The sequence below is a fragment of the Xenopus laevis genome, chromosome 5S, assembly GCF_017654675.1.
Source record: "Xenopus laevis strain J_2021 chromosome 5S, Xenopus_laevis_v10.1, whole genome shotgun sequence".
In the NCBI taxonomy this organism is placed as follows: Eukaryota; Metazoa; Chordata; class Amphibia; order Anura; family Pipidae; genus Xenopus; species Xenopus laevis.
In genome coordinates, this window is record NC_054380.1 from 73,102,129 (window position 1) to 73,174,217 (window position 72,089).

Sequence of the window (72,089 nt, forward strand, 5' to 3'; positions counted from 1 at the left end):
AGTTTGGGAACTCCCGCTTAATTCTTTGGAGTTTTGTTTATCATTGGCTGAGCAGCAACTTCCTTTTAATAAATAACATGCCTTATGGAAACAGTAGTATTTTAGCACTGACAAAGTTTTTTGGATTAACAGAAAATATGCAATATGCATCATAACAAAATTAGACAGGTGCATAAATGTGGGCACCCCAACAGAGATTTTACATCAATATTTAGATGAGCTTCCTTTTGCAGTTGTAACAGCATCTAGACGCCTCCATGGACAGTCTGCTTCAAATTATCCCATAGATTTTCGATGATATTGAAGTCGGGGGACCATTCCAGCCTTTGTAGATTTCCAACTGTGTTTAGGGTCATTGTCTTGTTGGAATATCCAACCCTGCGTAACTTCAACTTTGTGACTGATGTGACATTAACCTGAGGAATTTGTTGATATTGGGTTGAATTCATTCGACCCTCAACTTTAACAAGGACCCCAGTTCCTGAACTAGCCACACAGCCCCACAGCATGATGGAACCTCCACCAAATTTGACAGTAGGTAGCAGGTCTTTCTCTTTTCCGCCATGCAAATCGCAATTTGTTATGACCAAATAGCAAAATTTTTGTCTCATCAGTCCAAAGCACTTTTTTCCAAAATGACTGTGGCTTGTCTAAATGAGCTTTTGCATACAACAAGCGACTCTGTGGCATGTGTGCAGAAAGGGCTTCTTTCTTATCTATTTGTGCAAATTGCGCTAAATTGTAGAACGATGTACAGATACACCATCTGCAGCAAGATGTTCTTGCAGGTCTTTGGAGGTGATCTATGGGTTGTCTGTAACCATACTCACAATCCTCCACATATGCTGCTCCTGTATTTTTCTTGGCCTGCCAGACCTGGGTTTTACAGTAACTGTGTCTGTGGCCTTCCATTTCCTGATTACATTCCTTACAGTTGAAACTGACAGTTTAAACTGAGATAGCTTTTTGTAGCCTTCCCCTAAACCATGATACTGAACAATCTTTGTTTTTAGATCTTTTGAGGGTTGCTTTGAGGATCCCATGCTGTCACTCTTAGGGAGGAACTCCACGATGCGTCTGGTGCCGACACATCGCCATGCGACAAAACGTAGTTCTTACCTGCGATTTCTCCTGTACTTCCCGTTATCTTCACAACATCCCACACGTAGCATTTCGTCGCATGGCGATGTGTCGGCACCAGACGCATCGTGGAGTTCAACAGAGTCAAACAGAAGCACAACTTGCAATTGGCCACCTTAAATACCTTTTCTGATATTTGGACACACCTGCCCATGAAGTTCAAGGCTTAATGAGCTAATTCAACCAATTTGGTGTTGCCAGTAATCAGTATTGAGCAGTTACATGCATTCAAATTAGCAAAATTACAAGGGCACCCAAATTTTTGCACAGCCAGTTTTTCACATTTGATTTAAGGGTAAGGCCACACTAGGCGATAGCGCAGCGATTTGACTCGCGCGTAGGCGATTTCGAGCGACAATAGAAAAAAGATCGCCGCGTGTGTTTTTACGCTCGCGATTCCCCATAGACGCCAGCGCAAAAGTTTCCCCAGCGATTGCGGATTAAAAGTCGCGGCGAAAAGTCGCCGCGAGTCAAATCGCTGCGCTATCGCCTAGTGTGGCCTTACCCTAACTCCATACAACTGAATACTGCTTCACTAAAAATCTTTGTTCAGAAAACACCCCAGTATGTTCCTGGGAAATGAAAGACATAGCACTGTTATCTTTTTTATCTTTTTTTTTATCTTCCCAAACTTTTTCATATGACTGTATTTATCATTAAAATAATTTGAAAAATTCAGTGTGGGAAAAGACTCTATAAAATCATGAAATAATTGGAAACATACAATTTTCACGGATTTGATGCCAGAAAACTTCGACTTTTTCGGACTATCATCAGAAAACTACAAATTTTGTACAAAACCAATTGCAGATCATGATATTGTCCAGTGGTAAAAGGGACATTTGTCATTGACTTGTAGATGATCTCGTCAGGTTTGAGATGGAGTATATTTTTATTCAGACTTTTAGCAGTCCCGTGGTATAATAAATTATAAATAAATAATACGGATTTTAGTAAATAACCCCCTTAGATGACACCTAGGGGCAGATTTATCAAGTGTCGAAGTGAAAAGTCGAATTAAAATTTTTGAGTTTTTTTCAATGGAATTTGACTAGGGAATAGTTTAAAAAAAGTCTAATTAAATGTTTGAAATTTATCATGTACTGGCCCTTAAGAATTCAAATGAGAATATTTGCCACCTTATACCTGCCGAATTGCTGTTTTAGCCTATGGGGGACGTCCTGAGATCAATTTATGGTTGTTTGCAGCCTTCCTGAAAATCGAGTTTGTTTCAGAGAAAAAAACTTGAATCAAATTTGATTTGAATTCGATTTGAGTTTGTGGGTCAATTTTTTTATTTATTTAAACATTTCGATTGGTCTTTTTTTTTTTGAATATCGAGTTTATGGGAGTTTTTAAAAACTCAAAATTTGACCCATGATAAATCTGCCCCCTAGAGATTGCATTACCTATGGCTTCATGTACACTAATTTATTAGTCACTTCAAAATATCCTTATATTTTGCAATACAGGGGCACATTTACCTAAATCACTGCATTATTGCTATTATGTAATCTGTGTTTTTGTTAAGCAATCTTATGCTTATCCATGATGACATTTTTTAAAAATTATATTTTTGTGTTTATTAAGGGGCAGATTTATCAAAATGTGAGATTAGAGCTCACCACCGAAAAACTCACTCGCTTTCTATTTATTCCTATGGGATTTTTAGAATTATAGTTGACAATACAGTGGAGTTCACCATTTGATAAATACGATTCTAAAAATCCCTTAGAAATGAATAGAAAGTGAGTGAGTTTTTCTGTAGTGAGTTCTATTCTCACATTTTGATAAATCTCCCTTTAGGGTAGGGACACACTGGGCGATTTGGGGAGATTTAGTCGCCTGGCGACTAATCGCAGCGACTTTTCTCCCCGAATGCCTCCCCTCACTCTGCGCCTGGATAAAATGAAAAGTCGCCGGCGCTAATCACACACGGCGATTCGTTTTTCGAAATCGCCCGAAGTTGCCTCACGAGGAAACTTCGGGCGACTTCGGAAAACGAATCGCCGCGTGTGATTAGCGCAGGCGATTTTTCATTTTAGCCAGGAGCAGAGCGAGGGGAGGCATTCGGGGAAGATTGGTTGTGGAAAGTCGCGGCGATTAGTCGCCGGGCGACTAAATCTCCCCAAATCGCCCAGTGTGTCCCTACCCTTAAATGTACATTTAACTTCTCTAGTGAGTAAATACAATGAAGCAGTGAAACCAAGGTCCGACTGAATTAAACATCTTGGAATGTCACGTGAGAGATCCTGCAAGAGATTCCAGTCAGTAACAGAAAAATCCGAGCCAGATTAGTGCTCTGATGAAATATCCAGTGTCTGTAATAGTGTTGTGGACCAAATGCCTATTATATAAAGGGTTTAGTGAAATCTCAAAGACCCCAGGGGGATGTATTGTAGGTAGCAGCCAAATTCACGTCCCCCTCAGTTAAGGCCAGTGAGTATCACACGAGGGTTGAACTCTCATTGGAAATAATTGGGAGCAGGGGCACAATCCACCCAGTGATGCATGTGGCTAGTTTGCTGCCTGTGACAAACAGCTGATTCAATGAGTGCACCAGTGAGGACTGTCACCGCTGGAAGATACAGCAGAGCAGATCCGTTTCTTGTCACTATGCTCAGAATACCTTATTCTTTCCTGCTCCTGGGGTTGATTTTCTGTCTCATTCTTGCAACAGAGGGTAAAAGGCACAGGAAGAGGAGATGGGCAGGACAGCTGGAGGTGCAGCAGAAGCAGGCCAGGTAAGTTCTATCACACCTAGCATGTGCTTAGCTCTCTTGCTTACCTGCTGCTCTAGCTGTTAACCAAGAACTTTATACTAAGCGGAATATAGTCTAGTAAATCAGTATTATCATTCTCTGATCCACACGCACCGCTGGTTGTTTGAGGATCAATTATGTTCAAAGACAGGGGTCTTAAATGGATCATTTGCAGATTTTACTGTGCACAGCTTTTCATTTCCACACTAATCTTGACTTGAACTGCAGCTCCCAAAACCCTGACAGAATTAAGTGGCACCTATATATCTCTTTATTTATCATCCATCTATTATCTCTCTCTATCATCAATTAACTATTTCTCTCTATTATCTTATCTATCTATATATCTGTCTGTCTGTCTGTCTATCTATCTATCTCTACACCCAACCAGTTTTTCTTATTAGTGCAGCCAACTGTTTTGTGCTGTTAAACATGTATTACAGTTATGAGGGTTGTTAGAATCTTATGTTTGTTTCATATCTTTCTATCTGCTAGTATACACAGATAAGAGTGACAGCAAAATGAGAGCTGGAATACATTGCAGATTTGATGCATTTGGACAGCAGCCTGTTTCCACTCTCATTTTGCACGTGTGAGTGTGTTTATGGCAGCATGTATATTTATGTGTTTCTTTATCATTTCCTTCAAACGGCATTCAATTAAATCATACAAGCTAGCTTTAAAAAGGCAATCACCTTATATAGGTATGGGACCTGTTATCCAGAATGCTTGGGATCTGGGGGGTTTTCGGATAAGGGATCTTTCTCTAATTTGGATCTCCATACCTTAAGTCTACTAAAACATCAATTAAACATTGATTAAACCCAATAGGATTGTTTTGCATCCAATAAGGATATACTATATCTTAGTTGGGAAGAAGTACAAGGTACTACCATCACTACAAGGAAAAAGGAAATATTTTTTTAGCATCTGAATTATTTGATGATAATGGAGTCTATGGGAGATGGCCTTTCTGTGATTATGAGCATTTCTCCGGATAACAGAACCTATACCTTTATTTCATTTCATGTTCACGACATTGTTCTGAATAAAAACTAAAGGTTATTTGGGAAAACCTGAGATGTCACTGTTGACACAAATACATGGCTGTACCTGCTTATTTGTTGTTAGAAAGAAAAAAAGAGAGAGGCAATGGGGCAGATTCACTAAAGGGTGAAGTGGCAGACGTTATCGAAAATTTCGGCAGAAATCCCATTCGCAGGAACATCTCCAATTCACTAACAGACATAGAGGACAATTCGCTAGCGAACGAGACCGTCGCTAGCGTTCGTTCACATCCTATTGCGAGGCGACTAAAAATTTAGACATTACCTCTTTCGCGAGAGTTTACTTCGCAACATCAAACCAGGCAAACTGATAAATCAAAGCTACATCCTCCTCAATCTTATGTTTGTGACATCATGTCCTGTTTGCCAGAAATGCATTAAAGTTGTAAAAAAATGCTGGCGACTTTTACATTTTTAAAGTGGGATTTGTGTGTGAAGTTTTTTTTAACTAATTTGAGTGGCATGCCACGTTTATTTTAGTGTGGGCTCATGTCTGGGGCATTAGAGGATCTCTTCTGTCTTTATTATGGCTCATTGGACATCATGTGATTGAAAAAGTGGCCACTTCAAGCATTTGCACCAACATTACTATTAAGACTTCCATACGACTTCCCGCCCTATTCAAATGAACCTAAGCGTAAGAGTGCTCGCAAAGTTTCGCTAGGCATAAATGAACGACATTGAAAATTCACCCTGAACTGCTCATCCGGCCAAAGTAACGCTAGAAAAAATTCGCCAGTGTCTGGCTGCTGAGACGCAACTTTGCATTTTAGTGAATTAGCGTAACTAATTTACTAGTGGCGAAGTGGTACGGAGTGTGGCTCAGTGAATGACTTTCTAAATACATCGTTAGTATGTGAATGAGTTCTAGATGGAATATTGTAGTGAATTCTTTTTGATGCCTTTTCCTTTACAACCCTTTATTACAAGCTGTGTATCCAGGGGCAATCCTGGTCATTTTGCCGCCAGAGGGGACCTTCCTTTTGCTGTTCTCAAAACAGTGATCCTATGCTTTTAAAATTGTATTATCTCCCCTTTAAAAGCCTGATTGCTGGCTGGGGAGGATTTAGCCCTCAGTGAAAAAACAGCGTTCAACGGACATTGATTACAGGTAATGCTAGAATGCACATAAAAAATAAAACAAGTTAGGAACCGCCATTCGGGGTTTACCTTGACGTGGTATGGTGGCTTATCAATTTTATGATCATAACTTTGTAACAAAATAACCCCTGTTTTGGGTACATATGCAATAGCATTTATTATACTTATATATATACTTGAAAGCCTTTAGAGTGCTCCCACAACCCCCTGTCAGAGAGTGGTTTCTTGAGACACATACAGTATATACAGTATGTTCAGTTCAAGCACATCTTGCCTGCATATTATTCCCCAACTGGATCAATTAGGGAGTATGGGGTATAACTAGGGGGGGCCCAGGAGCTATAGGGGCCCCATGAGGCCATAATACATACTGTATATAATTTCAATAAATATTTGTAAAACATGAAACTTCTAGACATATTGGGGGCCTGAAAAATGATTTGCAGTGGGGCCCAGTAATATCTAGTTATGCCACTGTAGGTGGTTCTTATAGATGTGCGCAAACTGACTGCACAGAACAATAGATGTGTAAATTTGGAGGCATATTTAAAGGGGGACTATCGTGAAAATGAAAATTTAATATAAGCTTCTTCACACTGAAATAAGAAACTTTCTTAATATAATCAATTAAAAATTATAAAAAAAACTCTAAATCACCAGAAATCCTGTCTCTCTACATGCAGAATTTGTGCAAAAGGCAGTTATTTTGTTAGTTTTTGTTTGTACTGGAATCAGTTATTTGAGTGAGCTCTAATTCATCTGCTAGGTAAGGAAGCCCCCCCCCCCATAAGATATATTGGATCTAACTGTCAATGAATATCTGACACCCAACTGCTGCAAGAAGAGAGAATGAAGAGAAACAGATGCTGAGAGAGGGATAGTGAAGATAATCTTGATTATTTCAGAAATGATACAGAATTTTTAATTGATTGTATTTAAAAAGTTTCTTATTTTAGTTTGTTGAAGCGTATATTAATTTTCAATTTTCGCTGTAGTTCCCGCAACAATGTCCAAAAACACAAGAGGGAATTTAATCTTGCTTGCATTTTCTGGCATTGTTTGCATGATTAAGATCTCTTGTGTTTCCTGAATTTGTTTACTATGGATCAAATAAAAATATGCCACTAATTTTACATCTACTGTTCCCTTCAAACTCAAATACAAAAGAACATGCAAACAGTTTTTATTAGGCATGACTGAGATATAATATGTTTAAATACCCTATGAGTTCACAAGACTGCAAGACGAAAATGTGGACTATTAGATATACTGTAAGTACGTGGGAGAATATGTGGACCTTGAAGACAGATAGAATAGGTCTAACAGTTTATCATGTCTGGCTTTTCACTATGGTGCATTCCTTTTTTGTCTGGTTCCCAATTACTGGTTGTAGAGCAGCACTAGGGGCTGCTCCACAACCAGTAATTGGGAGCCAGACAAAATAGTAAAGCAGGAGAAGGTAGGATCACATGAGAGAATAGCTGGAGGCTAAAATAAGATCCATTCTTTTAATTGTAGACTCTCTACACTATACTAAGGTGCCCATTTATCAAAACTAATCAAACTAAGATCTTTCCAATTTTTCAAAAAAAAAAAATAGATTTTCTGATGTTTCTAAAAATTTGAGTTTATTTAGTAAAATAATCTAAAATGTTGCCAAGTAAAAGTTGACGACTTATAGAAGACAATACAATCTCACTCGGGCAGATGAGAGAGGCGGAGTGCTCCCATTTGTCTCCTTACACAAGGTCTTATAGAAGTGAGCTGTGCTGATCTGATTGGACCACGTTAGATCAATTCTGAGTTTTAGAGGTTTTTGGATTTTTTTCGATTGAAATGTATGTATGTATGGAATATATGTTACATTTAAAAATACCAGTATACGGTAATTACTGACTTTTTATCCTAGCATTTAAATGGTTTGTTCACCTTTAAATTAACTTAGTATGATGTATAGAGTGAGATTCTGAGACGGTTTGCAGTTGGTTTCCATCTTTTATTATCTGTGTTTTTTTGCATTATTTAGCTTTTTATGCAGCAGCTCTTTAGTTTGCAATTTCATCTGGTTGCTGTGGTCCCAATTACACTAGCAACTTGCATTGATTTGAATAGGAGACTGGAATATGACTATGAGAGGGCCTGAATACAAAAACAAGTAATAAAAAGTAGAAATAACAATACATTTGTACCCTTACAGAACATTCCGTTTTTTAGATGGGGTCAGTGACCCCCATTTGAAAGCAGGAAAAAGTCAGTAGAAAAAGGCAAATAATTCAAAAACGATATAAAAGAAAAAAATGAAGGTCTGTTCAAAAGTTGCTTAGAATTAGCCATTCTATAACATAATAAAAGTTATTTTACAGGTTCAAATAAAAAGGTTTATTAAGACAGATAGTTTGTTACCGCACCTCAGCAGAACCTAATGCAGAATATACTGTACTAGCCTCAAGTAGTTACAGCATTTCCCTTTGTATGTTCACTCGCTTCTCCAATGTTTGCCTTTGGATACATTTGTTTTGAGGAAGAATGTAGTTGTAAATATAAAGCTCTCATTTTCTAGGGACTTGGAGCTAAAATCACAGCATAATTTTCAGGTCAAGGATGTCACATTTGTCACCCTCAAGCTGTTGTGAATTACTCTCCAACTCCCAGCATTCTTTGCTTCCCTAGCTTAATGAGGATGATGGCACTTGACTCATCGGGGAGCAGCTGGGAGGCTATTTTATTATTTTTATTCATGGTTGCAGTTTTATTACTGTAATACATTATTTGAAAATGAGAAAAACTAAATGTGAGCAATAACATAGTAAATTAAGCCATTACTTTAAATAAATACCAGTTCAGGTACATTTCTATTACAATGTTTGGATGTATGCATTGAAATAATTTTATGTAGTTATTTATTGCTGATATTTCATGGATATGCTTGGTGTATATGTTTACTTGCCACAAGACTTTATAGAGTTATTGGAATGTCCATTATACTTTGTGACACTTTTACATAGTGTTTTAAAGAGTTTTTGCCCTATCACATTCACACAACACACACATTAGGCCAATGCATTGGAACACAACCTGCCTTTATGTTTCTGGAGTCTCTTCTATCAAGGGCTCTGTACCCTAACCAGTTTTGGTTTTATATTTAGCTACTCTACAAGTCCTACCCCTCAGAAACCATGTTCCAATGTCTTGCACTCATGAGATCTAACAAGATTGAAACAGGCTGTCTGCAAGTTTGGATTTATGGCTGTAACTGGGACATAAATGAGTGATTTGTATGTCACCCATGATGCCTTATGTGAGAATTGAATCTTTCATTTTTGGTATTTAGGCAGTGTGTATGGCATGAGACAAGTAAATACCTTCTGACTTCAGAAGGCTTCACTTTGCATCAAGGGCTCTGTACAGCTTCCATACTCTGAAAACATGACTCAAAGATTTAAGTTCCAGTACTGCAGTACAGGGCGTTAGGGGAAGATTTAGACCAAATTTCTGCATTTAACCCTTGCCTCTTCCTCTTTCCTGGTCACTGTACATTACATTCATGACTTAGAAAGAAGCTCCATGGCAATTTTCAAATTTTTAAAACCAGCACCTTATGTTTCACCCATCTAAATAGGCACCTAGCACCCTTTAGCTTCAGAGTTCTAATCAGAATCACAATCTGCAGGGTTGCATAGATAAAGGCTAGTAAAGACAGGATACATGTTAAATTATATATAAATAAAATATACTATCTATATTTTTTATATGCTTGTTTACCACCAGATATGTCTTCAGAATTAAAAAGCTTTGCTTTTTATACCATAAACGATTTAATGTATATGAGATCCCCTCGTTTCATAATGTTCCTGCTGCAAGGAGATTAATTTTGCCACCTGTCCGCTTTGGTTTCAATGCTCTGAAACAGATACAACAAATACAGTTATGTTTGTGATACTGACTGCACTCCCAGTAGCATGCTGATTTTTCCTTTTCTTGGGACCCTTGTGGGGTATTTGATCAAGAATTTTAGAGTCCCTGTGTACATATTGCCACCCTAGATAAAATGTATAATTGAGCATGTGCAATTGTTTGTGCTAAGCTTGCTACTTATGTCTGCTCAGTTTAGGGACATCACTACAGGAATATTTAACAATAAGTTGCCTCAGGGGTCTTAGGGATCTAATATAGGAGGGGACTCAGCATGAAACGTTAAACAAGAGCCTATGGGCATCTTGCTACAAACCTCTTGTCTCTGAGTTTGCTATGTCAATACGTAGGGACAGAACCTAATGTTTGTCCAACAAATACAGGCACCCGTGGGCTCATACATAGGGCAGCAGCAGCTTCACAGGGTGGGATTCGTATAGGAAACTTTTTCTCATTTACTTGGCTACAGTGTGCAAAGTGCAAATATAGAATAGAAATAAACTAGTCCTGAAATGTTTGAGCCACAATGCTCCTTAAATACCCCACATTTGCATTTAACATGTACAGACTCCTTTTTCTTTTTATACATTGCCCTGGAGCAAGAAGAGGCTAGGTAGGTACATGTCTGTTTTACCTGCTGTTATTCTAAACATCGGTGCACATGCCTTCCTGGCCAGGGCTCTTCTCTTTTATCTCTGGTCCTGATAAAATTAACCTCACATTAGGACAAATGAATTACTTTATTGCACCCAGTATCAATGAACCTATTTTTATTTTCCTAGTCATGTATATAAGAAGAATCACGATATCACCAAAATTCGAAAGAATAAAAATGATCAGCTTCTCCGTGTGGATGAACATGATTTCACTATGAGACCTGCCTTTGGAGGTAAGAAAGATATGCAAAAAAGCATGACGATCAGAAACGTTTGGGGTCATGTAAAAATCACACCGTTTTGGCAGCTTGGGATCAGTTAAGTCAATTTTAAATTATTAAGCATGAAAGTCTGCAGCTCACCTGAGCACAGAATGAATCAGAAGAAGAATAAGGCCAGCCTTTAAAAGTATAAGGAAGTGCACACGCTGAAGACATAAATGACAATTCCTAAACTTTGCAGCAGTGTAGTAACCCTTGCAACCAGACATTTGTTTTTATCAGCAGGGGTTCCCTTACTGTGGGGCTGCCTAAAGTAGGGACAAAGGGAGTTCATCCTAAAGGTGAGTGTGTGGTTTGCTCTCCTAGATTGTGGAAGCCATTCTAAAGGCCAGTTTGGGTACAGAATTAGAATGAAGGGGTTTTGCTTTCCTAGAGTCTGGACCTATGAGTGACAGCAATGATAGTTATATCGGGAAACAAATGTTTTATCCCCTGTGGGGCCTTGAACCAATATTGTCTAACAACCACTTGTATAAAGTTTATAACTTGCACAAAATTATATTAAGAACTATTTTGTTTAAAGTTTATAACTCGTCAAAGTTTCTGCTGCTTGTTTGAACAGCAGGGCAAGGACAACATTAGGGTAAGGGCACATGGGGAGATTCGGGGACTTCGTTTTCCAAAATCGCCTGAAGTTGCCTCATGAGGAAACTTCGGGCGACTTCAGAAAACGAAGAGCAGCGAGTGCCATCCCGCTGGCGATTTCTCCTTATAGATGTGGAAATGGTAGGGGAAGGCAGATTGGGGAGATTGTCGCCCAGAAGAAGAGGCGATTATTCGCCAGGTGACTAAATCTCCCCGAATCTCCCCATGTGCCCTTACCCTTAGGAAGTTTAACTGTTAGCATCTGACATGTTGTTAATCTGCTGATTGATGTCATTGATTTATATACTATGATTGTCTGTCTTGATGTTTTAAATACTACAATTCACTTACACTCATGTCCTGCCAATTGAAATGAATTATTTTAGTGTTATTGTTGCAATAGAGTTAAATATATGCACTATTTCCTCAAATACTGCTCTCAGTCCCTGGTAAGGCCTCATCTGGAGTATGCAGTGCAGTTTTGGGCTCCAGTCCTTAAGAGGGATATAAATGAGCTGGAGAGAGTGCAGAGACGTGCAACTAAACTGGTTAGAGGGATGGAAGACTTTAATTATGAGGGTAGACTGTCAAGGTTGGGGTTGTTTTCTCTGGAAAAAAGGCGCTTGCGAGGGGACATGATTACACTTTACAAGTACATTAGAGGACATTATAGACAAATAGCAGGGGACCTTTTTACCCATAAAGTGGATCACCGTATCAGAGGCCACCCCTTTAGACTAGAAGAAAAGAACTTTCATTTGAAGCAATGTAGGGGGTTCTTCACAGTCAGGACAGTGAGGTTGTGGAATGCACTGCCGGGTGATGTTGTGATGGCTGATTCACTTAATGCCTTTAAGAATGGCTTGGGGTGATTTCTTGGACAGACATAATATCAAAGGCTATTGTGATACTAAACTCTATAGTTAGTATAGATATGGGTATATAGAATTTAATTAAAAGTAGTGAGGGGTGTGTGTATGTTTGCTGGGTTTTCATTTGGAGGGGTTGAACTTGATGGACTTTGTCTTTTTTCAACCCAATTTAACTATGATTTAACTATGTAATAGTTTATTGAACAGCACAGTAAAACAACGCTCTAACAAATTAGGTCCACATCCAGGGACGCACTTGAGGTGCAACTGCAATTCTCTGCATTAGCATCGTGGACCCCTCTGGCGCCAGCAAGCCGCCTAAGGGTGGTAGAGGGGTTGGGATCGTCCCTGACTTGAGGCACAGCACCTTGGAGGTGGCAGTAGCACCAGAGTTTCCACAGCAGGCTGTGTCAATAGTTGCAGTGTACTTGCACATAAAGAATCATGAGCAGACCTTATATTGACACAGAGCTACAAAAATAATCATATCTTGACTGTAATTTTCAGCACAATTGTGTACAATTGTCAAAACACGCATGTGTAATTCTAATACATATTATATAACTTACTTTCACAGCCACAATTACACAGTAAATATGAAAAAATGCTGCATTTTTGGTAAAAAAAATGGGGAATCGCCTAAGAATTGCACTTTGCGTACTACACTGTGATTGTAAATGATCCTTATTGTCAGGCAAGAGAGATTTTTTGGAATGTGTATTTTTATATATCCTGGTAGGAATCCACTGTTCAACTCTGATTTACAGTCCAGATAATAGTTGTGTTGGTCGAAATTGAAATTCAACAAATGTATCCTAACCTCATACCTTGCATACGTGCAAATTCAAACTGAACAGCAGCTACACCCACAGCCTGTTTATGTGAGGACTTGGCAGGTGAGCAGATTTTTAGAATTTCTAGATCTCATCAAAAGCCTGTTATGATGGCAGCTTTTTAAATAGCCCAAATGTCCCTGTTACAGTCGTAGGGCCTTACAGAGATTATGCTGTAGAATGATCTTGTCCTTGGCACATTCCAACGCTTTTAGGTTAATCACCTTATTTTTTTCTGTATGCGTTAATCAGCCAAACAGAGTAACATGCAAAAAGCAGCAGATTGCAGTTGAGTCATTATACAGGTATGAGATCCATTATACAGAAATCCGTTATCCAAAATGCTCCAAATTATGGAAATGCTGTCTCCCATGGTCTCTAGTTTATCTTGTCCTTGGCACATTCCAACGCTTTTAGGTTAATCACCTTAGTCTTTTCAGTATGCGTATGAGATCCGTTATACAGAAATCCACTATCCAAAATGCTCCAAATTATGGAAATGCTGTCTCCCATGGTCTCCAGTTTATCTTGTCCTTCGCACATTCCAACGCTTTTAGGTTAATCACCTTAGTCTTTTCTGTATGCGTTAATAAGCCAAACAGAGTAACATGCAAAAAGCAGCAGATTGCAGTTGAGTCATTATACAGGTATCAGAAATCCGTTATCCAAAATGCTCCAAACTATGGTCTCCAGTTTATCCAAATAATCCATTTTTTAAAAAATGTTTTCCCTTTTCTCTGTAATAATAAAAAAACAATACCTTGTACTTGATCCAAACTAAGGTATAATTAATCCTTATTGAAAGCAAAACCTTATTTAAAGCCTATATGGGTTATTTCATGTTTAAATGATTTTCGAGTCGACTTAAGGTATTAAGATCCAAATTATGGAAAGACCCATTATCCAGAAAACCCCAGGTCCCGACCATTCTGGATAATAGGTCCAATACCCATATCAGCGGAATATAGTTTGGTTTTAGCTTCTTTCCAAATAGCTTCCCCAACTCTGCCCACCCAAAAAAATCATTTGTGCTGCTTGTTCAAGACTCTAATATACTGAATTATTTCTTACTTTCCCCTACCATGATCTGCTCTGCGCACCTGGGTAGACGCTTCTGCTTGAAAGGTGCCTCTCAGGGCTCTGTATGAATGTCGCTGTGCGCAGATGGCGCAGAGCGGCGCCTAAGGAAATCTTTTTTTATTTTTAAACAAACTGGTCGGGAGAGGGGTCTGGCCCGGCGGGGGCCCATTAAGGGTCAGGGCCCACCGGGTTTTTTCCCGGTTTCTGGTCGGTCCAGTCCAACACTGTTTCCCAACCACAACTCCAATATAAACACATCAGGAACTAAAGGGCTATGAACATTGTGCCTAGTCTACCCCTACCAATTGTTCACCAGTTAGCAGCATTCTCAGAAATTTATATTGTCAGTACAGATGTACAGAATATTCCTACAGAGGCATTAAATAGGGATTATACAATCTATTGGGAGTGGGTTGTCACTATTTTGTAGCAAGGGATAGAAAAGAATATTTGTAAATGATTTTAATGGTTCACGTGGATAATAAACATCTGGAGCTGTGGAGCATGTGTGGGTGTCTTTGCAGGGCAGCAGGATTAACTGTAGAAGCTTCCTAATGATCATAGGGATTACTGAACACAAACAGCCGGCATCTATGTGTGAGTGATCAGCAACTGTTTAACCCTTAGTAAACATGGCTAGGAATGACCTGGTGCATCTTCTTCTTTATGTGGGAAAAGTCCCTGTCTGACTCTTGCACCTAGTCCATGTGCCATACATTCATAGATTCTGTATATAGAAGAATAGTATTCACCCTGTCAATATCCAGCAGTTGCTGAACTATAGCACAATCTTGTTGTCTGGGAATGCTGGCAGTTCTAGTTCTATAATAGAACTACAACTCTATTATCCCTGGACAAGAGCAAAATGCTCATCTTTGATTTAATTATATAACCGGTATAAAAGTTAGTATAGATATGGGTATATATAATTTTTGTGAAAGTATGGAGGGGTGTGTGCAAGGATGCTGGGTTTTCATTTGGAGGGGTTGAACTTGATTGACTTTGTCTTTTATCAACCCGATTTAACTATGTAACTATGTAATTATTCTAGGGGCAGTTAGAGATTAATGTATGGTGAAGCACTGATGTGAGGATTAGTGGATTTAAAGAGAGAGAGCATTCCCTCCATATGTGGTCAATGGCAGTCACTTGTTCAGCAAGTTATATAGCATATACACGTGTTGTGTACAAGAGCTCAGGAGCTATCTGATGCAGAACTGTGTATATTCCCTCTAATGTATATATTTATACAAGAGCAATAGTAAGGAGCTGGGCAAGAGACTGGGCAGTGCACTGTACAGTTAATCATTGCTGTATATAATGTAGTTCTGCTGCTACTATAGAATTGCAATTCCCTGACTACTGTATTCACTAAAAATATCTAGCAAATGGCACATTTGCTAGGCAAATGCACAACACATGCAAGACACGTGTTCATTTTTAATAAATGCATTTCTGTGAGAATTTAAGGGCCAAGTGGGTCTGAAGCCCCAGAGAAAATTTCTGTCTGTTTTACTTTGAGATAAAGTACTTTGAGATAAAGCAGAACCATGGCAAAATATAAAATACATTTGGTTAGTATTTTAAACCTCTTTATTTCACAAATAATAACATTCATAGAGGAAAAAAGCAGTTTTTGGGAACATCAGGAGAAAATTATGATGTAAAATATGGGAAAACATTACTTAATATCAGGGAAATGCAGCCATTGAAATGCATTATAAATTGGTGGGACCCCAAATGAAAAATGTAAAATGCGGGAAAACTTAAAATCAGGGTAATTAAAATCGAGGATTCACTGTCTATATTTATATATATATATATATATATATATATATATATATATATATATATATATATATATATATATAGACAAATACAAGAGTCCTCTGCACTCAACCCATTATCAATATATTTAAGACAGAGACATTTTGTGCATACTGCTACTGAAAAATGCCTTACCCTTTAAACAAAACAGGGATTGTTTGTCCATATATTGCAATATATTTAAGCTGGCCAACTACGTCAAAGTCATCCCATATCTGGCCAGTCCTATGCTCAATTTTCATCTGATTCATTAAGAATTCTATGGTTTCATTATACATTTTATCAAAAGGGACGAATACGTTTTACCTGCAACTTACTAGCTGCTTTCGAAAGTAAAACTCCCAAACTTGGCTGCCCTTTTATTAGACACCAGTGGGATCACCTGACTATAGTTGGAGGGGGTGGGAGCTACAACATGGAGCTGGTCACTGCTCTTGTAGAACTATAACAAACAAGGGAAAGTTGTGCTCACCACTAGTTTTTAAAATCATTAGGCGGGGGTGCAATGAGGCTGTGACCACAAAATACATATAGACAAATACAAGAGTCCTCTGCACTCAACCCATTATCAATTTATATTTATATTTATATATATATATATATTTAATCACAGTATATGCGTGTTTAGCATTTGTCTGTAAATTAAAAAATGCCTTCTGTAAAAGCTTTTAACCTTGTATACGTGTTATAGTGAATCAGGGACTAGGATATAATACCCTTTTGTTTTATTTAGAATGGTTGGCTGCTCGCAAATAAGTGACAGCAACAACCTTTTCTGCTATAACTGAGAAATCATCATTTTGCACTTTATCCACCTTAATTATTGACAAGAGATCCTAGGTTACTAAATGCACTTGCTAAATGTTTGTGTGTTTTTTTTCTTTGTTTTGTACAGGGTCCTGTGGAACTCTTGGGTGAAACTTTTGCATATTTTTTGTTAGCAGCCTTTTTATTTGAACCACCATGTTTTGGGTTTTAATATATTGGACTACTAGATTTTAATTATGGAATAAAACGAAATGGGATGTGGCCTAATTCCAGTTAGGTAAAAATATGAGGCAACCACCAGTGATTATAAGCAAGTACCTGAGAATAGGATCCTACTGCAAGTGCTCAGAGTATAAAGTGGGGCTGGTGGAGGTACCTGGGTTTAGGAGAAGGGGTTTGTTCTACTTTAAAACAAAATAGATTATAAAATGAAGTTCCTTAACCAAAACAATCTCCTTTCCTTGCTGTTGGAGAGAATTGGCTCTTAAAATACCTGCCCCTGCATTGGAGCATTAGAGCACTGCAGATTAGAGCAAATTTGTGTGCATTGGTGGGGTTCAGGGTCTGTACTGAACCTATAATGTATTAGTTTATCCCTGTTCCTCAATAGCAGGGAGGGGTGGGAAAGAGTTGAATGCAATGCTACAGCATGCAGGAACCAGGAAAGTTAGTTGCCTTATGGTATAGGTAGAACGGGTTTGGAACCCTGCAAAAATCTTCTGGGTGCCTGGCATGCACCCAGTAGTCTCTGCCCAGCCACCTATTTATTTGTGGGTGGCAGCCAGAAGGTGCAGGAGAGGGGAACTACCATGCAGCAGAACCCACTACAGTCTGCTATACTGTAGTTCAACCACTGCTTATAGTCTTGGCATTGCCTATGAAATATACATTCATCTGACCATTTTACACATTTAGAACCATTGCAGAAGTGTAGTGATATCCAATTTTAGTTAAATTGCCTGCCATTATAATTGGAGGCTTATGAAGCTATAATGCACCACAGTTCCAAGTGACATTCAAATACCATAGCAATCATTGTTTTCAGCAACTATTCTTCACTTGAGTATGACTAGCAACCAAAGGACTGACATCTGTAGGAAGTGATTGTTTTTTTATTTGCTTTGCAAGACACAAGTTAATAGAAATCAACTGTAATTTAGTTCCACAAAACTGCACAGTTCTCATGTTACATAATTAAGAGAATGCTGAAGTTAAAGATGCTAAATATTTAATCTTCTGGAACATTAGAAGTGGATTTTTGAGAATTTAAAGCCGCAATGTTACAGTAAGAGGTCTGAGGCAAGAGAGAGGGATTAAAAAGGATTAAAATGATGATTCATGTGATTCCTGTTAATCAGAATAGTTCACCTTCTCCATATCTCCCTCTTATTCAAGGGATCAGATACCATACATGCAGTGCAGTGAGGAATGCTCTGATTTGTATGTGGGGGAAAGCAAACAACAGTTACACCAGAGCATGGCGCAGCACAGAAGAGTCAGCTCCTCTGGCCAGAACTCAGCCGTGTACCTACATCTAAAAGAAATAGGACACACTTTTGAAGACTGCCAAGTCCAGATTCTAGACTGTGAGAGCGACTGGTTCAAAAGAGGTGTTAAAGAAGCCATAAATGTAAAAAGTGAAAAACCGAGTCTGAATTGAGGCGGTGGGGAGGGGTGCGACATCTATTGTCTGCCACATACAATGCTGTATTGGCACCTCTCCCTGGAAGGTTTAATAACACATCAGAGCTCCATACAATCAAAACCTAATTTAATGACATCATTGTGGATTATGATAACAGATTATGCTGATTGGAGCAACACTCCAGAGAATATATATTCTCGAAGAAAGATTAACAAATTATTCTGAATTGAGAAAGCCAGTTGGACGACTGGTGAAATGTCTTCAAGGGAAAAAAAAACACAGCAAGTCCAGTTGAGTTGACTTATTTCTATAGATATACCATGACCTGGATGAATGAGAAACTTCACAAACACCATGCATATCATTAGACTTCCCATCATTAGACTATGGTTTCATTTACACACACAAACCTCAAATCTTACATGCCCTGATTTTATGGTTTCCCAGATATTACATTTTAGGCAGTCTCTTCATGTTCTAATGAATTTCAATTAAAGCATTTCCCAAATTTTAAGTCTGTTTTATCACATTTTACATCATACTTTTGGCCCATTTTCATTTAAAACTCCTAGTTTTCCCTGGGAATGTTAGTTTTCCCAAATTTCCCAAGTTGTTTTTTGCAGCTTACATAAATTTTGCTGGAAAACCCTCAATTTATGTAGCACCATTTTACGTTTTCTCTGATTTTACTTTTGTTTTCTAGTCCCCTGGAAAAAGTATAATCGGGATTTTTAGTCAAATTAATAAAACCATCACTTGCTCACAGGCCTCCTCAAATTAAAATGACACCTTAAAAGGGGACGTTCACTTTTCAATGGTCTTTTATTTTTTTTACAGATGAAAGTAATCTATGCAGCTTTGCAATTGGTATTTATCTTTTGTGTTTTTTTTTTTTAATGTTTGCCAAAAAAGTAAAGCTTAAAACTAACAGGTTGCTAGTCAGGTATTTATCAACCCTTTCATTAAAGGAACAGTAACACCAAAAAAATAAATTGTTTTAAGGTAATTAACATATAATATACTGTTTGCATGCACTGGTAAAAGCTGTGTGTTTGCTTCAGAAAGACCACTATAGTTTATATAAACAAGTTGCTGTGTAGCCATGGGGCAGCCATTCTTACATAGTTAGATCAGGTTGGAAAAAGACCAAAGTCCATCAAGTTCAACCCCTCCAAATGAAACCCAGCATCCATACATACACACACTGACCCCTCCATACACTCACATAAACGATATATACTCTAACTATAGATCTTAGTATCACAATAGCCTTGGATATTATGCTTCTCCAATAAATCATCCAAGCTATGCTTAAAGGCATTAATAGAATCAGCCATCACACCAACCTCCGGCAGTGCATTCCACAAACTCACTGTCCTCATTGTGCAGAACCCCCTACATTGCTTCCTCTAGTCTAAAGGGGTGGCCTCTGGTACGGTGATCCTCTTTATGGGTAAAAAGGTCCCCTGCTATTTGTCTATAATGTCCTCTAATGTACTTGTAAAGTGTAATCATGTCCCCTCGCAAGCGCCTTTTTTCCAGAGAAAACAACCCCAACCTTGACAGTCTACCCTCATAATTTAAGTCTTCCGTCCCTCTAACCAATTTAGTTGCACGTCTCTGCACTCTCTCCAGCTCATTTATATCCCTCTTAAGGACTGGAGCCTAAAACTGCACTGCATACTCCAGGGGGCAGATTTATCTTATTTATTTATTTTTTGATTTATCAAAATTTTAATTTTTGATATCGAATTTTGAATTTCAAATTAGAATTTTCAAGCTTTTTTTCAAGTAGAATTCATCTAGGGAATAGTTAAAATTTGATTTGAGTTTTAAAAAAAATTTTAATTAGATTTTTGAAAATGTATCATGTTCTGGCCTATTAAGAATTTGAATTTGACTATTTGCCACCTTAAACCTGCCGAATTGATGTTTTAGCTCGCGGGGGACGTCCTGGGATCAATTTGGAGTTTTTGCAGCCTTCCTTTAGTTGAAACTGAAACCTGAGTTGTTGGGAGTCCTTGATGAATTAACACCATCTCAAACTGAACCTAACAAAAACTAAACTGATCATCTTTCCAACTAAACCTGATGCATCTCTCTCTTTACTATTTTCTTCTGATAACATGCCCTATTAACCCTGTCAATACTGTAGTCTGACTTCTTTCTCTCCTTCTCTGATCATTTTAAAACCATGATCAAAACCTGTTTCTTCTTTCTACCCAATATTGCCAAAATATGTCCTTTTCTTTTACAAACAACATCTGAGAACTGTACACGCTCTCATCCTATCCAATCTAGACTACTGTAACCTTCTACCAACTGAACGTCCTAATTCCAATCTCTCCCCACTGTAGACTGTGTTGCTGCTAGAATCCTCCTCCTTTCATCTACAAAAGAACAGGCCTCTCCACTGCTGAAATCCTTATCTTGGCTTGCCATAAAGCAATAAATAACTTACATGCTGCTTCTTATGACTTTCAAAAGCCTTTATTTACCTGAACCTCAATATATATACAGTCTTGTGTCTCCATACATTCCTAGCTGACTACACTGTCAACTCATAGCCACAGCCTGGTCACACCACCCTCTAACCCTACTATTTTCCACCTTAAACCTTTCTCTCTTGCTGCTACTTTCATTTGTAACCCCATCCCTGAATTCCTCTGGTGAGAATCTTTCCTCAGTCTCTTAAAAAATAAACTTAAAGACTGCATCTTGGAGCACTCGCATAACATCTGAATTAGTTTTAGTTACCCACCCACTTATATTTTAAGCCCTATGGGGAAGGTAGCTCCTTCCTCTTGTCTCTTTAATATGCATATTTTTAATCTACATAAATATAACATAGTTCTTAGTTACATGCCAACCCAATCGTGCCTCCAATTACCAACGCATGTCCATTTTCTGCTTCATGTACTGTTTTGTGCATAGGTGCTAATGAAGGAGAGTGATCCTCAGTTTCTCTATGTATTGCTCTTTTTTAACTAAATCAGTTCTTTTTAGATAATGTTGCAGTCACATGGCACTGGCACTACTGATTGCTTGCAGAGTTTTGAATTCATAACAATGGATGAGATAGAAAAAGGCATAGCTAGAGTTCAGTCTCCATCTCTCACTGCCTGACTGTTAATCTGTGGAACTATCTCTAACTATTTTCTGGCATAATGTGCAGGGACAATGTCATGTCAGTAAGGTCAGTAACAGATTAGTACGTGGGGGAAAATCTGCCTCTTCTTTCCAAAGATTCAACATGCATTCAAAGAAACATTTACTTCAGTAAACTGCAGAGTAAATTGTTCAAGGAGGAAGGAACCTTGTGAGATTGAGGAACATTTCTTTTCAGGTACATGCAGTGCAGTGTTACCATTCAGTTGATATCACCTGTAAAACCATTTTGTAGGATAAAGGTGTTGCAGCCAAGCATCTGCACTTCACTGTGACATGCAGGGGTTTAACCACATATTAAATCAGTTAACTGAATTTATTTAGAAAGTAAGAATGTTGAGCATATCTCATTACCCAGCAGTTACCAAAAAGCTTAGATACTGGAGGGAAGAAAATAAAGACTCTGATTTCATAAGAACAAATACTCTTTGTTGATAAAACTTTTATGGCATGAGATTGTCCCCAAACTCAAGATATACAAAAATAATTCTACAGACACATGAAACATAAAATAGGTGAGAGAATAGATGTTAGCTGTAATTGCTCACTGCAGGCATTGGTATTGTATCAGGTATGGACAAAATGTATTTATGCATCAAAAGACTGGGAAACAAATATAAAAAACCTTTCAGTTTTTTCCCATCTCCAAATAGCTATGTGCTTGCAGTTTATGGACTGCCTTGTCTGTTCCCACATTTTTAAGTATCATGTTTGCTTTTAGCCTTTTTCTTGTATTGCATCTACAATAAAGTCTTTTAGGGCAGTGGTTCCTGAACTTTGGGACTGGCCCCCTTTATTTTTGGGGCAGTAAAAAAAGGGGGTGCAGCCTAAAGGGCATTCAGGAAAGTATTGGGGAGATTTGCTATTTTTTCTATTAGATGAAAGCACAGCTTAAATATATGAAATTAATATGTATTTGTTGTTTTAGATATCCTTGCAACTATGCATTAATGACTGACTGACCAATATTTTCTTCTGTCTGTACTCATTTCATGAACTAAGGAGGGCTCTGAACAAAAGTTGGAAGGGAGCCCCAACCAAAGATTGGAACTATAATAAGCACCCTGACTTATGGCTGGGGCTTGAAGTGAAAATGTTTAGCAAAAACTTAGGGTTATGCAGAAGGGTCTTTGGATTGTGTTTGCTACTGCTAAGAATGGCATTAAAATATATGCAATTAGAGAAGACACATTGTGCATTGTCTGTATGGTAATAGGTGAAGCATGGGCGTCCACATATAGGGGCAAGGGGGGCACTGCCCCCATGCCTATCTTGCCCATGTACATCTGTAATGGCACAGCCCGGGACCCTGAGGGAGAAGTCACTTACCCCGCCACACGATCATCAGTGTCAGACTGGGACACCAGGGGCCCACCCAAAAACCTTAGACCAGGGGACAACTCTCAGTACTATTATTCTTCCTCTCCTCGCTCAACCGCTATTCTCCTAGTCTCTTTTCTTTACATAATAAAATACGATCATCTATTATTCCATCTATTTAGTCATTTTGTTCTCACAGAAATAAAGATTGACCATGAAATATGCCAAATGTTTAGCAGCATGAGGGCTCACTGACACCTGGGCCCACTGGGAGTTCTCCTGGTATCCCGGTGGGCCAGTCGACACTGACTCTAGGTAATTACACCTGGTGAAAACATTTTTATTATCATACCTCCTTTGTCTTTGTGTTGTCTGTGAAAATGTTATGTGCTGCTCAGACACCATATGACTTCAAGTATTTATATAACATAAATGATACACTTTGTCCCAACTCACTGCAATGTTGCTTCATTCAGTAACTGCTTAGACATCCCACTATGTTGCACAATTATATACCACTTAGATAGTATCTCAAAAATTTGTATATTTCTTTTTTTTTAAAAGGTATTGTGTTGAGTTACAAACATAAAGTATAATGTGCAGCACTTTTGAGTAGATAGGGGCCCCTGAAATGGTGCATTTTGGTGAAGAGAAATACCATATATCTGTCATCTTGGGCATTCCTCTGGGCTTACCAGAACTCTGCTGTAATACTTGGTGTACGTATCTAGATGTGCCAAAAAGAATCCAAGTACAGGTATTTCATTCCAGTGCTCTGACATACACACAATAGGCTTAACTTGTTCGAAAGTGTAGCCACATTAACAATAGATATCACTTACAAACGGAGATCAGAGCTAATGTACGATTCCATGTTCTGAAATAAATATCACAAGCAGTGCTGTTAGTTCCCTTTACTGCTCGTGAAGATTTCATGATATTGAATATTTTAAGGTACTAACATTTAATTTCAGATAATTTGTTTCTCTCCTAGGGCTGTATTTAAGTCCGATGCCACCCTAGGCACCTGACCTAAACACGCCCCCTACACTGTGCGCATGACATCACTTCCGCCAACCAATTGTCTGCATGGTCCCTTTATCTATAATACCCTCATTCATACTGTATGTCTAAACTGCTGGTCTTGCTGTCATTTAACCACCCACAGTCTCAGTATTACCCTGTTGCTTTATCAGCTTTTTACAGAGGGAATTGTGTAATACACTTTTAGCTTGTATAACCTTCCTCCATACAGTACAGCTAGCTATGTTCAACCCTGTGTTCATTCCAGGAGTCTGATTATCAACATCTGTTTCATAAAACCTCTATAGATTATACCTTCTTACACTAATAAATGGGTGTGATAAAGGCAGGGCAGTGTCAAGTCTATATAAATATCCCACCTAATCCAGCTGCAACCCAGTATAACTTGCCTTTGTTATCATCTACTGAAGAGGCTAAATTAGTAGATTCCTTCCTAATTCCAGGGAATTTTAGACAACTAAGGTAAAAGAGCATGAAATGATGATTCTAAAACAGAATTTGGTTGCAGATCTGCATGTAACTGGTTTTCTCTCTAAATATGCAATTTCCATGGCTTCCTTAAACCAACACAGACCATCAGGGCCCTTCTAAACTGTGGGGCCGGCCCTTTTCCAAAGGCCCAAAGGGAAGAGTTGTCAAAAGGCCAGTTAGGGTGAGATTTGGGAAGGATGTTTATTGGCTCTAAGTATTACATAGGTTCCTATAAGTCCTATGGAGCATAGTAGGACTGACACAGCAGTTATATGTTGTTTCAGTTTCATTGTTAGGAACCAAGGAGAATCATAACCAATGTGACATTCCCTGCTCTATAAGAGCCTTATTCTAACTTCCCCCCCTCCCCCCTATATGTTATCTCTGCCAAATCCCTAGCCCAATACCCACAATAAAGATACACACAATGACTTTGTGGTTAATCTGTGTAATCCACAGCTTTATTAATTATTAGATAAACTGCGCTTTTTGATCGCAAGGAAGGCAAAAAAACTCTAAAAAGTGAATTAACTTCACTAGAGGGAAAAATTCCTTCCTGACCCCTTAAAGGCGATCGGATTTGCTCCCACGATCAATGCGCCACATTGAATCAAGGGAAGCGGAGGGGATATGGTAAAGGTAAGGGTCTGTGGTGACAGGATGAGAAAGAGAAGGGAATATGGCAGCATAAACATGGGCACAGTTAAGCCGCACAATGAATGCTGCATTCCTTTCCATTCCATTGGACCTGCAGACCCCGGCATTTGCAGTCTGAGTGACGGAATGAAAAGGAATGCAGGGTTTACCAAGTGGCTTAAAAGAGTTCCTGTGCATAACACCATATTTTGGATAAAGGGGAGGAAACACTGGTGGAAACGGTGGCTGAAAACACCACTGGTGAAAGTGCAGTGGATGAAAGGGGGGCATCACTGGTGGAATTGAGATGCCCCCTACTTACTGCTGTTTCCTGAGGATGTGGTGCCTAGACTGAGGTGCATCAGTATTTGGTACCGAGGAAACTGCTGGTGGTGCTGGTATCATTTGCTGTTTGTGAGTTGTTCCGAGGACCATCTGTAAAACCAAACAAGATAACTCAGACTATGTATTTTTTTACCTTAGAAAGTGATATTCCTGTAAAATCCTTATACGGGTATGGGACCTATTATCCAGAATGCTTGGGACCTGGGGTTTTCTGGATAACAGATCTTTCTGTAATTTGGATCTTCAAGTCTAGTAGAAAATCATGTAAACATTAAATAAACCCAATAGGATGTTTTTGCTTCCAATAAGTATATCTTAGTTTGAATCATGTACATGAAACTGTTTTATTATCACAGAGAAAAAGGAAATAATTTTTAAAAAAATTGGATTAGTTGAATAAAATGAAGTCTATGGGAGATGGACTTTCTGTAATTCGGAGCTTCTTGGATAGTGGGTTTCCGGATAACGGATCACGCACCTGTAATATTTAGGAGCACATTAAGCACAAATCAGGTGATTAAGCAAAATTAAATGATTGACCAAGTGTGGGAAAGAAAAGGATGGATTATATACTGCACCTGAATATCTCTCGTTGTTCTTAGTCAGTATGGCCTTGTTGATCTTCTCTAGTTCTTTGTAGAGGTAATTCAGGTGGGCCTTGATGTATCTGTAGTCCTGCCAGAACTCGTTCTTAAGGTGTAATTTCCACCATTTTGTAATCTTCACACCGTCCTTGGCCATCCACAGATCGTAGAGTGCAAACCTGATGTCATTGGTGATCTTGTCCCTGATGCACTCGAGATAAGGGCCCGCGAGTGGATCCTCAAAATCCCTGATCTCAAAGATGTCCAGATCAGACAAGATCCACCGTGAGTGCTAGAAAAATGTAAGAAGCAAGAAAACATTGAGGTCAGGGCACACACTATGCTAAACCCTGTCAAATTTCTGTTTCATTGTATTTACACAGAAGATATGCCATGTTTAGCATTGGGTTAGCCCCTCCTTTAACCCCTTGGATACCTTTCTCAGCAGTCAGAAAATAAAATGAGGAAATTAGCTGTGAGCACCTTTACCTTTTCATAGCGCCACTGGTAGTAAAGCCTGCTACTTGCACTCATGCCCATCTTTGATGTTCCTGTAATATAAAATAGAGATTTGGGAAGGTTAGAGTTAACGTAAAGATGTAAGACCCCCAAATGAACACAATAAAGAGCAGAGGTAAAAACAGCAGCATATTTAGCCCTTATTTAATAAGAACCCTTTTCATTCAGAAACTATGGTTTTAATATGGTTCCAATTAGAAACAAATGCTTACTTATGTATATAGAATGCCCCTCCCCACCAGCTCCCCATGTCCCCATTTTAAGACAATACCATCCAATTTTATTTGGTCCACAAATCAGCCCATTATTTCTGTCAGGGCCCTACTTTCACATTGGTGGCAGGGGCCTATAGAATATTCAAATAATACATTGTTGGCCAGGGGATTTTTGCCGCTTCGGGAGTTCGGCTTCGGCTGTTTTCGTGACTTTGGGTCCTTTGGCTGTTTGGCTTTTCGGCACTTCCGCATTTCGGCTGTTGAAAAATGGCCGCATGGCTCGGGCGCTCTCAAGTGCTGCACTGCTGGGCCCCCCTTCATGCCCGGGCCCAGGACACTTGTCCCCCCCCCCTGATGGTGGCCCTGGATGGGAAAATGCAGGACACTTACCTTCCTCCAAATAACCCACAGTGTGTTGGGCAAGTTGTTCTTCTGCTCCTGATGAAAGTTGAAAAGACTTTTGTGTTTCTTCTTTATCTCCTTCTGCTCCTGGGAATCGCTGAGAATCACTAGGAATCGCTGAGAATCACTAGGAATCGCTGAGAATAACTAGGAATCGCTCATATTTCACTTTATGAGGAGAGAAAGAAAGAGAAGAGATTGTGAACTGAACTCTCTCTCTGCCATATACATCTGTATATACTGGATTTCCCTTAATAGCTCAATACTGCGCTACTGATTATGGTTGTGCCTTATAAATAACCAGTAACACCAATCAGCAGCAACTTAAATAGAATGAAGGAGCTGATTGGGAGAGACAGAATTTATTGGTGCAATCAAGGGCCCTAGACACCCCTGCTAACCAAGGTTGGGTCCTGGTGACACAATGCACAAACTAATAGTTAAATAAACACTTGGAATCACCCTCATTCATTTCTATGCCAATTACTTTCACCAGGGCTCAATTAAATTGAATTTAGAAATGAATGGGAGTGATCATTTGGGAGTGAGCATTTGGTTGGCCATACACTGAACTGGAAATCACATGGGGACAAAACATCCCAAATCCCCCTCTGTGCCATTACTGTAAAGAAGTATGTTACTGGCAGGGTGTTATAGGGGCAGAAGACACTGGTTCCCATTAGAGGCCCGGGTGAGTAATGGGCCCACTGGGGCTTTTCATAAACAGTCAAGCTCTGATCAGTGCCCCTGCACCCATAACACAAGGCACCCTAATTAGGCTAGTAACTATTGTTCTGGTTTGTGCTACTTGTCTTTCTTCTCAGATTCTCCCTTGCCCATCATCTACTCTAATGCTGAGGCCACTAGGATGAGTGATGAGTGGGACAGTTGGCCAATGGCAGTTGACATTAACAGCTAAAGAGCAGCAGAGTAAATGGTCTAACACTTCAAAAGCTGTAACAAGTAAACAAGAAATACCACATACACTATATTCTATAACTACAAGTCAGCCACAGGGGGTGCTGGGAATTGTAGTTACAGCTAGATAAGCACAGGTTTAGAGTCAGTGGGACAGCAAGTTCTCATATTGTCTCACTCCCCTTAGCAATAGATTTTGGGTACTTTGGCACCCACAAGTTTTAGTAGTTTGGGAAGGTGCAGGGCTGACACCAGAAACCATTTTCAAGGCCCCATCATTGATTGTCCCCTTCCTTGTAGTTGTACCCCTTTGTACCCCCTGATGGCTTATCACCAAAAATTACCCCTCTCCCTTTTCCAATGAAATTGGAAAAGTTGGAACTGGAAAGAAAAACTGATATCTCCAATGGACAATTTCATAACAAACACCTTCCCAATTACAATAGCAGGCAATGGTGGGTCAATTTTGGGAGATTTGGCTCTAGACTAAAGTCCGGAGTGGGATTTAAAACGGCCATGGAATTTGAGACACACAGAGGTCTGCACAGCCCCCCCCCCGGCAGCCCAATAAATAGTGTCTGTCTATTACAGCACCCCCTTTGGCATTCGCCAGAACCCACAGATTGCCAGTCTGGGCCTGGCTCTAGTCCCCGAACTACTATAAATAATGGAAGCCACACTGCCCAAACTATCCCCTTATATCAATCACATCAGTCACACACATGTGCATTTATGAAAATACAACAAATAGACATCAAACATAAGCAGTCATAGAACCAGGGCCACCATCAGAACTCATTGGTCCCTGACTGGACTCTCCCATGCCCAATGAATGAAGGTCCTGCTGAGATCTCTCTCTTAGCCCATCAGCTACAACTCTGCTAATGGTTCTGGCTTTGAATGCTGGGAATTGTAGTTTAGCAGTGGCTAGAGAGATACAGTTATGGGATCACTGAGGCAGACAGTAGTATTCTGTTGGGAATATGTTTTTTCACTTTAATCTTTTGCAGCTCTTTATGTTTGAATTGGAATAGTTTTCTTGTTTTAAATGTTCTACCTCCCTAGCAACCAGACAGAGGCTTAAAGGGGTGGTTCACCTTGTTTTCAGATAGATCTCCAAAAATAATGACTTTTTCCAATGACTTTCTATTTTCTATGTGTGACTGTTTTTCTAATATTGAAGTATCAAGTGTCTTTTTTCACCTTCAGAAGCAGCCCTTGGAGGGGGGGTTGCCGACCCTGTAAACTGTTCTAAATTTATACATTTAGTTGATATATTTCTTATTTTTGTCCCTGCTGAGCAGAATTTCTGGGTTTCATTACTGGCAGCTGTTTGAATTGATACAATAGTTGCTAATACTCCAGAGATGCTGCTGAGAAATGTATCGACTCAACGTTGCAAAATTGTAACAGTTTAGAGTCTACGGCTGAATTACTGAGCTGCCAGACTGAAACACCAGAGAAAGGAACATTCAACTTTAAACTTAGATTTTGGAAAAACAGTAAAAAATAAATAATGGAAAGTAATTGGAAAAAGTCTTTATTTCTGGGGAACAATCTAAAAACAACTGAATTGAAAAAAGTGTTTGGAAGGTGAACAAACCCTTTAAATAGACATAGAAAGGCATAGTATCCCTTGAAGCTTGCAGCCTATTGCCACAGCCTATTGTCACTTGTCTATATAGAGGGCCACCCCCAAAACCTGCCGCCTTAGGCACAGGATCTCGGGTGTCTTAATATAAATACGCCCCTGTCCTCTCCAAGAGATAACACGGCTCCTACATCAGAAGCAGTTTCTGGAAACCACAGATATTTTGTATGTACAATACTGTAGCAGGTGCTGAGGAAGGCATCCACCTTCTAATTAAATCTGACAAGGACAGTGTTTGCATGCAGTGCTTCCTTTAATGAGGACTGAGAGAAAAACAAATTGTTTGTTACATAATATTTCCACACACACTCCCTCTCTCATACACATACTGTACATTCACTCTCTCACACACTCTCTCTCTCTCTCTCTCTCTCTCTCACACACACACATTCCCTCTCTCACACACACTTCATAATAGAGGATATTTTCTTGCCATATGTAAAAAAATGGACCAGAAAAATGGTGTAAAGTCAGTGAAATGTATTATGCATTTAATATTGCTGGGACCACAAAAAGTTGTATAACATATGGAAATACTTAAAATGAGGGTATGTAAAATGGAGGCTTCACTGTATGTATCTAGTTGTAACTATAACTCTAGAGGGAATAACATTGTACAAACCTCTGGCTAGTAATTTTGTTAAGAAAGTAGAAAATACCAAATGTTGTCCTGGCAAACAAGGAGTTTGTGTCACTAATAGAATGACAATGCTATACATGTGCAACAGTCCCAAACGTGTGCTCTCATGAGTTATGTCATCCGTTGACTCAACGTGCACACTAGGAGCTGTAGTAAAACAACCACTGGATCACATTTGACATTATCACTTTTAATCTAATTATAGTTTTTCATAGTAATGAGTAAGCAAGAATACTAGTAAGAAGTCTGTCATCTTTCAGGAGTTTTTTCTATTTTTTACATTATGTAACGGCTACATCAGACCTTCTGTGCCTGAGGAAAACAAGTTGATACTGGGATACAAGAACAAAAGATCCAAATATCCTGATGTGCTATCCTATCCTGCTGTGCTTAGATTGTGGGTCTGTGTTGCTTCAAGTGTGCTCAAATCTATCTGAATTCTCATATAAACAAGCCAAGCAGAATATTAGGAGATGACATGCTTTACAGTAATAAGATAGACCATTAGTACAATTGTGTTTCAGCTCCAGTGATTTTGCTGCAAGAGAAAAATGACCCTATTATTAATACCGATGATTTTGTTAGCTACATAAAAGTAAATTGCATCAAAGTCAGAGAAAAGGCTGTGTTACACTAAATAAAGGAATTCTTTGGATTTCCTATGCATTACATTTATAGTTTGTGTTGGCATGCAAACACAGGAACATGTGTATTAAGGAAAAATAAGTACTGCCAGAATGATTTTTCTCAGCTGATTCAACACTGTGGGTGCTGTTCATAAAGTATATTTATCATTACAACTTGGTCACCCAACATCATTATCATCCATTTAAGAAAGCTTTAATATTTTCCACTGAAATCAGAGGAAAGCAAAGTCCTGTTTGAGGTAGAAAATGTAATTATAAATGACTTGGAGGAGCAGATTATCCCTAGATAGTAAACCATCAATGATGTCCACTGTCACTTAAACAATAGTACTTTCTGTAGATATCAGAATTTTAGATTTAAGCCATAAGTGGTTATTATCAAAGAACAAAGATTATAGAATATGACACTAGTACAGAATTGCTGTGTTGTAGAAGAAGCTCAAGGTTAAAGGCCATTCTGTTATTAGAATGTAGAATGTTTGCACAGAACAAGGAATACATCTGTTGTCTCATGTCACAAGTATTGTGCAAGGACAAGAAAGACACATATAGTTTCAGAAACTACAGCATAAATACCATTGTGGACACTGTGCTGACACAGTAGTTGCAACTTATTTGGCTATTGTACTGAGACTGTGAGTCTGTCCCTAAGATGGAAATAGTGACACAGTTATGCTAAAACAAGAATGATGATTGGATGCCTCTAGATCAGCCCCATGGAAGAAGAAATGGTTAAATAGTCATCTATTGTATTGCTTATTGTCCCCCAACGTTCTCACGAGCTTTCAGGACGTGTGAGCTATTATTTAATACTCTGTATTGTAATACTCTGTATTAACGTATACCTCAAATAAAGCTGTCTGGTTAATTTCCTGAGAGAATCTGTTTGGTTCAAGTCAGGCCCAGGGGGAACTTCGGGGCCAGGCTCAATTTGAGTAAGTATTTATTCAAATCCAAGAGTAAATAATAATTAGCAGTGGCATGACTAGTCTTGGCCTCGGTGCACCCCCCACTCCAGACTTGTGTTCCCCATCCTCCAGACACAGGCGCTGGAAAATTCCCCTGCCCTGCTGCCCACAGAATGCCTTATCGCAACTCCTGGGGGGCACCCCATTGTAGTTATGTCACTGCTAATGGAATGTGACTTGGTCTGAGCTGGTAGAATATGTGTAGAAAGCATCATAATGTAACAATTCCAGAGACCTTGTAGTTTTATAACTAAGAGAAGCATTTTGTACCAGTTATCAGTTCCGTAACTACAGTAGGTTTTACTGGGCAAAAATGTTGAAGTGGTGCAAAAATGTTGGTTAATTGACCTGTTTTACCAAGAAACAAAAAATTGCTCATTAATTAGGGCCATGGGCCACATAGCTACTAAACTGCCTAAAACATGGCATCAACACTGCCAGCAAAGCTGGGGGGTTGGAAATATGTTTGGGAAAGAAATCAGGAGCTTTTTAAGACCACGCAGTGTGTCATAGAAAAAGAAATAATCCCATAGTGACCAAACCTTATACAGAGTACTCCCTACTCTAATTATCTGGAGCTCCCATGGGCAGTTCCTGGATCAAGGGGTATACCATGAGGTGTATAATAGATGCAACTTATATAACCTGTTGTCATCAGTAAATGTATTCAAAAAATATATAAACCATATTCAAAATATTTATCCGTAATTTAAACATTCAAATGGTTAAATGGCAAATAATTAGTGAGGTCCTTTGGCTGCAAAGTATCAAATGTCTCTGTCCCAAATGCCTCAACTCAAATGATTTGGAACTTGTTGGATGACTACACAGTTCACTACACAGCGATGTAAATAAAAGTTTAATGTTACACATCTTTGAACACAGCCATAGTATATTCTTTATGTGCTCTTTTGATGTGATGTATTGTTTCTTTAAATATCATAATGATCTTATCAATACAGGTATGGGACTTGTTATTAGAATGCTCAGGACCTGGGGTTTTCCTGATAATGGATCTTTCTGTAATTTGGACTTTCATACCTCAAGTCTACTAGAAAATCATGTAAACATGAAATAAACCCAATGGGCTGGTTTTGCTTCCAATAAGGATTAATTATATCTTAGTTTGGATCAAGTACAAGGTACTGTTTTATTATTACAGAGAAAAACAAAATCATTTTTTAAGATTTGGATTATTTGATTATAATGGAGTCTAAGGGAGACATCCTTTTTGTAATTCTGAACTTTCTGGATAACGGGTTTCCAGATAACGGATCACATACCCAGGGCCGGAACTAGGGGTAGGCAGAAGAGGCAGCTGCCTATGGCGCAACGATTGGGAGGTGCTGTGCAGCTACCTCTTTTACCTACCCCTAGTCCGGACCTGGCACTAGACTTGTGCTGGTGAATGGTGCTGGCGCCCGTGCCCACAAGAACGCTGCTGCACGCATGCACATAAGCAACAACAGCTCTTGAAAGTGACTGTGTGGGGGGAGCCTTTGGGTGCGAGTGGATCAGTAGCCAGGGGAGGGAGAGGAGCAGATGTAGCCTCCGAAGCCGTAGAGAGTGAGGCCCTGGCACTTGAGAGCATTCACAGATGCGCACAAGAACGCTGCTGATGCGAGTGCGCAAAAGACGGGGATGGGGGGCGAGCTGACCGCCTGGGCTGCCTTGGGCCCCCAGCCAACAAGGCCTGCCTCTGCACATAACTGTATATGATTAGGGGCATCTAAACATTTAAGACATTTATGGATATCTGCCACTAATATTAAATGTTTTTCCCTTATGTAAATGATAAATGCCCCTTCAAATAATTAGTTAGCCCTCTTACAAGCAGACAGTTTATTGTAAACTAAATATTGTTATTGTAAAGTAAATTTTAATCCCCCTATTCAAATGTAAATTCAAATGTGAGATTTATCACATCTCAATCATGGAAACTGTCCTAATTCAAATATTCACCATATAAAACCTGCCGAGTTTGTGTACAAGTCTGGTGAGCCATTTGGAGGTGTTACTAGCCTTCCTGACATTGAAATTTTTTTGGGGGGAGAAAAACTCGATTCGTAAGAATCAAATCCGATTCGAATTTTTGGGTCGGAAATTTAAAAATTCACATGAATTTGAAATTTCACCTTTAATAAATGGGCCTTCCCATAAGTCTCTGCGAGGTATTAGATAGGGGATCAATCCCAGGCTGAACTAGTTTCACATAGTGATTTGCTTGAAGGCCCACGCAAAAATAAAGTGTATCATTTAAGATCGTATTTATAGTGATGCTGTATACTGAGAGTAGACCTATAGTTTCGGTTGTCAATGAGACATCTACGTTTCTTTGTTGCAGGTCCTGCAATTCCTGTGGGTGCTGATGTACAGGTTGAAAGCTTGGACAGTATTTCTGAAGTTGATATGGTATGTTTTATCTGCATTTTTATAACCCTTTAATCATAAAGTTATTATGTAAATGATATTGTTATACAATGTATTTTAGGTGGCAGTTACAGTGGAGTGATTCCAGTTATTATGTAAAGAACTGATGATAAATATGTAGTCAAAGACACAGTTATCACTATATATAATTGCTCCTGTGCTGTTTAAATCTATATGCTACTTCTTAGGGGGTATTTTATGGTATGGAACACACTTAAATGGCCCTTAGACTTTCCAGCACAATTGTACTTGCATCATAGGAATACCTACGCTGGCAAAACACACTCCAAACTATTTATTTATGCCAAAATGTAGGTAGTTAACCCTGCAATAGAAGCTTAGTTCAGCTATCCCCACTCACAACTACATACAGTAGTACTACACAGTAAAAATAGATTACTACCCCACTTCCATTCCAGCTCTTTGTAAAGAGGTTTTACACACAGGATTGAGGTGACAAGAAAGCTTGCGGCAAGTAATACTTTAAAGGGACAGTTCAGTGTAAAAATAAAAACTGGGTAAATAGATAGGTTGTGCAAAATAAAAAATGTTTCTAATATAGTTAATTAGCCAAAAATGTAATGTATAAAGGCTGGAGTGACTGGATGTCTATCATAATAGCCAGAACACTACTTCCTGCTTTTCAGCTCTCCAACTTCAAGTTAGTCAGCGACTTGAAGGGGGGCCACATGAGACATAACTGTTCAGTGAGTTTGCAATTGATCCGTAGCATGAGGATCAGATTCAAAAACAGTTATGACCCATATGGTCGAGTCACTGATTGGTTACTGCCTGGTAACCAATCATTAGAAACCAAGAAAGCTGCAAAGCAGGAAGTAGTGTTCTGGCTATTATGTTGCACATCCAGTCACTCCAGCCTATAGATTACATTTTTGGTTAACTAACTATGTTAGAATCATTTTTTATTTTGCTTAGCCTATCTATTTACCCAGTTTTTAGAAAGAGTCATTTCAAGTCTCCATAATACCAGTTGTCTTATGCATGATTTTGGGCTTTATCAGAGCAACCATATAAATAGAGGCCCGAATTTTCATACATGCACATCTGCTTAGAAAGAAATGGCTCCAATTCATTGTCCCCTTCCCCTTTGGTTTGGGATTTTTCTTATAGTTTACTTTTATAACATGCACTCGTGCTCCCCAAATTTAAGTAAGGTGATTTGAAAGTTAACAATACATGTCCATTTTGGCCATTTTACTATTTAAACCTCCAGGGTGGAAAGAGATATAATATATTTAAATAAGCTGGGTTGTGAAATAGATAGATGATATTATGTGACTTCTAGAAACATCCATTATTTAAAGTATTAACAGGCATAACTATATCTCATGTTTCTCCCTTCTAGCTCTTCTACAGCTTTCTTTGCAGTTTTTTTTTCTGTTGACATATCCATAGAGACAAGTCTTACTATGTTTAAGCATGTATAAAAATAGATCAGGGTATGATTAGGAGACACACATATACTATTTTTAGATACTATTTTGTAGCCACTCGAATAAGATTTTTTTTTTTTTTATGACATTCAAATGAAATGTTTTCAGGCAGGTTTTATTAAAATAGTCACACTGAAGGTCAAGAAAGCCTTAAGGTAATGTTAAAACAACATGAAGTGAATGTGAGATAGCACTGGGAAAATGGTGTTTGAATATGAATTTGTACTTTATTTAGGATTTTACCATGACATTATATCTGAGGCACTACTGGAAGGATGAAAGATTGTCATTCCCCAGCAGCACCAACAAAAGCATGACTTTTGACAGCAGGCTTGTAAAGAAGATATGGGTACCTGATGTTTTCTTTGTTCACTCCAAAAGATCCTTTATTCATGACACAACTACAGATAATATCATGCTCCGAGTATATCCAGATGGACATGTCTTGTACAGCATGAGGTATGTTTTTGCTTTTTACATTTTTTTTAAAATAAGCCTGAAACTTAGAGGCCCATTTATTAGCAGTCTTGTTTTAGTGGTTTTAGAGTTTTTAAAACCACAAGTAAACAATATCTCTCTAAATTCCAAATATAAAAAGCATTAACAAAAATTAAAATACAAAAGCCTTGAAAACATCAAAATTAATCAAGTTTTACTAGTGTAAAAAATTTTGAAAACTTCTAAAAATCTGAATTGGCCTATTAAAAATGGCCTAATAGGACAAGTGCAGTTCACACCGACCTCAACAAATTTCACTTGGAGGGGTTTTGTATTAGAGTTTTTCGTGGTTTATACATTTTATAAATCTCAAATTTTGTAGAGTTTTAGAGAAATAAAAAAACACAAATTCGATTAGAGAAAAAAAAAATCCAGATGTTAGTAAATAGGTCCCAAAGCATAACAGCCATTAGTGTTAATGAATATAAATGCAAGTTCCTGTTTAAAGGAACAGTACCACCAAAAATGAAAGACTTTTAAAGGAATGACAATATAATGTAGTGTTGCCCTGCACTGGTAGAAATGGAGTGTTTGCTTCAGAAATCCAACTATAGTTTATATAAACAAGCTGCTCTGCAGCCACGGGGGCAGCCATTCAAGCACAGGACACAGAGTAGATAACAGATAAGTTCTAAAGAATTCCGTTGTATACTACAGAGCTTAACTGTTATCTGCTGTGTATCCTGTGCCTTTTCTCCTTTTTTAACTATGAATGGCTGCCCCCATAGCTACCCAGCATCTTGTTTATAAAAACAATTGTAGTGTTTCTGAAGCAAATACACCAGTTGCACAAGCGCAGGGCAACCGTAGTTTATATTTTCGTTACTTTAAATGCTTTCAATTTTTAGTGTTACTGTTCCGTTAAACTTTAAACAAGCATATATTATGATTTTACAATTGTATATGTTTCAGTCTTGATGTTTTGTCCTGCTTTGATTATGATTAAATGGGTGGTACACCTTTAAAGGGGACATATCACCCAAAAAAATTATTCAAAATCCTATTTTATCACATTAGTCAAGCAAAATGAACTTTAATTACACTATATAAATTATTTGAATCTCGCTTCCTTCAGTCTGGGAATTCATAATTATAGCAAACAGGCAGGAGGCATTTTGTGTACACTGTTATTAAGACAAGCCTTGCATCATCTCAGAATCTTGTTTGTGCACCAGAATTGGGGACCTGATGTCCATCCCCATGTCCTTGCTTCACAAATAAATAATGAAGAGAACAGGGGAATGGGGGGAGAGCAGTGACATCCAGGAAGTGCTGAATGGAAAGTGAAAGTAACTGTCTGCCCAGCCTCTATGCCTAGGCATAGAGGCGTGGCAGACAATATTTGATTGACAGATGAGATTTTTAAATGAGCTTACAACAGCTATGAATGCTTTAATAAAAATAGAAATTGCATTTTATGTTTAATTTGAAAAGGACTTTTATTATACAGATTTTTGTGTCTGGGTGACAGGTACACTTTAAGATAACTGTTAGCATGTTATAGAATGGCCAGTTTCTAGCAATTTTTCTTTTAGCATTTTTTTTTAGTTTTTGAATGATTTGCCTAACTTTCAAATGGGGATCAGTGTCAGGTAGCCCATAAACTGTTGATCTATGAGGCTACAATTTTATTGTTACTTTTTGTTACTTATCTTTCTATTCAGTCCTCTTATTCATATTCATTCACACCGCTACTTGGCTCCTAGGGTCAATTGGATAGTTATCTGCTGAAAAGCAGCTAAACTAGGAGCTAAAAAAATGTTTTTTTAATTTAAAGGGGACCTGTCATTCAGATTTAAACCTGTAATATAAAAGTCATTTTCACAAATTAAATATGAAACCCTAATTCTTTTTTCATCCATACCTGTTATTTAAAAAATCTCAGCTGTCAATCATACATTGCCTAGCCGCCTCTTTGCCTAAGGCTTTCACTTCATTCTGCACTTTGTAGATGTCACTGCACGCTTCACATTCCCCCTCCATCCTCATGGTCTATAATTGTGTAGCCTGTGCATTGGCATTGACATCAAGTCCCCTTTCTCTTACATAAACCCAGATTTTGGGATGAATGCAAAGCTTTCCTTAACAAACAGAGTCTACAAAATAGTACCAGCCTGTTTGCTGTGATTGTCAATTTTAACTATGATAGAAAAGGATTTGGAATTATTTCTTAAATTAAACATGAAATCCAATTTCTATTTTTTATTAATGCGTTCATAGATGTTGTAAACTCATTTAAAAATCTCAGCTGTCAATCAAATATTGGCTGCCATTCCTCTATGCCTTAGGTATAGAGGTGGGGCAGACAATCACTTTAAATTTCTTATCATTACTTTCTAGATGTCACTGCTCTCACCCACATTCTCTTCACCGTTTTATTGTGTAGCCAGTGCATGGGGATGGACATCGGGTCCCCCATTCTGGTGCACAAACAAGATTCTGAGATGATGTAAGGCTTGTCTTAATAACAGTGTCCACAAAATGGCTGCCTCCTGCTTGCTGTAATTATGAGTTATGAATATAATTATGAATTCCCAGACTGAAGGAAACAAGATTCAAATAATTTATATTGTGTAATTAAAGTTCATTCTGCTTGACTAATGTGATAAAATAGGATTTTGAATAATTTTTTTGGGTGACAGGTCCCCTTTAAGATAACATGTACCTTTAATGGTGAAAATGCCCTTAAATATATTTTCATATAGATTGTAGTCTAATAAATGTAATTGGCTTTGTTTTTGGATTTCATACATAGGGAAACTATCATATTATTCACCTGCAGGTTAAACTGGGAAGAAGGCCATTTATTCATATAAATACATTTGTGTAATGGCTACAATACATGACCAAGGTTACTAACATAGTACTGTAGTGAGTTACTCTAAAACATAATTATATAGAGCGTGTGCCTTTCTTTGGCTTCCTATCAGAATATGTTATAGAGTTGCATTTCTACCCTTAAGCCTTGAAAGAGGCTCCTGTCTGCTGAGCCTTTAGGCCACATGCTGCCTTCAGGAGCTGTCTACATGTGAACCCAGCATGTGCCATTGCTACTCACACTGCTAAAAACAGCCACAGGCAAATTTCAGAACAAGTTCAAAATCTACAGCTTCTGTCATGAAGGATCCCTGACAAAAGAGCAGATGAATAGTGGCAGATGCAAATATGTCATCTATATTTCAGCTGAAATGGTCAAACATAATCATTGCTTTCCACATGGTTCAGTTGTATAACTCTTTTTTTTCCAGAATTACAGTGACAGCAATGTGCAACATGGATTTTAGCCGATTTCCTCTGGATACTCAGACGTGCTCCTTGGAGCTGGAAAGCTGTAAGCATTCTCTTATTTTTTTGGTGTCATTTTATAAAACTATATGATTTTGCCATCATAATATGCTTAATGAGCATCTCTTTTATCAGCACTGTAATGCTTAAATTTATTTTGGAAATACAGTATTTTTCAGAAGCCTAAAGATTCTGGCATGCACTTTTTTTTGGAATTTCTCTCTCTCATATTAGTCAGATATGAAAGAAATACCCAGACAACCCAGTCGAGTAAAACTTTAAATTTGTAAACATTTCCCTGTTCAAAGAGCAGGAGGGATGAATTATATGAAAATAAAAGAATATAGGGGGGAAAAAAAGTAATGTAAGAGAAAATAAAAAAGCATACAAAAAGCTGCCAAAAAGAACTACATATAAGAGAGTTTAAAGTGGTTACATAAAAAGAGAGGCATAACAAAATGGGAATAGATACATATGATGGACATTAATACAGGGTACATAAAAAGAGCCCACAAGAAATTGAAATAGCTGACATAATAGGAAGATGAAAATTAGGGATGCAACGAAACTATTATTTTGGATTCGGGCAAACCCCCAAATCCTTCGCGGAAGAGTCGGCCAAATACCAAACTGAATCCAAACCCTCATTTGCATATGGGATGGGAGAACATTTTTTACTTCCTTGATTTGTGACAAAAAGTCACGTGATTTCCCTTCCACCCCTTATTGCAAATTAGGATTCAGTTCAGCCGGGCAGAAGGATTGAGCTGAATTTTGAATCCTGCTGAAAGAGGCCGAATCCCAAACCGAATCCTGGATTCGGTGCATACCTTAATGAAAATGCAGAATCATAAGGAACTGGGTATCAGAGAGTACTAAGCAAAACGTAAGCAAAGAGACAACATTTTCTGATTCTGTCTTCTCTTCCTTTCCAGATGCTTATACCGATGAAGATTTGATGCTGTACTGGAAAAAAGGAAATGAATCTTTAAAAACTGATGAAAAGATTTCCCTGTCTCAGTTTTTGATTCAGAAGTTTCACACTACATCTCGACTTGCTTTCTACAGCAGCACTGGTACCATTGTTAAATTCATTTACTTTCCTCATTCCCTAGCTTTGGGAATTGGTTTCCAGAACTGAACCATGCAACTTTCTAGCCACCTATTGTGTAGAAAGGAAATATTTGGCATAATCGCACCAAACATTGGGGCAAGAAAAGCTGCAAGATTCATTAGTGGGCTACACATAATTTACAAGAAAACAAAAGCTTAATAAAGAACTAGGCTAGGAATGCTGAAAGGTTTGGTTTCTGTATCAGCCAAAGGACACTGCAGCCTTTTATCAGTAAGATCTGTAAATCTGAAGAAGCCCCCCAGTAGCTCCCCATCTTCTTTTCTGCTTATTCACAGCACATGCTCTGGGCTTAGGGACCCATTTGCAATTTCCAAAACCAGTGCAGTTTACATTAGAATGTAATAATCATCCCTGTAGCATCAGCTTCTAAGACATGTGAACCTCATTTTCTTCTTGATTTATTGTGACAACCCCTAAGCTTAGCTTCTCAACAGCTGCTCAAAGCCCACTGAGCATGTGCGTGTCAGAGACACTCCTAACAAAATCCAAGATTGTAATCCCCTGTACAACTTTGAGGGCCTTCATCATTATTGTTATAGAGATTACGAAACTTTAGGATGATGCAGTGAGTTCAATATTTTATCAATTGTATTTTTACCCATATTTGTTTTTAGGGTTTAGTTCCCCCTTTGGGTTTTAGGATTCAGTTCTTCTTTAATCCGAGCTATCCCCCAAAAAGCACAACAGTCACTAAACAAATATTGTGATTACACAACAATGCAGATTATCAATTCAATGTGCTTCATGCGATATTTGCCCACCCACTGGAAACTGTTATGGATGGTTTCATCCTTGTTTAATTAGACACAGTGGTAATGATTAATGATTTTTATATCCAACTTGGTTATCAAAACTATGCCTACAGTGTACTGTCTTACAATGCTGTTGCTTTAATGGTTTGTCCCATCTACTGTTATAATGCTGGGGCTACAAGTTACAGGGTAATGTTTACTATGGTATACAAATGGTTGCCTGAGGTGAGCAACTAGACAGCATCCGGATAACAGCTGAACAGAACAGTATTTGGTGTTGCCCTGACAGGGACAATTGCATTAAGTGCAATGCATGCATCTTGTGTCTTGCTAGGCATAAAAAAAAAGTCTAAATCAATTTGTTTTTAACTCCCACAATGCCCCATTTTTCCTCATGTCCTTTCTAGTGAGTGTAATTCATTCCGATGTATCTGGACAATGCATATTGTTGCTTTAGGGATATGTCAATCAGCCTTTGCCAAACCAGCAGTTTATTTTATAGTGTCAAACCTCAAGCACCAAAATGCCTTCTTTTGAAGGAACAGATTTACTCTGAGGCAAAGAATCAGGGTAAAAACTATTGTTATATATAAGCATTCTAAGTTTTAATTTTTGCCTCATCCCAGCTATGTAATATATACATGTATGGGACCTCTTATCTGCAAACCCAATATCCAGAAAGCTTTAAATGACATTATAATCATTTCCCACAGGGTTCATTTTAAGCAAATAATTAAAAAAGTTTTTTTTTATATATATTCCTTTTTCGCTGCAATAATAAAACAGTGAATTGCGTCATGTACAAAGCTGCATGCATCCATTTTGGTGGCCAAAAATTCTGTTGGATTTATGTCATGTTTGAATATTTATTAAGAAGTATTAAACTATGGTGATCCAAATTATGACAAACCACCATATCTTGAAATACCCAGGTCCGAAGCATCCCAGTTAATCAACCACATACCTTTACGTTCTTAGTATTAATCATTTAACACAAATGCACCGGTGCTTCACACATTAAGCTGCAGCAACACGGTAAAGCTACACAAATTGTATTTAAAGCATGTATAAATCGTGCGAGTTCACCAAAGCTAACAGTCTAAAATGGTAAATATAGTTAGTCATTGTCTTCTATGAGCTTCTGTTTAAGCAGTTACTTCTTTTATCAACAATTACTAAGCTAAACTGCTGGAACTTGTCACTTAGTTTGCGAGGAGCAGCTCAGCACAGAATGGCTGCATGGGGACATCAGTATACTACTGCCTCTTTATTTGGTCTCTTCATCTAGTATATTATATACTATAAAGTTGTGCAAAATATAGCATCAACAGGAAGAGAACTGACACAAATATAAAAGTAAAATATATGTCCCAGTAACATTAATGTGTTATTTTCTTTGCTAACAGGATGGTACAATCGCCTTTACATCAATTTCACATTACGGCGTCACATCTTTTTCTATCTGCTGCAAACTTATTTTCCAGCAACCTTGATGGTCATGTTGTCTTGGGTGTCATTCTGGATAGACCGCAGAGCTGTTCCAGCAAGAGTCTCTCTGGGTATGATGTCCTCTTTAATATGTGCAATGAGCAATTTACTAATTCCTTATATTTGTAAAGTATACTATAAATTGCAATTTATCATTTCTGGGTTGCAAACTGACTTTGCACAATGCATATCATCATTTAAAACTGAGCGAATGGACATGTAACTTTTGAGTCATTGCAGAGGTGAGCAATGGTATGAGATGTGATGGTCAACAGAGTGGTGAACTGCCAGTTATTGATGGTACCACTGTCATTCCATGGGCGTTTGGAGATAATTTTGCAATATGACTAACAGACATATTACTTGAACCAGTATGATTTCAATGTGTTCTACATGTTAATCTGAACAAATATGGCCTTTTTACACAGGTATAACCACAGTGTTGACCATGTCTACCATCATAACGGGAGTCAATGCCTCCATGCCCAGAGTCTCATACATCAAAGCCGTGGACATTTACTTGTGGGTTAGTTTTGTGTTTGTCTTCCTATCGGTACTGGAATATGCTGCTGTGAATTATTTGACCACGGTACAAGAGAGGAAAGAAAGGAAAATGCGGGAAAAGGTAACATTTAAATTACCTAATCATTGCTAATCACTAATTATTCATTTACTTCAGTACCCTAATCTGCTACTTTTCATGCCATAGATTTTTTTTTATTACTGATTAAGCTTAGACTTCCATGCAAGTAACTACAACTGTGGGTTCTTCATTTATCCCCCACCTGATTTAAAAATACAGTGTAAATGCCTCGTACTTCATGGTACGCCAAGTTCAGTTTTGTTTGATTCCCCTACCCAGTGACAAATCATGGATAATGGGATTTTACAGAATTTTTTTTTATAAAATAATCTCTATAAATTTTGTTTTCATTTTGATTTTGTTTTGTTTTGCTGAGTGCGAGGAACATTTTCCTTGTAGTCAGGAAAGTGTTTGAATGAATGATTGACACTTTTTATGGAAGCAGATTAATATGTGATCTAACTCCCTCAGTGTCGGACTGGCCCACCGGGATACCAGGAAAACTCCTGGTGGGTCCAGGTGTCTGTGGGCCCTCTTGCTTCTAACCATTTAGTCTATTTCATGGTCATTTCCTATTTCATAGTGGGGAAAAATGCTTAATAATGGAAGAATATAGTAAGTAGATATAAAAGACTAGGAGGATAAAGAGGTTGAGTGAGGAGAGGCAGAATAAGAGTTCGGAAAGTGGGCCCACAGTCTAAGGTTTTCTGGTGGCCCCTGTCATCCCAGTCCGACACTGAACTCCCTTTTTAAAATAAACTATACCCATGAACATTGCAGGTCTATAACAAAGTATGACATAAAGCAGCTCATATGGAAAATATTGTTTTATATAAAAACTTATAATGAAAATGATACTTTTCTAGTAATATGTGCCATTGATTAATCCCTTATAAAATAACTGCCATTTTAAGTACTAAAGGTCACCTACTGGCTCATAGGAAGTGATGTGCTCACACACATACAAATGACACACATACATGATAGATTACATCAATGTGTAACAGGGCCCTTCGTGGCTGGTAGGCTCCTGTCACGTAGATTTTATTAGTATAAGGCCTCTGCCGCAAGAAGGAGACACTCCACAGTTATTGCGATGAACTCAAGCAATTTCTTTTATTGCAGGGCACAGCATGCAGCTCAGACAGGGGCTCGGGTTGCCCACAAGGGTATTCTTCATACAATATCAGTTACTCCACAGTGCTCTCCCCTCTGAAGCCTCCTGGGCCCTTGTCCTATAAGATACACCAACAGGAGTGTCAATAGCTGTCCAAGGGGCTCCCTTATCTAAGGGACTATTACCCCTGATCTCTGTGGTGTCCTCACATACAACGCCTAAGCTTCTCACGTAGACTCTCCTTTGACCTACTCTTGAACACTTACTTCCCTGTCTGGTGTACAATCACCTCAGGGCTCTAACCCCGAACTAATACTCCTTGTTGGGACAACAGGCTGTCTGTGCTCACTAGCCCTCTTTACAGGGGCGATCCTGGCCCCTCCGCCGCCTGAGGCAGCAGCAGTTGCTGCTGCCCCCCTCCCTCAGAAAATCGCTCTTAAAGTACCAGGAGCAGCATTTTTGCTGCCCCTGGTACCTAGTGGGGCGCTGCTGCCTGAGGCGACAGCCTCAACTCGCCTCATTGGCGAAGCACCCCTGCCTCTTGATCTTTCAGTCCTGGAGCAAACGTACTTGCCCCTACTATCCACTGGCTAGCTCGACGGCACCAACCTTCCCCCAGGGGATTGGCCACTTCAGTCTGCTGCTGCTGTTTGTTTTAGGCCAAAATAGGAAGTGCCTCAGCAAGGCACTGTCTTATATAGGCTCACAGGTGGATTAAGCACCACCTGCTGGCTGCACTACAGCATAGCTTAAACTATTTACAGTACATAATAAAAATACATTTTTTATTTTTACCCCTTTACAAGTGTAGACAGAGGTAAGCCTTTACTCTCATACCTCTTCCTGTTATGTATGAACCTGCTTTTTGGTGACACACAAAGCAGAAATATTTACTCATATATACTGTATATGCCAATTATGTATGGGCCATTTATATGATAGCGATGGTTCACTTACAATGATAAATATTGAATTAGTATTATTATGAAAATCTATTGATTATTTGAAAGTATCCAGCTGCACAGAGGCTAAACATACTGCAACTCTCTTACCTGTATTTTCATAAGAATACAAAGTACCATGCCTCCAAAATGTGCAACACCTGACAGATCTAGTAAAGGGTTGTGCTCAGTTAGTCATCAGTGAGACGGAAAGAAGGGCTCATTTGGGGTTATTTGCTAAACCAACTGGACACTGTTGTCTCTGTATATCTGCTAGCATGCCTAATTTAAAATATGTTTTCCTGTATTCTTCATCTGACATTTATCATAAAAGAGAGAATGTATCTCTTTTTTTCTCTTTATTTTCAGTTTCCGTGCACATGTGGAATGTCCCACACAAAAACCATGATGTTGGATGGAATGTATGGGGATTCTGAATCCAACAGCCTGGCTGGTTATACCAAAAACCAGATTATTACAGAAGACATTGAGAAGCAAGGCAAGATGGTTGTGCATTTGGCTATGAGCTCTAATTCCAACACCCCTCGTAAAAAAGGATTTAAAGGACAAGTTGGCTTACGCATAATAGAGAATAACCATGCAATTGACACCTACTCCAGGCTTATTTTCCCTGCATCTTTTATATTTTTTAACTTGATATACTGGTCTGTGTTCTGCTAGATACACCCATAGTTGAACCCTTTCAAGCAAAAAAAAAATGGAGAGCAACTGCAAACCACATGGATATACGGTAGTTTCATTGCCTTTTCCAGTACGATTAATAAAGACTTCAGAGAATAGGCAGACAGTATATATAAACAATATTTATATTACACATTCATACTAAAGTAAAAATGATAGCTACATTGATATTTTTGTAATTTGTACATGATATATTTATATAAATGACATTGGGCAAGAGTATTCATCTTCAAAAACAAAACAAAACTATTTTCTTTTTGAATCCTTTCTCTGAGCACCTGTACAGCATTGTCAGAAATGGCAAATACAAATGTGCTTTCATCTGCACTTCTTGCATATTTCAGACCGAGAAAGTATTAAAAATACATAGCATAAGATGGGTAGCAGTATAGCAATAATATGACACAGACCAAACATCTATCTCAGGCAACATTAGTGGCACTTGTGGAGGAATGAATAATATTCTTACAAGGGAAGCACAGTAAAGCCACTTATGTTGCAGTTTTGATAGGAGTATCAGAAATATTCGTGGCTAATTGAAACACTTGTGTCCAAAAGTTCTTTATCCCCACAGCCTCTGAAGCACAAAAGAGAAGCCGTTGAGAACATGCCATGTTTATATTGAGGGTTAATGTACCATCTTAACAGTACTTTATAGGCTGTTTATTTAATGCTGACATTAGAGGGGTCTCTTTATGTATAGCCATCCAAATTTTAGTCCATCAATTCTGAGTATCTTAAAGTTGCAAATCTGAAGTCCATTAGAACATATACAGTGGGATATTTATCAAATTTCGAACATTTCTCACTATTTTCTTAAAAAAAATTTGATTTTTTTTTACTGCATATATCAATACATTTTCACCAAAAAATCTGGTGTGAGAAATGACTAGATAAAATCATTTAAAAAAAATCGACTTTTTCAGATTATCACCTGAAACCACAAAATCTTCAGATTATTGTATGAAACCCAGCACAGATCAAGATATCTTCCAATTGCAAACCGCACATCTGCCATTGACCTCGGCAGGTTTGAGATGGAGTACATTTTATTCTGACTTTTAACACAAAAAAAAATTGAGTTTTTCCCTTTAAAAGTACGACCAGAAAAAAAACAAGACTTATAAATAACCCTTATAGAGTCAGGAGGATGTTCTATTAATTGGTTATAAATCCACAAAATAGAGCCCATTGTAGTTAGTGGCAAAAGGCAGGTCGTTTTAATTAGTGGCACTTCAAGCGTAGTTACATTAGGGGCTTGGCAATAAATAAAATGTGCGAGATGGTTATAATGAAGCCGTTCGGTATTTGAGCCTCGTTTTGTGAAGTTTGAAAATATTTAAGGCCACAATGATTTAACAATTTATGCGATACTCAACATCCCTTCATGACAGCCAGGAGAACTGATTTACGGAAATTCCTGGAGACAAAGTCTGTGTTCCCCAAAATAGGTTGCATGTATGGGCTGGTAAAAAGGTGCTGGAGCTCTCTTTTACTTCCAGCAGTTCCAGTAAGTCAAGTGGAAGTTGGCCATGCTTGTGTATGGACTATGTCCTTTGATCAGGTGTAAAAAATGGTTTGTGCTGAATGTGACAAATATTTAATTTTATTTAATAATTACAGTATATATATATATACACATATATATATATATATATATTAGAGTTTAATATACATCTCATTATTCTTAGGTGCTGACGTAAACCTTTATATACATGTTTAAGTTGTTACTTCGGGTGCTGATGTTACTCACATAACCACCATGACACTTTTGCACATTCCTTAGAGTACTGGCACATGGGAGATTTGTTGCCTGCTTTTAAATTTACTCTACTGCATGTGACAAGTCTCCTTGAAATGCCTTCTCACTTGCAATAAAGTTAATGCTGCACTTCGTTTTCCATAGTCTTCGTTTTCCAAGTTGCCTCATGAGGAAACAGGCTTTCTTTGGAAAACAAAGACCTATGTATGTTTTTCTACTGGCTTACTTTATTGGCAGTGACCACATGTGCCAGTACCCTTAGGTCTGCTCACTGTCAGGGGCCATGTTTTAATGAAGCTCTTGCAGGACTGTGGGAATCATAAGAGAGTCAAGAAAAAGCTTATTCACCTGTAGAGATGTTCATCCTCTAGTAGCAACATAAATGAAAAATCTTAAATGCATTCAGGACATCAAATGAATAGTGTTTACTGGCCCTTAATGTTTATTTTTATACAATGAAAAAAAAAAAGATACAAGGGTTATAAACTATTAAACTATTATGGAAAATGTTTCAGTGGAAGATAATGAAGATTTAGAATCAACATTAATTTTTGCAAACAATTATTTATGTACATGTGTACAATTGTATTAGTTTGTATATATGTAATATATATTTTATATTTTTTCTGACATAATAATGTAAATGGAAGAAATGTCATAGTTACAGATTTAAAGCTGTACATTATTTATTGTTTAAACTTTACACCTTGTCAGGCGGCCTAGGTGTTATTTGTAATGAGAAATAAATGCACCAATAAAGTCCAAGAAAAATATTTTAATTGTGGTTCTTTATGGTAATTAAAGTGTGATAAATGTAACAATTTATATAGAAAGCAAGAAAACAGACATATATAACATAAATAAGTGTAGCAAGCTACTTCTTATCTCAAAAGAGGGCATGGAGAACTGTTCATGCATTTGACTTTGAAAAATGGGTCATAGTAACTTGGTTATTGCCTTATTTTGGTCTCCACAAAGTTTTTCTTTGTAGGTGAGACTAGAAATGCAGGTAAAAGTCATTAAAATTCTTTTTTATGGGAATTTTTTTAATCAAAAAATCAGTTTTTATGAGAAACCTGACTGTATGCAGTGACATTACCCTTCATTTACTTGCTCTGACAGCTGCTGATATGAATCTCTATGTGGTTGCCGGATGCTCCACAGGAAAACAAACAAAGCTGCTAGAGCTCTGGGAAGTAAGGGGGAGGGCCCCCCCCGGGGGAGGGCCCCCCCCGGGGGAGGGCCCCCCCTGCTGTTTGAAAGTATGATTGTTTCCCTGCAGAGCAGTTAGGGACTGTCTGAAGTTTCCTGTCCACAGCTGTCAGAGCAAGTAAATGAAGGGCAAATTTCATTGCATACAATCAGGTTTCTTATAAAAACGGTACACTTTTTTTAATTAAAGTATTTTGGAGATAGATTTAATTTTCATTAAAGAAAATAAAAATGGGTCAATGCAGGGAAAATACTACAAGTCTAGTCATGAAAACCCTGGGTAAACCCAAACTCAAGCAAAAATAGCAAATATATAAATATATACCAGGTGCGCTGCTGAATCTTAGAACAAATGTGAATACAACGAACAGAACTCACTTTGCACACGTACACATGCACAAGAAAAATAGAACTCAAGGTGCATAAAGACATTAAAGACTATGTTACACATGGTGTTTCTCCACTGGCATAGAAATAATAAGGCTTGATCATATCATGAAAAAGTAAATTTGGGATTTGGCATAATCCAAATCTTGGAAGTTGTGTGTCCCTTCTCACTTTGTGTTTTTTTTGACAGAGCACAACATGTTTATACCAGTTGTTACATACGGTTTACTTATATATAATAAGCATGTATTTACTAAGCTATATACAACAGTGTGTAACAGATCAGTTTCTTAAAGCATTATTTACTGTTCTGCTTAAATTAATAAACAGCCGTAGTCCATTTATATTGCATTTGACATCACCATATATTGTGCTCAAAAGGGCACCTGTTGTCAAAAGAGAAAATTAATATCATACTTACCAGAATTTTCTTTTCCTGGCCATCCTCCCAATCAACATAGAAAACTGATGGGTTTAACTCCTGAACAGAAGAAACAGTTAACTTTTAATCCTATTAAGCCCTCCCCTTCCTGGCTCACAGTAGTCAATTATAAAGCCATATAGGGTGGGTACGTTGACGGGGAGGATGGCCAGGAAAACAAAATTCTGGTAAGTATGATATTAGTTTTCTCTTTTCCTGGCCATCCTCCCATCAACATAGAAAAACTGATGGGTTATACCCAAGCAATCTCGAAAAACTGGGAGGGAGAACAATTCACGCTGACTATTTATTTTGCAGAACATGCAGATAAAAGAATGGATTTGCCAGGGGACCAAGGAAGAAGCTTAGGCAAAAAGTCCAAGTTCGTGGTATCCAAAAGGGTCAGGCGTTATCGTAGTCAAGTTCATGCAAAATGTTCAATAAGGCAGGCAGCAAGGGTCAGAACTTGTGGCAAGCTTTGCAACTTTTCTCAGTCTCCATCCTATCCCTTTTCTTGCTGGGTTCCTCAATGGGGGCAGAAGCACTAGGGATAAAGGAGGGAGGATACACTCAGTGCAGTGTTCTTTTCGAAGCTGTAGATTATAATTACCTAGCTGGCTTGGGAGTGGCTCTTTTAATGGCAGCTGGATCCATGTTCACAATGCAACAACTAGGGTGAAGCAGATCGGCTCCAGCGACTTTTAAATATCCGCATCGTGGGGAAATTACGTAACTGCACCCAACTCCCGCTGAAGCGCAAAGGCACATAAGCCTCACAAGCAGCAAGATACCCCGGTTGAACAGGGTCCCCTCCCAAACAATTCAGTTGTCATACAGGGAGCAGGCTACAGGCAGAGAGAACACCAGCAAAGAACTGTACCCGGTAATCTTAATAATAATAGCCAGCAAGGAATATTCTTCCATGCTGCTCCCAGGCTGAGACAGAAGAAAAAACTACTGTGAGCCAGGAAGGGGGTGGCTTTATAGGATTAAAAGTTAACTGTTTCTTCGGTCCAGGCTGGGAGTAGCAGGAGTTAAACCCATCAGTTTTCTATGTTGACAAGAGGATGGCCAGGAAAAAATATTATCCCCAACCAAAGATGCAGGCTAATAGAGACCTCACTCCAGTTGGGGGTAACAGTAGTTTTTTCTTGCCCCCACCAGCTCTAGGACACTCGCACCGGGAGGTGCATGTGCATAATAGGCAAGTTGCAGCATTTACACATAATGTGCATGCTTGTGCCCCAACATGGCTGCTAAAACCGGAAAACCCTCCCGGTGTGGTTGGCCTAACGCTAGTGGGGGGCAATTTTAAAATAAACTACTGTTACCCCCAAACAGAGTGCGGGCTCTATTAGCCTTCGGTTGGGGATAATATTTTGTGGCAAAAGGTGCCCTTTAACAGATGTAGCGAAATATCCGTGTTACTGAAAGTGAGAGCAAAGGAAGTTCAGAAACATTTCACATTCAGTTCATTAATTTCAGTGCATCTGACATGACTTGCCACTGATCAACCTGTGTATTGCCAAACTGGCCATTATTCTGCTTGTTAAACCATTACATCAAACAGGTACATCTGCTTGTAAGTTAGCAGCTATAGATATTTGCTTTCATTACACAAACTGCACTATAGTACTTGTTACCCTATTTATTTCTGTAAATTAGTACAGTACAGAATACACCCAGTGTTCCTGCTGTGTCACGTGGCACAAATTAGACACTTACCCCCATTAATACTACTCAGGAGCAGTAAACAATGATATCCAATAAAATGGCTGCTTTTAAAGAGATGACCAGTAAATGCTTCCTGCTGATTATTTGCTATGTGTTACTGCTCATGGGCAAACTTAGTGCCTTTTGTTGCATAACCCCCTTAATCTTGAGCATATATGTATAAGTAAATGCATAAATTTATCATGAGATTTTTGTACCGGTAATTATGCCCTTAATCTGATGCTTGAATATTTCTGCCAGTTGACCAAAGGCAAAAACATACACAAACAGGCCTACAAAATATATTACAGATTGTGTCTGATGTACCTTTATGAATAACATTCTACTTTTCCCAAAGTACAAAGGACTTGATGTATTTCTCCTTCATCATCTCCTTGATGTATTTCTCCTACTGGACTGTAAGGGGCAGATTTATTAAGGGTCAAAGTGAAAATTCGAATTTTTTATTTTTTTGGGGGGGGCTCAAAACTCTCAAATTCCAATTGTGAATTATCCAAACTCAATTCGAGCGAACGAGACCGTTGCCAGGGCACCCTATCGCCAGGTGACTTTTCACTCTGTCGAAACAGTCGTTACACAGCAAATTCGCTCAGATGCGAATTTTACTAGACGTTACCTCTTTTGCCAGAGTTTACTTTTCCACCTCAGACCAGGCAAACTGATAAAACGAAGCTACATCTTCCTCAATCTTATGTCTGTGACATCATATCCTGTATGCCGGAAATTCATTAAAGTTGTAAAAAAACACTGGCGACTACCTACTTTTTTAAAGCGGGATTGCCTTCAAAAGTCCGAACTATTAAAGATTTTTGTGTTAACATTTTTTTTCCAGACATTTGAGGGGCATGCCACATTTATTTTAGGATGGGCTCATGTGTAGGGCATAAGAGGATCTCTTTTGACTTTATTTTGCTTCCTTGGACATTTGTAATAAAAAGTGGCCACTTCAAACATTTGCACCAACATCCATTCAACTTTTATTCAAACTGACCTAAACGTTAGAGTACTAACGAAGTATCGCTATGCAGACATGAATGCTAGTGAAACTTCTCTATGACATTCTCGCACAGCCGAAGTAGCGATGGTGGAAATTCGGCAGCGTTCAGCTGCTGAGACGCAACTTCGCATCTTAGTGAATTAGCGTAGTGGTAACAAATTTACACTTGGCGAAGTAGCGCGAAGTGTGTTGAAACGGTCACTGACGAACATTCACCCTCAATGTTCTGGCAACTTATATTCATTTGAACTGTGTATATGCCACAACTATTGCCAGCCAAGTTCCATCCATTTTTATAAAATGTACAAACAGCTGCAGATATTTGTGTCCCTATTTATGAGAAGTGCAATAACTGAATTCTGAATTGGTGCTAAAACTAATGCAAAAATTGTCCTGATTTTTTTGCATAATGCTCTCCTACACTACACTACACCTGCACTCCTTTTCTTTTCAAGATGTTGATAATGAAGAAACCTCGCTTATTTCCATAGATAATGTGAAACCTGATTTGAACAACTAGCATGCTCTGTTTCTCTGCATACAAACTGGAAAATGTAAACTCCCATTGCATCAGGGATTAGAGAGGGGCATATATCAGGATTTAATAAAGAGCCTTAAGTCCAATCGGATATTCACTGGAGTCGAGCAAACCAAATTATATAATGTTGATGAGTATTTAGACTTGTTTAATGAAAACACAACATGCTGTAATTATTGACTTTAGTCAACATTACATAATATATGTGACAATTATTAGCAACCATATTGGCTCCCTGTTCAGGTATGTGAGGAGTGGGTATATACTGTATATCTATGTGGATTGATTTTTTTAACATTATTTATTTATTTTCTCCTGATGAAGGTGGGGGACTGAAACTTAAACAAGAAACACTTTGTGTGATGTTGGACTATTTAAGCCCCGTAGGTGTTTTCAGTATATGTAAATATATATAATAAGCAATCGTAACATCACACAAAATACATATTAATCCTCAGCAAGTTTACCTCAATTTAGTAAACCATAGCAACTAAGCCGTAGTTTTATTTAATTGGTCTGCTAAAGGTAGAACAATTCAATCAATGGTTAGGAGGTTACTGAGTCATTGCACCATTGCAAATTACCCCAGAGGGGGAGAAAGAGTAACAGGGGGATTTTTACATTTTACTTTGATACTGCTGGCGCTGAGTACAGTCCATTGCTTTACTTTTTATTATTATTACCATTAAACTTTTAAGTATAAATATAATATTCATTGTTTTAAAAAACATTTTAGTCACTTGCTGCATTTTATTCTCATTGCCCTATAACAGTCACAAGGAACAAACAACCCTAGTATTTTCTCCCTACAGTGTTTTAGTCATGAAACAATGCTGCCCCCCTCAGGTATGACATAACCAGTGCTTCTTTTTATTGTTAACCTGACCGTTTTACTCATTTTAGATGTATCCCATACATACTGTAAAGCTTACACACTATACAATCATAACAGTCAATACAATATTGTTGATAAAATTGACTCTTTTACTGCCAGACAATCTCAGCCCCCCACCCCACCCCGAGAACAGGCCTCCTGCCTCTCCTGATACTTTCTTGGCCCGCAAAGCAGCAGCTGGAGGAGGGCATATTTTAATGTATGGTGCTTTCTCCCCAGTTGGCCACATAATGGGTGTCACAATGGGATCACAAGCCCTGCACTTACCCCTTAACACTGCTGAAGTAAGAAGCCAGCAGACCAGCCTCTCCATAGAGAAAACAGCCTTGGAAGTACAAGGTAACGATCCAGAAGCCTTGGGGAGATAAGCCAGCAGCCTGACCTCTCCATAAGTGCCTAGGGTAAGGAACCAGGAGCCTTGTAGAGAGAGAAGCCGGCAGCCCAGCTGCTACATTCCCACCAGGGGATGTGGCACTCCAGAAGTGCCCAGGAGAGAAACATCCATGGGAGCCCAGGGCAGGATCCCAAGAACCTTTGGGAGAGAAGCCGGCAGTCCAGCCTCTTAATTTCCCACCAGGGGGATGCCCCCCTTTGGAAGTGCCTTGGAGAGAAACCAGCTGCAGGAACCCAGGGCAGGGTTCCAAGAGCCTTGGGGTGAGAGCCAAGGCTCTCCATCTCCACAAGGGGATGAGAACAGATTTTCCTCTGTGCCCTACTGGCTGTTTCAGGAGAGTTTTGAGGTAGGCTGGCCTCTATGCTCCCTGCATGGCACTCCAATGCTACAGTGGACTGTACCACTTTATTGTAGTGGGAAAGAGCTGTACCACTTGACTAGGGAGCAGTCTATCCAGACTGTACCTCTGCACACTTGAGAAGGGAAGTGGGTGGCCTATAACACTTGATGGTGGGGAGTTAATGAACTTGACATAGTGGTGGTGGTAGATAGGCTGTACCACTATTCACAGTCTGTACATTCCCAGCAGTTCCCTGACTGCTGTTTCAATTTGACTAGCAACTGTAATAGCCTTTGCAAGGGTTAAATCCTGCTCTACTGCGAGGTGAGTTTGTTTTTTCAGAAATCTCCCCTTGGTCAGCAACAATAATGTAATTTTCAAACATACGGATCCAGGCTGCTGCAGAGGTAGAAGAGACATCTCGTCACCAATTTGTTATGTTTTGTTAGCGGAGGATGAGTAGAGTATATCAGTGCTTTATTAGCAGGTTCATGCAGCCATTACACTTCAACAGTAACTTCAAATCTAATACTTTCAAGCAGTATAGAAAGTACTATGTACACAGTATAACTCTTGTGCGCAGTGACACCTTCAGGCCGTTTGTATAGACACCACACCACTTGATATGGCAGGGTGGATGGACAGACAATACCGCATAAAATGGGTTGGGAGTTGATTTACCATTTGATACAGGGGTGAATGTACTATACCATTTGAAACTGGGTTGTGTGGATGAAATTACAGCTGGACACCGGGAGGGATGAATGGCCTATTCCAGTTGGCATGGGGAGTGATGAATTATTGCGTGATGCATCACGCAATAAACAAGCAAGGGCTTGCCCTGCTAGCATTACCCTTGTGTGCCAGTGAAGGATGGAATGTACTATATGACACCAGGGTTTGGATAGACTGTACCACTTGACATGGGAGAAGGGAAGAGGATAGTCTATAACACTTGACACAGGAAGTAGTGGTACAGTCCATCCACTCCCCATGTCAAATGGTATCATCTATCAAACCCCCCCATGTCAAATGGAATAGTTCTTCGATTCCCAAATGTCAGGTGGTATGGTCCACCCTTCCTCTGTCAAATGATATAGCCCTTTGACTACTCTGTATCAGTTGGAACGATCCATCCATCCCCTCAGTGACCCTCGTGTCAGCCTGTATGATCCATCGACCCCCACAATGTTAAGTGGTACAAACTATTCACCCCCTGTGTCAAATGCATTAGTACATACCTTCCATGTCATGGTACAGTCCATCAACCACTCTCGTGTCAAGTGGTAAAATCTTTCCCTCCCCCCAATTAAAGCCCAGCCTCCATGTTCCCACCAGGGGATGCCTCTCCCGGAAGTCCCCAGGAGGAAGAACTGGCCACGGGAGCCCAGAGCTAGGCCCGGCAACAAAGCGGTGCCTACTTGCACAATGCGTTGGGGTATGGTAACTGACAGGATGATGTATTTGCCTCACCACACCTGCCCCAGTAGCAGTTCCTGGAGCTCAGGAGAGATTTTAAGCAGGATGCCATCTATGCCCCTCCTCCTCTATGTTCCCAGGAGGAGGAACCAGGCCCAGACTGGCAATCTGTCAGTTCAAGCAAATGCTTGTTGTGCCTGTCAATTTAGGGTTAAGTGGGTCAGAGAATTGTAGCTGCTAAATGGGCAGCTGAAAAACCGAACAGGAGCTGAAAAGCCAAATAGGAGAATAAAGAGGAGAAAGAGGAAGCTGCTGTCTCCTAGGAGGAAGAAGACAACCGGCCAAATTTTAAAGGTAAGTTGCCACAGTTTTGTTTTTAACTTTTATAGGGGGAAAGCCCTGACTACCAATGTTTTTTTTTACTTTAATGGGCGACCGTCGCCACCAGTGTTTTTTTTTTAGGGGGCTGGCCACCAATGTTTTTTTAACTTTGGGGGTCTGGACACCAAATTTTTTTGACCTAAACACCAATGTTGGTTTTTTTATTGGGGGGCCTTGACCACCAATGTTTTCATTTAAACATGGGGGGGCTGGCACAAATGTCGCACATTTATATGTGGGCTGCTTTTTACTTCTAGTCTGACCCTGGGATGAACTGGCTTTGGGAGCTCAGGCAGCGCTCCAGGAGTCTTTGAGAAAGAAGCGTGCAGCCCAGTCTCTCAGTTTTTGTAGGGGGATGCCCCCTCTGGAAGCTTCAAGTGGAAGAACTGGCCACAGGATCCCAGAGTTTAAGGAGCCTTGAGGAGAGAAGAAAGCAATCTGGTTTCTCCGTTCCCACTAGATAATTTTCCTCTCTGAAAGTCTCCAGTGGGAGGAACTAGCTGCAGGAGCCCAGGACAAAGTTCGAGGAGCCTTTGGGAGAGAAACCGGCAGCCTGGCTTCTCCAATCCTTGCCAGAGGATGCCCCTCATGGGACTCCCCAGGTGGAGGGAATGGCCACAGGAGCTGGGGGCAAAGAAATCTGCACCCTGGCCACTATGGTCATGCCAGGGAATGCCCCTCACCATATGTCCTGATGAGAACAGATTTGCCTCATCTGCCCTGGGCAGTTCCACGGCATGGCCTTTTGGCTTTCCTAGCAGCAAAGCAGTGCCTACTTGCAGAAGACATTTGCGATGTCAGGAGCCCAGGGCAGCATTCCAGAAGCCTTGGCGATAAAAACCTGCAGGCCAGCCAGCCACGCTACAGGATGCCCCTCTTTGGAAGTCTCCAGGGGAGGAACCAGCAGCCCAGGGCAGAGTTCTCGGAGTCTTGGGGAGAGAAGCTAACCGCATGGCCTCCCCATTCAGGAGATGCCCATCTTTGGAACTTGTCGTAGGAGTACAGTATAGAGGTCCAGAAGTCTTGGGGAGCAAAGTCTGCAGCAGTACAGTTTGTCTACACCCATATGTCATGGTCCATCACCACCATAATGGTCTACCCCCCATGTCAAGTGGTACAATCCTTCTACACCTGTATGTCAAGTAATATAGTCCATTGCCCCCCCCCAGGTCAAGTAGTAAAGTCTTTCCCCCCCCCCTCAGGTCAAATGGGATTGTTCTTCAACCCGTGTCAGTGTCAGGGAGCCGGGAGCTCCCTCCAGGGAGGTAGTCTGGATCAAGGAGGAAGCCCTCTTGAGGGAGCAAGGTCACGGTATCCAAAGGGTTAAGCAGAATCAGTAGTAGTGGTCACAGGCAGGAGTTAACGAGGGCAGGCAGATCAGATGCAAATATCAAGAGTTCAGGCAGGGGGTCAGAACCAAGGTAGGAGCTAGAAACAGACTGGGAGCAGGATTCAGGCTGGGAGCTGGAAACAGGCTGGAATCAGGCTGGAATCAGGAATCAGGAAACACAAACAGGAACCCAGGATTAATGGCAGCAAATACTATTCTTGGGCACCGTCACAGTGTTTTGGGCGCCCTTTTATGATGAGATCCCGGCACCAGTGATGACATCATCATGCAGCGACGCTGCAGCCTTGTGTTCAGCATGCGCGCCGCCATCTTGGATCTTCACTGTGACCGCCGGGAATGTAAACAGCGCCGTCGGGTACTTCTGGGTCAGGTACTTCTGGCAGTCCTGACAGTACCCCCTCCCCCACGGGGGGCCTCTGGACCACCAGGACAAGGCTTTTGGGGAAACCTGGCGTGGAAATCCCTCACAAGACGAGGAGCATAAACATCAGAGTGTCCTTCCCAGGAGCATTCTTCAGGGCCAAAGCCCTTCCACTTGATGAGGTACTGAAGAGAACCCCTGGAGATTCTGGAGTCAAGGATCTTTTCCACCTCATATTCTTGTTGACCATCCACAGAGATAGTAGGAGGGGGGAGACTGGTCAACAGAAAAGCGGTTGGAGGTAGCGGGTTTCACCAAGGAGACATGAAACACGTTGGGGATTCGCATCTCAGGGGGAAGCTGAAGTCTGACAGCCACAGGATTGATAATCTCCAAGATGGGAAATGGACCCACAAACTTCGGACCCAACTTGGGAGATGGCACCTCCAGACGAATGTTTCGGGAAGAAAGCCAAACTTTATCACCAACCTTGAAGAGAGGAGAGGACCTACGTCTCCGATCCACGAAGGTCTTGTGCACAAGAGCACTCTTCTCCAAATTAGACTTGGTTGCAGCCCAAATAGCGGACATATGGGCCGCATGGTCATCAGCGGCTGGGACATCAGTCAAAACAAAGTCTTGCGGAAAGGCTTGAGGATGTTGGCCATACACAGACATGAATGGAGATCTTCCAGTGGATGAATGACAGGCGTTGTTATGAGCAAATTCCGCCCACGGGAGAAGGTCAGACCAATCAGCTTGGCAGAGGGAGACATGATTTCTCAGGAATTGTTCTAAGGCTTGATTCACTCGCTCCGCTGCCCCATTCGTTTGGGGATGATAGGCAGAGGAGAATTGGAGAGCAATACCCAAGACCTTGCATAAGGAACGCCAAAACTTCGCCGTGAACTGGGAACCTCTGTCAGAGACAATCTCCGCCGGGAAGCCATGCAGGCAGAAAATGAATTGAATAAACAACTGTGACAACTCCACTGCAGATGGAAGCTTCCGTAAAGGGATGAAGTGGGCCATCTTGCTAAAACGATCTATGACGACCCAGATCACGGTGTTCCCACTGGAGGGAGGAAGTTCGACTATGAAGTCCATTGCCAAATGCGTCCAAGGACGAGAGGGGACAGGCAAAGGCTGTAGTAACCCGCTAGGGCGAGAATGGCTAGGCTTGGAAGTGGCACAAACGGTACAAGCAGCAACAAAGTCTTTGACATCTTTACGAATAGTCGGCCACCAGACTAGACGCCGTAAAAGTTCTAGAGTCTTAGCAGGACCAGGATGTCCCGCTTGCTTGGAGTATCAGGAGGAGCAGAAGATTGACCAGCCAGAATTTGATCAGCAAATTGAGGGTATAAAGAAGCGATGATCTTGACAGGAGGAATAATTGGCTCTTGTCTTTCAGGAGTACGATCCACCGGAGTGAAACTTCGAGACAGAGCATCGGCTTTCCGATTCTTGGAGCCAGGGCGATAAGTCAAGACAAAGTTAAATCGAGAGAAGAAGAGAGCCCACCTTGCTTGTCTGGGATTCAGCCTCTTGAGAGATTGAATGAACTCAAGATTCTTATGATCTGTGTAGATCGTGACTGGGATCAAGGAACCTTCAAGGAGGTGATGCCACTCTTCTAAGGCAAGCTTGACAGCCAGGAGTTCTCGATTTCCTACATCATAATTATGTTCGGCAGGAGAGAACTTCTTAGAGAAATATGCACATGGGTGCAACTTTCCATCAGAGGGATTTCTTTGGGACAAGATAGCTCCAGCTCCAACTTCAGAAGCATCCACCTTGATGAAGAAAGGTAACTCCGGATCAGGATGGCGGAGAACCAAAGCGGAAGTTAAGGCATCCTTCAGGGATTGAAAGGCTTCAATAGCAGACGGGGGCCACAAGCTGGGTTTACCCCCTTTTCGGATGAGGGCCAGGATAGGAGCAATGCGAGAAGAGAACCCCTTAATGAATTGCCGGTAGTAATTGGCAAAACCAATGAATCTCTGGATTGCCTTAGTGCTCAGCGGTAGGGGCCACTCTTGGATTGCAGACACTTTCACAGGATCCATCTGGAAACCCTCTGGGGAGATGATATAGCCCAGAAAAGGAATCTTGGACACTTCAAACACACATTTCTCCAGTTTGGCAAAGAGAGAGTTCTTCCTCAAACGAGAGAGTACTTCCTTCACCTGGGAGCGATGGCTTGCAAGGTCCTTGGAGAAAATCAGGATGTCATCTAGGTACACGACCACAAACTTTCCCAAGAGATCCCGGAAAATGTCGTTCACGAATTCTTGAAAGACAGCGGGGGCATTGCAGAGACCAAAGGGCATTACGAGGTACTCATAGTGCCCATCACGAGTGTTGAATGCTGTCTTCCATTCGTCACCTTCACGGATGCGGATGAGGTTATACGCCCCATGGAGATCCAACTTAGTGAAGATTTTAGCCCCTTAAGTTGGTCAAAAAGTTCTGCGATCAGAGGCAATGGATACCGGTTCTTAACGGTGATTTTATTAAGACCCCGGTAGTCAATACAAGGACGTAGGCCTCCATCCTTCTTCTCCACGAAGAAGAATCCAGCCCCTGCAGGAGAAGTGGAAGGGCGAATAAACCCCCGCTGGAGATTTTCTTGGATATATTCCTTCATGGCAGCGGTCTCTGCTGGGGAGAGAGGATAAGTGCGACCTCTAGGAGGCATGGTTCCAGGCAGGAGATCAACTGGACAATCGTAGTGACGATGAGGAGGGAGAAATTCTGCAGACTTTTTACAGAAGACATCAGAGAATTCCTTGTAGAAGGAGGGAAGCGTCTTCAAATCTGACATAGAAATATTCACCCTCTGGATGGGTTCAGCAGGAAGGCAGTGCTGTTGGCAGTATGGACTCCAACGGGAAACCTGCCCCGAGGACCAATCAATGATAGGGTTATGCAGGTGTAACCAGGGAAGCCCCAAGACGATTGGAACAGAAGGACAGGAAATAATCAGGAACGATAACTTTTCTTTGTGTAAAGTCCCAACCTGCACAGGCAATTCCCCAGTCGTCATAGAGTTAAACTCGGATTCAAGGGGTCGGTCATCAATGGCGGTTACTCGAAGTGGAGGAGTCAATGGAAACGGGAACATTCATATGCTTGGCAAAGAGAGCGTCCATGAAATTTCCGGCAGCTCCAGAGTCAATAAAAGCTGAGCCAACAATGGTCTTAGTGGACAGACGGATCTGTAAAGGCAGAAGAAACCTGTGAGAGTTCTCTTGTGATTTGGGAGTAACACCCCCTACATGAGTCTTTCCAAGGTTACCTTTAAGAGAGGAACTCTGAGGCTTCACAGGACAGGAGTTGGCAAAATGAGATTGACCCCCACAGTAGAGACAAAGTCCAGCCATATGCCTCCGGAGTTTCTCCTGTTCAGAGAGACGAGCTCTTCCGACTTGCATAGGTTCCTCCGGAGGAATAACAGAAGGCTGCTGGGGGGTAGGAGGTAATAGAGGTCTTTGAAAGCGAGGAGCCAACATGGGTTGAAATTTCTTGACTCGGTCTCTATCAGCTTGATGTTCTCTCTGACGGGTGTCCACCTTGACAGACAAAGCAATGAGGTCTTCAACCTGCGTGGGTAATTCACGGGAGACCAGGTCATCTTTGAGGCGGATAGAGAGACCATTGTAGAAGGCAGCATGATAGGCATCATTGTTCCAACAAGTCTCTGCAGCGAGAGTACGGAATTCAATGGCATATTCTGCTACACTGCGATTTCCTTGGCGGATCTGGAACAGACGAGAAGCAGCGGTCGCCACCCGACCGGGAGCATCGAACACAGTCCGGAATTCTTGAAGGAAGGCTTTGGAATCATCAATTAAAGGAGACTCCTTCTCCCAGTGCGGAGATGCCCATTCGAGCGCTTTCCCTGCCAGACGAGTGATCACGAAACCAACCTTTGCTCGCTCAGAGTTAAATTCTGCAGGTTGCAGGGCGAACCAAATCTGGCACTGATTCACAAAACCACGACAGGCTTGAGGGTCGCTACTGTAGAGAGGCGGTGCAGGAATACGTGGACCAGAAGTGGAGGACTGTGTAGCCATGTCGGCAGCAACTAGCGTGGGCGTTGTCGGCGTTGGAGTAGTCGGCGGCAGCATAGATAACTTTTCCAAAATCGCCTCCAGCGTGCGTCCGACATAATTTTGCCGAGCTTCATACGCCTCCATGCGAGTATGCAGACCTCGAAAGGCCCAGCCGAAATCTGTCTGAGCTTCCTCAGTGGGATCCATGGCCCAAGAATAATGTCAGGGAGCCGGGAGCTCCCTCCAGGGAGGTAGTCTGGATCAAGGAGGAAGCCCTCTTGAGGGAACAAGGTCGCGGTATCCAAAGGGTTAAGCAGAATCAGTAGTAGTGGTCACAGGCAGGAGTTAACGAGGGCAGGCAGATCAGATGCAAATATCAAGAGTTCAGGCAGGGGGTCAGAACCAAGGTAGGAGCTAGAAACAGACTGGGAGCAGGATTCAGGCTGGGAGCTGGAAACAGGCTGGAATCAGGCTGGAATCAGGAAACACAAACAGGAACCCAGGATTAATGGCAGCAAATCCTATTCTTGGGCGCCGTCACAGTGTTTTGGGCGCCCTTTTATGATGAGATCCCGGCACCAGTGATGACATCATCATGCAGCGCCGCTGCAGCCATGTGTTCAGCATGCGCGCCGCCATCTTGGATCTTCACTGTGACCGCCGGGAATGTAAACAGCGCTGTCGGGTACTTCTGGGTCGGGTACTTCTGGCAGTCCTGACAGTCAGGTAGTATGGACAACCCTTTCCCCTGTGTTAAGATGGTAAGATCCATCCACACCCCTGTGTTGAGTGGTACAATCCTTCGATCCCCCAGATCAAGTGGTGCAGTCCTTACTCCACAGGTGTCAAGTGGAATGGTCCATTCACCTCTGCCATTTCAAATGGTACAGTCCTCAGGGGCAGATTTGGGCAGGAGACGTGTCTGGGCTGGCGGGGCCCAAAAGAGCAGGGGCCCACTGAGTTTTCTCCCAGTGTCTGGCTGGCCCAGTCTGACCCTTCCACTTTACATGGCTGTACAACTTGACATGGGAGAGTGGATGGACTGTACCACTTTAGACGATGGGGTGGATGAACTGTACCATTTGTCAAGAAGGGGTGGATAGACTGTAACACTTGACTCGTGGGATAGGATAAACTGTACAATTTGACAAAGGGGTGGATGGATTATACCAGTTGAAATGTGTGCTAGATTGACTCATTTGACACATGGAGGTGCGTGGTCTGTACCGCTAGCAATAGTGGTGGATAGTTGATGGACAGTGCCACTTGACACGGGGAGCGGTGAATAGACTCTACCAATTAACATGGGGGTGTGTATACACTGTACCACTTCACACTTGGGAAGGGAAGTGGATGGTCTGTAACACTTGAGGGGGGGGGAGGTTTGATGGACTGTAAAATGACATGGTGGTGGATGGGCTGTACCACTTGACACAGGGGGAGTATATGGACTGTACCACCTGAAATGGCAGGGGAGAGGGACAGACAATACCACTTAAAATGGGGGGGGGTTGACTGTACCTTGACTCAGGGGTGAATGAACTATACCATTTGAAACTAGGGGGTGGCTGGACTTACCACTCAACATGGGGATGGATGAATGGCCTATACCACTTGACATGGGAAAGGGATGGATGGACTGTACTACTTGATATGTGGGGGTGGGTGGTCTGTAATACTGTAATAGTGGATAGACAGTGCAACTTGGCCCACAATGGTGGTAGTTGTTGGACTATACCACTTCACATGGGGGGCACAGTGGTATGGTCCATCCTCCCCACATTGTCAAGTGGTACAGTCTGTCCACCCCACAGTGTCAAGTGGTACATTCCATCCACCCCTCCATGTCAAGTGGTACACTCTGTATACCCCCACATACAGTATCAAATGGTATAGTCCATTTTCTCACCCTCCTCTGTCAAAAGGTACAGTCCATTTCCCCCTGTGTGATCTGTCTGCGCATTATTTCCACAGTAATAAGAGGATGAGGAGTTATGGAAGGGATTTATGCATTGTACCACTCAGAGTAGGATGGGTGGACTGTACCATTTGACATGGGAGAGACATGAATGGACTGCCCCACATGACATGGGAGAGGCATGGATGGACTGCACCATGTGATATGGGTCAGAGTTCTGTACCACTTTTCATGGCGGGTTGATTGGACTGTACCACTTGACAAGTGGGGGTTGATGGACTGTACCACTTGATATGGGTGGGGTGATGGATAATGCCAGCTGACATGGGAGGGTTGAAAGGACCACTTGACATGAGGGGATGGATTGGCTATACCACTTAAAATGGGGGAGTGAACTTACTATTTGATACAGGAGTAAATCGACTACCAATTCAACCCTCTCCCATGTCAAGTGGTGCAGTCCATTCACGCCCATTTCAAATTGCATAGGCCATCCAACACCCCATTAAAATGGTATAGTCCATCCACCCCCCATTTCAACTGGAATAGTCCATCCACCACCCCCAGGTCAAGTGGTACAATCCATCCAACCCCTAGCATCAATAGGAATAGTTATTCTACTCTCCTGTGTCAAATGGTATGGTCCACCTTTCCCCGCGTGTCAAGTGGTACACACCTTTGACCCCTCCATGTCAGCTGGTATTATCCATTGACCTCCCCAAGTCAAGCGGTACAGTCCATCCACCATCCCCATGCCAAATGGTATGGTCCATTACCCCTCTGTGTCAAGTGGTATAGTCTACCTATCTCAGTGTCAAGTGGTACAATGCTTCTCCCTGGCAATAAGCTTACAGCTGTCAGGAACGCCGCATGCTTCTCTGCTGGCGTCGCTCCTATAATGGCGGTGCCCATGGCTGCCACGTCGGTAGCGGCGCCGGTGCAATGACGTCAGCGTGACGACGTTGGCGCTGACGCAGTGACATCATCAATCACGCCAAATTTGTAAATAAAAGGGCGCCCTGGCCATCTAGACGCTGCCCAATTATAGGATCAGTTATTTAGTGTTCCTGGGTGCTTTATTGTTGTTTATCTTGGACTTTGACCCCTGCCTAAACTTTTGATTCTGTGCCTTTCTAGCTGCCATTGAACCTTTGCCTGGACTTTGACCTTGAACCTGCATTAACCCTTGCCTGTACTTTGTGCCTGAACTTTGACCCTAAGGGCTTCCTTCTTGGTCCTGACTCCCCCACTGGGAGCCGATAGGCCCCCTGACATTATAATTGGGACATGGACCCCATTGAGGAAGCTCAGCCTGATTTCGGAAGGGCTTCTAATGGACTGCATTATCGCATGGAGGCATACGAATAGGGATGTAGCGAACGGCGGAAAAAATGTTCGCGAACATATTCGCGAACTTGCGACAAAACATGCGAATAGTTCGCGAACGTCGCGAACCCCATAGACTTCAATGGGAAGGCGAATTTTAAAAGCTAGAAAAGACATTTCTGGCCAGAAAAATGATTTTAAAGTTGTTTAAAGGGTGCAACGACCTGGACAGTGGCATGCCAGAGGGGGATCAAGGGCAAAAATGTATCTGAAAAATCCATTGTTGACACAGCGCTGCGTTTTGTGCTGTAAAGGGCAGAAATCACACTACGTCACTCAGGTGATGTTTCTGGACACGGAATGTGAAAAAGCTCACACAGCTAGGTGGCACTTGGTTAAAGACTGGGCAAATAATGCCTGCAAGGTCAACGTATACACAGCCGTTGGATACGGAATATATTATTGCTGCTTGAAAAACGTCACTCGGGTGGTGTTTCTGGAGACGGTATTATTATTGATATTTAGACAGCTAGGTGGCAGTTGTTTGAAGAACAGATGCAGATGAGAGATCAGCAGCAGGACAGCTGCCCACAGCAGCTACATACAGAGCACTGCAGTAGAAGGTAGATTACTAGCCAGCAAAGCTACCTAACCTAAAATGTCCCTCAAATCCCTGCAGAGTTCTGTCCCTACAATACAGAGCAGTATCAAGTAGATTACTAGCCAGCAAAGTTACTATCAACTGTCCCTCAAATCACTAACAGCTCTCTCCCTACACTAGCTCTTCCAAGCACACACAGGCAGAATGAAAAAACGCTGCAGGGCTTCAGTTTATATATGGAAGGGGAGTGGTCCAGGGGGTGTGGGGGTGGTCCAGGAGGGAGAGCTTCCTGATTGGCTGCCATGTATCTGCTGGTCTGGGGTGAGAGGGCAAAAATAAGCGCCAGCTAAGGCGAACCCAAATTGGCGAACGTCGCGCGACGTTCGCGAACATTCGCCGAACGCGAATAGTCGATGTTTGCGCGAATTAGTTCGCGGGCGAACAGTCCGCGACATCCCTACATACGAAGCGCGGCAATCCTATGTCGGACAAACGCTGGAGGCGATCCTGGAAAAACTATCCATTCTTACGCCAACTACATCAGCGCCTATTCCTGTTGCTGCTGCCGTGGCCCCTCAGTCTTCCACTACTGGTCCACGTATTCGGGCACTGCCTCTCTACAGTGGTGATCCCCAAGCCTGTCGTGATTTTGTGAACCAGTGCCAGATCCGGTTTGCCCTGCAACCCTTTGAATTCGACTCCGAGCGAGCTAAAGTGGGATTTGTAATTACTCGTCTGGCTGGAAAAGCGCTCGAATGGGCATCTCCGCACTGGGAGAAAGAGTCTCCTTTAATTGATGATGCCAAGGCTTTCCTTAAAGAATTCCGGACGGTGTTTGATGCTCCTGGTCGGGTTGCGACCTCATCTTCCAGCTTGTTCCAGATTCGCCAGGGGAATCGCAGCGTGGCTGAATATGCTATTGAATTCCGTACACTTGCTGCTGAGACTAGTTGGAACAATGATGCCAATCATAATGCATTCTACGATGGCCTCTCTATCCGCCTAAAAGATGACCTGGTCTCCCGTGAATTACCCACACAGGTAGAAGACCTTATTGCTTTGGCTGTCAAGGTGGACACTCGGCTGAGAGAACATCAAGCAGATAGGGACCGAGTCAAGAGATTTCAACCCATGCTGGCTCCTCGATTTCAAAGACCTCTGTTGCCTCCTTCTCCCCAGCAGACTTCTGTAATTCCGCCGGAGGAACATATGCAGATCGGAAGAGCGCGTCTCACTGAGCAGGAGAAACTCCGAAGGCGTTTGGCGGGACTTTGTCTATATTGTGGAGGTCAATCTCACTTTGCCAATTCCTGTCCTGTGAGGCCTAAGGGTTCTTTTTCCCCAAAGTAAAGCCTGGGTAACACGAGTAGTACTTCTCAATCTCAAGAGAACTCTCACAGGTTTCTTCTGCCTTTTTTAGATTCAGTTGGCCACTAAGATGATTTTCGGCTCTGCCTTCATCGATTCTGGGGCTGCTGGGAATTTCATGGACGCTCTCTTTGCCAAGTATATGGATGTTCCCCTATATCCATTGTCTACTCCCCTTCGGGTTACTGCCATTGACGACAAGCCTCTAACGTCCGAGTTTATCTCCATGACGACCGGGGAATTACCTTGTGCAGGTTGGGACTTTGCATAAAGAAAAGTTATCGTTCCTGATTATTTTCTGCCCTTCAGTCACTGTCGTCCTGGGTCTACCCTGGCTGCGCTTGCATAACCCCACCATTGATTGGTCTTTTGGACAGATCTCTCGTTGGAGTCCATTCTGTCAACAGCACTGTCTTCCTGCTAAACCCCTCCAGAGTGTGAATATCTCTACAACAGATTCGAAGACGCTGCCCTCCTTCTACATGGAATTCTCGGATGTCTTTTGTAAAAAGTCTGCAGAGTTCCTTCCCCCACATCGATACTATGACTGTCCTGTCGATCTCCTTCCGGGAACCATGACCCCTAGAGGTCGCACTTATCCTCTCTCCCCAGCAGAGACTACTGCCATGAAAGAATATATCCGAGAAAATCTCCAGCGGGGGGTTTATTCGTCCCTCTACCTCTCCTGCAGGGGCTTGTTTCTTCTACGTGGAGAAGAAGGATGGTGGTCTACGTTCCTGTATTGATTACCGAGGACTTAATAAAATCACTGTTAAGAACCAGTATCCCTTGCCTCTAATTGCAGAACCTCTTCCTGGAATTTGTGCGCATGCGCGCTGACGTAATGACGTCAGCGCGCAGTGGCGCGAAATTCAAATACTATTTAAAGGGGCCTTGGTGTGTAATTCAGTGCCCGTGATAGGATTATTATCCTGGTGCTTCGCAGCCTTGTGCTTTTGTTCCTGAACCTTGATCTTGTTTGCTATTCCGTGTTTGACCCTGCCTGTATACTGACTACTCTGAATTCTAAATATTGACCCAGCCTGAACTTTGACCACTCTTTGCCTGAACCCTTCTGCCTGATTGATTCCCGGTTTTGACCCTTGCTTGCCTGACGATTCTGTTATCTGCCTGCCTCGACCCAGCCTGTCTGATGATCCGCTTGCCTTGACCTTTGTACCGTGACCTTCGGCCTAAAGACTCTGCTAAACAGCCGTGCCCCTTCGCCAGCCAGAACATCTCGCATTGCACCCCTAGTTAAGTCCAGGTGGCACCCAAGTAAGCTGAGGGCCCCTCCCGAAGCCCAACAGTGGTCACACTACTGGTGAAGCCGAGCCGAGACCAGGGTGCTTGGCATTTGTTCTGGTATCGGGTGCCGGCCGTGACACAATTGTTCCTCCTGTCAAGATCATTGCATCCCTGTTTCCTCAATTTGCTGAACAAATCTTGGCTGGCCAGTCTTCTGTTCCTGCCGATACTCCCATTGGGATGGCATTTGTACCCTCTGAGCTTCGTCTGCCCATCCTACAACAGACTCATTGTTCCCAGCAGGCTGGACATCCTGGTCCAGAAAAGACTCTAGAGTTATTACGATGCCTTGTTTGGTGGCCGACTATTCGTAAAGATGTCAAAGACTTTGTGGCTGCCTGCACCATTTGTGCCACTTCCAAGGCTAGCCATTCTCGCCCTAGTGGATTATTACAACCTCTACCCATCCCCTCTCGCCCATGGACTCACTTAGCAATGGACTTTATTGTTGAGTTACCACCCTCAAGAGGAAACACTGTGATCTGGGTGGTTATTGACCGCTTTAGTAAAATTACACATTTCATTCCCCTGCGAAAACTTCTCTCTGCGGTGGAATTATCCCAGCTCTTCATTCAGTATATTTTCCGCCTACATGGCTTTCCAGTGGAAATAGTCTCTGACAGAGGATCCCAGTTCATATCCAGGTTCTGGTGCTCTTTATGCAAAGTGTTGGGCATTTCTCTCCAATTATCACCCTCAAACTAATGGGGCAGTGGAGCGAGTGAACTAAGCCCTTGAGCAATTCCTAAGGAATCATGTTTCTCTCTGTCAAGACGACTGCCCTGACCTCCTCCCATGGGCGGAATTCGCTCATAATAATGCTTGTCACACTTCCAGTGGAAGATCTCCTTTCCTGTCTGTGTATGATCTGCATCCACAAGCATTCCCACGGGACTTCCTACTATCTGACGTTCCCGCCGCTGATGACCACACAACTCATATGTCTATTTGGGCGGCAACCAAATCTAATCTTGAAAAGAGTGCTCTGGTGCATAAGACCTTTGCGGAACGCAGAAGGAAGCCCTCTCCACCTTATAAAGTTGGAGATAAAGTATGGCTTTCTTCTAAGAACATTCGCCTGAAGATCCCTTCTTCCAAACTGGGCCCAAAGTTCATTGGTCCTTTTCTCATCTCTGAGATTATCAACCCTGTGGCTGTTCGGCTTCAATTTACTTCTGAGTTGCGGATTCCTAATGTGTTTCATGTCTCCATGGTGAAACCAGTTATTTCCAACCGCTTCTCTTCTGATCTGTCTCCTCCTTCTGCCACCTCTGTGGACAGCCAACTAGAGTATGAAGTGGAGAAGATCTTGGATTCCAGACTCTCCAGAGAATCTCTTCAGTATCTCATCAAATGGAAGGGCTTTGGTCCAGAAGAATGCTCTTGCTCTGATGTGCCTTGTGAGAGAATTCTACACTCAGTTTCCTCAAAAACCTAGACTTAGTGGTCCAGTGGCCCCCCGTGCTCCGGGCGGCGCATCCTTCTCCGCCGGTGTCGCTCCCAAAATGGCCCGCCACGTGGGAACAATGATGTCAGCATGACGACGTAGGCGCGGACGCCGGCGCATCAACGCTGATGCCAAATTTGTAAATAAAAGGGCGCCCTGGCCATCTAGACCCTGCCCAATTATAGGACCAGTTATTTAGTGTTCCTAGGTGCTTTATCGTTGTTTATCTTGGACTTTGACCCCTGCCTGGACTTTTGATTCTGTGCCTTTCTGCCTGCCATTGAACCTTTGCCTGGACTTTGACCTTGAACCTGCATTAACCCATGCCTGTACTTTGTGCCTGAACTTTTACCCTAAGGGCTTCCTCCTTGGTCCTGACTCCCCCACTGGGGGCGGATAGGCCCCCTGACAACAGCCCCCCCTATGTGAAGTGGTTCAGTCCTTCAACAACTCTATGTTGAGTGGCACAATCCATTCAACCCCCCCGTGTCAAGTGGTACAAACCGTCGCCACCTGATGAAGGGACCCGCCCCAAACTTTGTTGTTTGGCTTGACACAAATAGAGTAAAATCCCTGCTAAGCATTCTAACCATGTGCTCTAAACAGTCCACACCCCTTGTCAAGTGGTACAGCCCTTTCCTCTCCCCCAAATGTACAGTGGTATGGTTCATCCAACCCAGATCATTGTGTCTATTGGTACAGACCATCAACTCCCATCCCCATAATGGGGTGTCAATCCACCCCTGCCATGTCAAGTAGTTCTTTCTTTTCCCCCTTCTGTGAAGTGGTACATTCCGTTCAGCTCCCACCCTGTGTCAAGTGGTATAGTCCATTCTTCCACCCCCATATTGAGGGGTGTGGTCCATTCCACCTCCCCCCATGTCAAGTGGTGTACAGTCCATTCTCCCTCCATTTGATTTGTATGCACAACATTTACACATTTACAAGAGCATGACATTTATTTTACATCATATAATATATATAGTGAATAAAGTCCCCCCTATTGTAATATATAAGGATATCATAAGTCACCGAGGAGTGACGGTATTGTGTTTTTATGCTGGTCATGGAACTCCGAGTTTACTTCTAATATCCTCATATTTTCCAACAAGGGGTACTTTATTTATTATAATACACAAGTTTTAGTGAGTCACTAAACTCCGTTTATAACTGATGTCATTACTAAGAGCCATTTTTAAGGATATAATTTACAGAATAGTCATGGCTTTCTTTGTATTCTATATTTTAGGGATGCCCCGAATCCAGGATTCGGTTCCGAATTCGGCCAGGATTTGGCCTTTTTCAGCAGGATTCGGATTCGTCCGAATCCCTCTGCCCAGCCGAACCGAATCCGAATCCTAATTTGCATATGCAAATTAGGGGCAGGATGAGAAATCTCATGACTTTTTGTCACAAAACAAGGAAGTAA

General features: G+C 41.0%; 1 protein-coding gene across 1 annotated transcript; it reads left to right on the forward strand.

Moving 5' to 3' along the window:
• Positions 1 to 3,335: 3,335 nt before the first annotated feature.
• gabrr2.S (gamma-aminobutyric acid (GABA) A receptor, rho 2 S homeolog) lies at positions 3,336 to 47,283 on the forward strand. Its single transcript, XM_018265445.2, has 9 exons — positions 3,336 to 3,884; positions 10,765 to 10,871; positions 34,402 to 34,469; positions 36,177 to 36,400; positions 39,688 to 39,770; positions 40,660 to 40,800; positions 43,018 to 43,170; positions 43,528 to 43,724; positions 46,110 to 47,283. The coding sequence occupies exons 1-9, from the start codon at positions 3,691 to 3,693 to the stop codon at positions 46,419 to 46,421; spliced, it is 1,479 nt and encodes a 492-aa protein (XP_018120934.1). The 5' UTR covers positions 3,336 to 3,690; the 3' UTR covers positions 46,422 to 47,283.
• Positions 47,284 to 72,089: the final 24,806 nt, after the last annotated feature.

Excerpts from the sequence above, each read along its gene's own strand:
- gabrr2.S (XM_018265445.2), top strand. The coding sequence starts at position 3,691 with ATGAGTGCACCAGTGAGGACTGTCACCGCTGGAAGATACAGCAGAGCA. Across the intron at positions 39,771-40,659 it reads CTCCTTGGAGCTGGAAAGCT|ATGCTTATACCGATGAAGAT; the intron begins GTAAGCATTCTC and ends CTTCCTTTCCAG. Across the intron at positions 43,171-43,527 it reads TCCAGCAAGAGTCTCTCTGG|GTATAACCACAGTGTTGACC; the intron begins GTATGATGTCCT and ends CTTTTTACACAG.